This window comes from Euprymna scolopes, chromosome 11 (genome assembly GCF_053919585.1).
Source record: "Euprymna scolopes isolate OS-2025 chromosome 11, ASM5391958v1, whole genome shotgun sequence".
Taxonomy (NCBI): Eukaryota; Metazoa; Mollusca; class Cephalopoda; order Sepiida; family Sepiolidae; genus Euprymna; species Euprymna scolopes.
The window spans coordinates 100,778,085-100,850,173 of record NC_136492.1 but is presented as its reverse complement, the minus strand read 5'-3'; the positions used below and the strand labels follow the sequence as shown (position 1 = coordinate 100,850,173).

At 34.6% G+C, this 72,089-nt stretch overlaps 2 protein-coding genes and 1 long non-coding RNA gene across 3 annotated transcripts; 1 reads left to right on the top strand and 2 right to left on the bottom strand.

Annotated features, from left to right (window-relative positions):
• Positions 1 to 5,270: 5,270 nt before the first annotated feature.
• On the bottom strand, positions 5,271 to 17,171 carry LOC145288000 (uncharacterized). Its single transcript, XR_013869249.1, has 2 exons — positions 16,980 to 17,171; positions 5,271 to 7,454 (listed from the first exon to the last, which is right to left on the bottom strand). It is a non-coding gene; the product is annotated as an uncharacterized LOC145288000 (long non-coding RNA).
• Positions 6,380 to 7,156, bottom strand: LOC145288189 (uncharacterized). The gene has a single exon (XM_080136238.1). It carries the CDS (start codon positions 7,154 to 7,156, stop codon positions 6,380 to 6,382), a length of 777 nt encoding a protein of 258 aa, XP_079992364.1.
• A 4,751-nt stretch (positions 17,172 to 21,922) lies between the features above and the next one.
• On the top strand, positions 21,923 to 70,934 carry LOC145287999 (NFX1-type zinc finger-containing protein 1-like). Its single transcript, XM_080135998.1, is given in 5 exon segments — positions 21,923 to 22,059; positions 44,735 to 44,781; positions 50,064 to 51,422; positions 51,424 to 55,052; positions 67,927 to 70,934. Coding segments are annotated over 4 exon segments (5,103 nt in total). The 5' UTR covers positions 21,923 to 22,059; positions 44,735 to 44,761; the 3' UTR covers positions 68,022 to 70,934.
• The last annotated feature ends 1,155 nt before the right edge of the window (positions 70,935 to 72,089 follow it).

Below are 72,089 nucleotides of genomic sequence, written 5' to 3'. Positions count from 1 at the left end.
TTCCTAAGTCTAAAAATACAAATACAAATACTTTTATTCCTCAATCTCAAAATAAAAATAAAAATACAATAACTGATTTAAGCAAAAACAAATATAAGTACTTTTTTTCAAAGTAATAAAGAAATCTGAAAGTATGCAAAAAAAAAAAAGAAGAAAAAGAAAAGAAATATTTCCTTCCAAATTTGACATCTACATTACATTCTATATCATGTCCTCATTGCATTTTATTATCATTAGAGCTCTGAAAGTTTCCGGGCCAAGTTTGGCTCCGTCTGGGGTATAAAAATTACCAGCCTTGCTGAAAACTCTTTCAGATGGTGCCGATGTTGCACAGCACCCTAGAATATTTCTGGCGAAAGGCTTCAAAATGTTGAAGCCCTTGTTTTCCCGCCAGTACCTCAGTGGGTTGACGTCACAAGCCAGAACAGTAAGTGCTGTCGGCGCGGCGCTAAAGATAAGTATTATTTCCAAATGAACCTAGCCCTAAAAAAAATACTAACTCTGACATTTCTTCTCTTTTAAATTTCTTATTTGTTTTTGTAATTATGTGTATTTTAATTTATATATGCATTTTGTCTTTTCTCTGGTTAGCTTTTTAAATTTTATTTTAATTTATATATGCATTTGTCTTTACTCTGGTTAGCTTTTTAAATCCCCCCCCCCCAAGCAAAACTCAATCACGTTCTCTTCCAGCTAAAATAATTTCCACGCTCTGTACTAAGACTAGAGATAAAATAGCATTAGGCCAAATAAATGTTCCGAAATTAGCACAAACATGGATTTCTTTTCTACCGTAGAAGTGAGAAGAACTTTATTTAAGTAATATACTTAATATCTACAATTACCATATGCTCGCTTGTATTAATAAAGAGGCCTCGTTGATATCTCTACCAAACCACTGGATATGGCCTTTAATTGTTACTATAATTGTAACTGAAATCTACAGTGATATTAGCTGCGGCAGTAGGACTTATTTCTGAATAGATACGTTGTCTTATCCCCAACCCAACCTTAATGACTGCCTAAAAATATGAATTCTGAATCACGATGAAATAATTGTTTCTCTTTACCTCCAAGACGACTGTCTATGTCTAATCTGCATGCAAAATAGGGGAAAGGAAAGGTAGATTTTATTCTTTTCTCCCAAACTAAAACAATACTGTAAACTCTAAATCCAAATGAAACTTTACTGTATTCTGTAAGTAAATAACCCCGACCCTTGAAAGCTAACAATCTGCCCCCCTCTAGCTGCCACTAAAACCCTACATTATGCATACGCCTTAGTAGTGGAATCCTTAACCTCAAGTTCCTAACTCACATACTAACCGCCTAACGGTCTTCACTAAACATCTATACATTTCTACCCCTGACATACATTAGAGTTCATTCCTATCCAGTTAGGTACTTACCAGCCAAAGTATGCACTCGGATGCAAAGTGATCTTCATTACATAGCAATTGCCTCTTCCTAGATGGTTCTGCAACAAACAATACTAAACCAATCCGATACTTCCTGCCATGCAAAACTCTCTATGACTCTTAAATGAAAACTGAAACTATCTCCCCCTGAATAGTGGAAACACTGACAACTCCTATTTGCATCTACTGAAAACTCGCCCAAATATATATTACTTAATTATACATACGAAATACACCATAACCTAAAATGTACCTCCAGTTACACCCTGAGTACTGCACCTACACCCTAACCTCCGTAAACCTAAATATACAGTGACTGGGCAAAATTTCTTAGCTCAATTCCTAATACCTACTCAAACTATAACGTTATCCTGAACCCAAACTAACATAAAGTTATAAAAAAAAAAAAAATGAAAAACCTAAGGTAAAAGTCCTAATCCGCACTAACACTTTTCTAACAAGCTTCCCCTCAAAACTGCTCCCACTGCATGCCCCTAAATCATTTTGAGGAGTGTAATTATTCATTAGATATATAACCTCTACAAACTAACCCTGTAACATTAACTAACAAGCCTCCCCACAAAACCGCTTCCATTGCATACCCCTAAATCACTTTGAGGAGTGTAACTATTCATTAGATATATAACCTTTACAAGCTAACCCTGTAACATTAACTAACCACACGGGGTCGCAGAAATACCTGGAGTAGGACCCAGGCGCGGAGCAAACCCTCTCAGGGCTGATGGACCCAGTAGATCTTCCCAGATCACCCGTCTAGGAGAAGGAAAACTCTGAAACTAAACCAAAGGGGAGGGAGGCCTCTCCAGTTTTGGACGATAACCTTCCTAGAGCTGGTGACTCAAACAAATTACCGGTCTGCAAACCTAAATTGCTTAAGGAGTAGATAGGCTCTGTCTATCGCCGGCTTCCATACTCCTTCTTTGCCTATTAGTCAGGCGCAGAGACACTATCACAGATGAATCGACAAAACACTTAGTGGTAGATCTTGTTTCTTGTCTAGGGCATTGACACATCCCACCCCTCATAACTGGGCACTTGGGAGTGCTTGAGTACCATGCATGCCTGTTAGATTGGGGTGATCTTCTTCTGATGGGCTGAGGGTACCAGATTGACAGTTCCTGGCTGCTGTTTCCGATGGTAGTACAGGCGCCCTAACTCTTTGGTAGCACTTAGAGCGGCTGCTCCATCAACAGTTGTATAATATCGAGTTGTTTGTAGTGCCATGTTGCGCATGGAAAGGGACCCTGTACTCATCCCGATGGGCTTTCCCGAGGCCACAGTCCTAGTTGAAGAAAGGTCAGTCAATGGTCTGATTGTGTTGCATGTCTGATATCCTGCATAACCTCTTGTTCAGCTCCCCCTCACCTAAATGAAACTCTTTAAAAACATGATGACACTACAATCAAAAAATAAGCTCAAACCAGGCCTAGGGACAAACAAATTCAACTTGCCTCCTCCCTTGATGCTTGCATTCACTAACATCCGTGGGCTTAGAACTAATTTAGCTGATGTTGAAGCATTTCTCCTAACAAATACCCCGGATATCTTAGCACTAAGCGAGACTAACCTACACTCCTCCATCCCCTCTAACTACTTTAACATGCCTGGCTATGTTCCACTCTGCCGTAAGGACTCTGACAGACATATGCACGGACTTGGAGTCTACATTCATAACACCCTCCCCCTGACTAGAGAAAGAAACCTAGAAACGGACGATCAAGCCTTTATGTGCTTTACACTAAACATACAACACAATATTAGCTACTTTTATTTTCTCTACTGCTCTCCCTCGACCCAGGATTGCACCATAATAAACAAAGTCTCTGACAGCATAGACACAACACACTCCCTCGACACTAGCGCACAAGTACATGCATTTGGTGACTTTAATGTTCACCACATAAACTGGCTTGGATTCTCTACTCACACAGATGCAGCGGGCAGCACAACACATATCTCACTCCCTATCACAAATGGTTACGTTTCCAACCCGTTTCCCTGACCAGCAAGAACAACAAGCATCACTTCTAGATCTGTTTCTGACTACAATTCCCGAGGATTGTACAACAAATGCTGACAGCCCACTCGGGAACGCTGACCATGCAGTGATAATGGTAGAAATCGCCCTAAATTCTAGACCCAAAACTGAAGAGCCAGTGCTCAAAACAACGAGATATTATAAAAAGGCTGACTGGGAAGCCATCAGAGATTTTATCAGAGATGCCCCATGGGGAAATATTTTTTCTCTTCCTGCTGAACAGTGCGCAAATGAGACCACTGAATGGTTCAAAACAGCAATGGAAGCACATGTTTCCCATGCGGAAATTTTATAGCAAGCCCCACTCTCCCCAATGGTTTACGTCGACTTGCGCAACTGCCATTGCTCAAAGGCATCATGCATACCACAGATTTAACCGACATAAGTCCAGTTCAAACAAACATAGAAGCTAGAAATAACGTTAAGAAAGAAATAGTGACAGCAAAGAGAGAATTTACTGAAACCACTAAAAAACGCATTGAAGCACAAAAATTAGGAAATCGTGACTTCTGGAAAATCTACAACAGTGTAGCAAATAATGGGCAATCAACAATTCCCCCGTTAACCAACAATCACGAGGTTGTTTGCTCAGCAACCAACAAAGCTAATATGCTTGCCAGCCGGTTTGCCTCGAACTCCACACTGGACCCTTCCAACCACCCCCGGTCTGACTTTCCTTTGCAGACAGACGCCACGCTAAACGATCTAAAAATCACCCCTGCTCAGGTACATGCTATCATAAAAAATCTTGACACTTCAAAAGCATGTGGACCTGATCTCATCCCAGCTGTACTATTAAAAAAGTGCTCAGCCAAAGTAGCTCCAGTTCTCTCCAAACTCTACAACAAATGCCTTAAAGAATCATGTTTTCCGGGCTGTTGGAAAACTGCTTCTGTGGTACCAATATTCAAGAACTCTGGCGAAAGAACTGACCCATCAAATTATCGCCCCATTAGCCTCCTCCCACTTTTCGCCAAAATATTTGAGACCATAATTAACCATGCTCTAGTCCGGCACCTTACAGATGCTAAACTTCTGAATGACAAACAATATGGATTTAGACAAGCCCGTTCCACAGCTGACATCCTCACTGTAATCTCTGAACGTGTATACCATTCACTGGACAAAGCGGGGGAGGGCAGAGCGGTAGCTCTAGATATATCTAAGGCTTTTGACAGGGTATGGCACCAGGGTCTCCTCAGGAAAATTAAATCATACGGTATCACTGGTAGAATACTTAACATAATTAAATCCTTCTTAGATAAGAGAAAAATCCAGGTTGTCCTCGACAGTCGTACATCTAAACAGTGTGATATAAATACAGGAGTGCCTCAGAGGTCTATCCTTGGACCTCTATTGTTCTTAATATTTATTAATGACCTCTCCAACAAAACTGCATCTGAGATGGGTATATATGCTGATGACACTACACTCTATAACAGTCATGACAGGAAAACAAATGAACACATATCTAAAGAAATGGCAAAAACACTAGAGGATGACCTCCAATCTGTAGTGGCATGGGGACATAAATGGATGGTCACATTCAATGCTGCCAAGACTAAACTGGTTTCCTTCAATAACTACAAGAAACCTTCTCTGCCACCAATAGCAATGGCCAGTGACTCCCTGTCTGAGAGTACATCTTTCGAACTGTTTGGCCTAACGTTCACAGGAAACATGAGCTGGAACAATTATATTGAAAACATTGCCAGGGCTGCTGCAAAAAAGGTAGGCTCTCTCTACCATACTAGAAAACTACTGACACCTGAAAGTATCCTGTATCTCTATAAGGCCACCATTCACCCATGTATGGAGTATTATTGTCACATCTGGGCTGGTGCATCTACTACTAGTCTCTCGCTCCTAGACAAGGTTAAAAAAAGAGTCGCCAATCTGATAGGCCCTGAACTGGCATCTAAGCTTCAGCCTCTGTCCTATCGACGAAACGTTCCATCCCTCTGCTTGTTCTACAAGTATTTTAATGGTGAATGCTCTGACGAAGACACTTGTGCCCCCACGACGCAGACACCCTCGACAAACCCGACAGGCAGCTAAATCCCACCCCCACACAGTAGAGATCCCTAGATGTAAAAGATCTTTCTACTCCAGTAGTTTCTTCCCCAGAACCGCTACTCTGGAATTCCATTCCAGGATCCTGCTTCCCTAACTGTACTGACATGCAGAAGTTCAAGTGCAATGTGAACCGACATCTTGCTGCCCAAATCCCTACACAGTGTCCCAGTAGTTGCTGACCCTGATAGTAGCCCCCTACACCAAAGTGGCAATGTGCCTTTTTTGGGGTGAAAATATAATTTAAAAAAAAAAAAAAAAAAAAAAGAACACCTTCTTCTAAGTAGGAATCGAGTTCTGCCTTTACCGCTGTAGTGTCGCTTGTTGATGGACTTACATTTAGCTTTCCAGCTGGTGGCATGTAGGCAAAAAGACGAGGGTGTTTTGCACTCATGTCAGCCTTGTCTTGATTTGTGTTCACGGTCATGAAAGACTTCCTCTCTTGAACTGTGTTCTTCAAAGACAACTGAGTTGACTGCGAAATAATTGGGTCTACAATCTTCGAAATATTTTTCATTTTAATTTCCTCACATGACAGCCATGACAGCTTAAACCTGGGGTCCATGACAGCTGCAGCAATGACATCAGTCCTATCAAGAAACGGATGCAATCTCTTTTTGATAGAAGACTGTAGTGCATTAGCCAAGTTTAAGCAGTAGGTTGGTTTACTTTCCATGAATAGTTTGAGGCTGTGTTCAAGGCCAAATACAACTGGTGCAACGCAAGAAAGTGTCACCATGTTTTCTCCTTCCACTTGCGACATCGCCTCTTGGAATGGGTCCAAAATTTGCACCACTTCTTTTAGCATTGCTATTTCCACTACTTTCAATTATTGTACGTTCTTGCACGATCCTAGGAGACAAATAGCTGAGTTGACGCCATTAACATCTTTGAGGACTGACTTAAGCATAGTCAATTGAGAGTTCCATCTAGTAGCATTAGCAGCCTGCAGTGAAACCCCAATATTTTCCAAGAACGGTGCTACCACAGTAGATCGCCGTATTGCAGCTACATTACTACAGCACTTGTGTATCACAGTAGCAATTGCGCTGCTTCTGACATTGGGATCATTGAAAGCATCTTGTATGCAGATTTGTTGTGTGTGTGCAAAGCAACTGGACCGATCCGGTGGAAGGAGGGCAAGGGCTTCATTCAGATCAAGTTCTTCTTCCAAAATATCAACGTTATCTATGTCGCCATTTTCCTTGATACTCTCATTTTTCACAATGACACGCGACTTCAGCTCCCATGATGAGTTGATGAAGTGTACGGTGACACCAAGAAAAGATACCATTTTCCGATTTGTCCAGAGGTCTAGTGTCAGGTAAATAAGACTGAGGTTTTCAAATTCCTTTATCAATTGTGACTTAATGTCATTTGCTCTCTGCAGGAGTAAACTGCTTCTAAGTGTGGTTCTGCTTGGGAACACGAAGCGTAGTTCTGCTTCATGTAGAAGAGCTCTAAAAGTCTTACTTTCCACAATACTCAAAGGCAGTTGATCACATGCAATGGAGTCTAAGAGTTTCTTTACCATAGATCGTTGTGTGATGTGATTAGTGCTAAATTTGTTCTCTTGTAGAGGCTTGGTTTTGAAGAATGAAGTCATTTTGTGCTGCGGTGAATGTGATGCACAGCTCTCACTTATTCTTTTCCTCTGCAGCTTTCATTGTCTCATAATCAACATACTGAACTTTGTGAACTCTTCTGAGGTGGATAACTAGGTTAGATGTTGCCTTAGTTGATGCCGAATACGACTTCTTGCACTGCAAACAGTCAGCTATGAGATTCATGTCAGTAGACTTGCCATTAACAGAATAAAACTTTGCCAGTGTAGCTGATAGTTGAGGTAATTGTGGGTCCCCAAATGAATGGCCATCCGAAGTATCAATGTCTTTGTTATTCATCTGCAAAGAATAAAAATGAGAAGTGAGAATCAATTTAATTTTACTTAGTTATTATTATTATGAGTAGTAGTAGTAGTATTATCTTAGTATTATTATTATCATCAAAGTGTTATACACTAATGAGTTTTAATGTTGATATTTTAGGGTTCAGTCAGCATGGTGCCAAATAGAGACTGATGGCAGTACATAAACATATTGCTTTTCCAAACATGTACAATAGGGACCTCCACTTGTCACCACAGAATTACCCCCCCATGTGTAACACGATGTAACTTTATTATAAATTAATATTATCAATATAACTTTTGTACCATTTAAAAGAGGAAGGGCAAAATAAACTAGTAATAATATTTTAAAAATTCTTTAAGCGTACGAAAATAATTGAAGTGCGAGCCGAAAATCGTGTTTACAAAAATGTGGCGTTAAAAATAATATCGTCATGTAGTAATTATTTCGAAACGACGTCGAACGTGAAAATACACCCGTGTTTAATAAATCTACCAAAAATCAACTAATGGTCAGATTTTCATGAAATTTTCGATACTTATCCATTACTGAATGAAATTATACATAAAAGGAAGTTTTTGTGAAATATATTAAAGGGAAAATTTGTTTAGTGCGTATCCCCCCCATATTTCAAGTTTTGAAATTTTACCCAAATATATTCAAGTGTATAGAAATTTCTATTTGTTATGAAGCTTAAGAGTTCAAATAAGTAAAAAATATTTAATTATTACAGATTTAGGTGAACTATCATTGAACAACGTTACCTTGAAATTGCACTAAAAAAAATTATATAAATGTAATATTATCTTGTTATTGTTTTCAAATAGCGATTTTTCCAATTAATACTTACTATAGTCAGTTGAATTTCCCCCCAAAACAAACTTCCTAAAAATTAATTAATTTTTAAACGATTAAAAATCCATTATTTCAAAATGTTCCGTTACAACATAAATTTTTAATTAACGGCTGTGAATTTTGTTTTGAATATTAAATTATTATATAAACAGGACTCTTACCTGCTATTTTAGCGCAGGATGAAAACTCACTTAAAAATAATAGTATCCGAAAAAGTACATTTAAACCAGGTAACTCGTGTCTGATTCAGCCGTAAGATTATCGCGTAAAATATGGAAGCAGCTAATTACCAAATAAACTGTTTGACCGAAAGATTAGAATGTTCCAGTGTCATATAGCGCCAGGACCCCTAGGTTACGAAACGGTCATAGTTAGTAAGTTCCCCGCTGCAACAAAACCAAGTAGCCGTCTCTTATTGATCGTCTATGTTGTTTAGTTTTCTGGTTATGGTAACGGCCAAGACGGTAGTTATTTCCCCCTTGACTGTGCATTTTTCTCTCTCGGGGTTCTTCAGCTGTCATTTGCTTGTCATAATAACGATTCCGACTGAAAGAAAATTAACATGCACACAAAGATCAGACGTAACTCAGCATACCAAATCAAGACGTAAGACACGCTGGCTTTTTATATAAAAATATATTTTGTTTTGAAATTATTTTTTCTCGTTCTTGTACATCGAGATTTTTAATAGTTCAAAACTTAACAGTGGGACTTACTGTCGTTTCAGTGATGGAGAGGGGGGTGAAATGTTATGCTCGCGACAACACACGTCTTCTATTGGCGTCTCTCTCTCCTCTACCTCCCTCCTTCTCTACCTCGTCTTCTTCTGTTTCTCCTCTCTTCTGCTTCTACTCTCCTGGACTCCAAAAATCACCTCTTATATTAGCACATGTTTTTTTTTGCTTGGTTTTTTTCCACGCCATGCTACCTGTTGATCACTCTGCTCGATAATAGAGCACGCGTCTCCTGGTCACGTTTTGACAATCTTTCGCCGCATCTTGACCTAGAGACATCGCGACCCATTTCTCTTCAGCTGACCGATTATTGACTTTATTTATACACGTGAATCCATTTCTCATGCTAACTTAATATACATTCCAAACTTACAAGGTATGTCACGTTTCCTTGTTTCGTAAACAAAAAAAAAATCGTCGTCCGATTTCTCCGTTTACGACGTAATTATTTTTTTGTTTCAACTGGTGGACAATCGATTATTCGATGCCCACCTTTCCAATCTTTTATTATCTTTTTTTTTTTAAAGAAGTTTTTATTTTCAGTTATGTATCGGATGGTTCCAGTCATCCATTACATAGCACCCCTCCATTAACCATTTTTTTTTTTTTGTTTCGTCTGTCGATATTTCCAATACAATGTTCTAAATGTCACAATTTTTTCGATGGATTCCATACAAACACAAAAAAATTATAAAAAAATAATAACCAAAAAATAATAATAAAAAAAATAAAATAGCAACACAAGAAAGCACAAGGTCTCCCTTCGGTATAAGTGCATCCTCCGCACTTAACAGCGAAATATACGCTGCAACTTTACTCGTTTTACCGAATTGGTCGATGTGTCCAATATTTTCCACTACCTCGGCCTTTTAATTAATTGACTAATTAATTAAATGTGAGACTAACATTTTAATTACTTTTTTTAAAATGTGGGCAGCATATCGTACAAAATTTCGACCAGAACGCCAGGATCCTAAATGTTGGTGGCAACTCCAAACTCCCTTAATAAGGATTTTGCCTAAAATCGACAAAGTAACTTTCTTACCCAGTCCAAACATCCTGTTCCGCACTCCCGACCCGCAGCTTGATTATAATTTGAGTTTCCAACCCTCGTGCTAGCCCTAGCTACGGTTGGCTGGTCCCTATTATCATAATCAACACCACACGACCTGGGCACTAAGTTTAGTATATCATCCTCCGATATCTCATTAATTTCCTTAGCCCTTTCAGCCGTCATGCTGCGTGTTATTATTTTCCGTTCAATCAACGAGACCCTGTTTTCCTGACTTGGGGATTTTCGTTGATGGCGGTAGCTCTGTTGGGGATAATTTTCTTCCTCCCCACTAGAGGATTCCCTATCGGTACTACTATCCTCTACCGGTGCTGACAGGGTAGTTTTTCTACAGCCCTCTTGCTCGTTGGGGATATCCCATCCCTCCAGTTCAGCTTTTCGGAGGTGTTCCCCATGGGCTTTCATTACTGCCCCTGTCAGTTGACTCCTAATCCTATACGAGACTGGCCCCGTCTTTTCTATGACTACATAATATGGAGACCATCTTACGTCTAGCTTTCCCTTTTTCCTATTATTTTTATAATAAACTAAATCGCCAACTTGAAAATCGACTGCTTTCGTTTTCTCCTTGGCCCTATCTATCATTTTCTTCCTAGCTCTCTTTACATTGTTTCTGACTAATGTAAAGGTCCGATACATGTCCTGCAGAGTGATGTCATGATCCTCTTCCCCGTAGTAAATTCTACGCGGCCTCAGTTCTAACGGCAAGACAACGTCTCTGTTATAGAGCAAGTAATAGGGGGAGTACTTCGTTGTTTCGCTGACATGAAACCTTACAGCAGCCAGCATCTGGTTCAAGTACATGTCCCATGAACAGTCATTGTCCCCTATTTTCTTTGCTAGTACGTCATGCATCGTCCTATGGAATCTTTCTATTTTCCCGTTACTTTGCGGGTGGTAAAATGAGGTGGTCACGTGATCAACATTAAGCTATTCTAACGCCCTTTTCATGATCCCATTGACGTTCTCCGGTCCGTTATCCGTAAGTAACTGCAATGGTGCACCAAATCTGGGAAATATTTCCTCAATTAAGAGATGCACCACTGTCTCTGCCTTTTTATTAGGTACAGCGAAAGCCTCAGGCCAACCAATATACATGTCGATGAACGTGACTATGTATTGTTGCCTGACAAAGTCCTCGGATAGGGTCCGGAAATATCCAATGCAATCTTAGCAAAAGGAAAAGAAGGCATGTCGGTCTCTTGCATTTGAGGTTGTTGCTTCCTCAAATTTCTGGTCTGGCATGGGACGCATTTCCCTATGTGTTCGCTCACCTTCTTGAACAAACCCGGCTAGAAATACTTCTGTTTAATGGCGTGGAACGTTTTCTCCACACCCATATGACCATTCTCATCATGGTATTGAATCAATACCTTCATCATCAAATATGACGGGATATATAATCTAACTACTGGATCATCATCGGGTTGCGATAAATAATATATGATATCGTCCAGTATGATGTACTTTTTTTCTTCCATCTTGAACGTTTTACCGCTCCTCATCCGTTTCTTTAATTCGACGATCTGACTATCAGCGTCTTGTTCTTTACACATATCCAAACCTGATAGTGTAGGACGCTCGCTTTCTACTGGTGAGTTTTCGTCATCCTTATGCGATACAAACTCTCTTGGTTCAAAACGATTCAAGTTTATCGCACTCACCGTATAATTCCTTTCATCTATTTCTACTAGAGGATCGTCTTCATCCCGACTCGCATTTACCGCACGGGATAAGAGATCCGCACAGACGTTATCCTTTCCTTTCAGGTACTGTATGGTGTAATCATAGCCAGCCATACTCAAAGCCCACGTCTGTATATTTTTATTCTGTATCGGAGATTTCAGCAAGTACTCCAATAGTCTGTGATCCGTGTAGATGGTGAACGTAGCACTGTGCAAGTAGTGATGCAGCTTATTTAAGGCATAGTGAATCGCATATGCTTCCTTCTCTATCGTTGACCATCTAGTCTGGGTATCTGACAACTTATGAGATAGAAAATAAATGGGTTTCTCTAACTCCCGACCCTCCTCTGGATTGTAGACCATTTGAGACAAGGATGCTACGATCGCATAATCGGAGGCATCTGTGTATAGTCTGTATCCTTTGTTAGTGTCCAGGTATGCCAACGTCACCATCTCTGCAAACTTCAATTTCAATCGATTAAAAGCAGATTGACATGCATCGTCCCAACAGAAACGTGCATGCTTCCTAGTTAACCAAATTAACGGTTCGGCGATTACGGAAAAATCCTTGATAAACCGCCTGTAATAGGATGTCATGCCTATAAAGGATCGAACCTGCTTCACAGTAGTCGGGGTCGAAATTGCTTGAATCGCTTTAACTTTGTCCCCATCCGGCTGGATACCTTTCTCACTCACTCGGAATCCCAAATATTGCACTTCCTTGCCGAAAAACTCACACTTCGCCGCCTTTAACCTTAAGTTATGCCTACGTAAGCTACCTAGCACCTTTTCTATATGCCTAACATGTTCCTTCTTTGTTTTGGAGAATATTAAAATATCATTCAAATAAGGCACGGCGAATTCTTCCTGTCCCTGTAATACTACGGACATTAGCTCCTGGAACACTCCTGGAGTGTTAGCAAGTCCGAATGGTATTACATTAAATTGGAACAGTCCTCTATGACAGGTGAATGCGGTTTTCTCTTTATCCTTTTCGTTCAACTTTACCTGCCAATACCCTGATTTCAAATCCAACTTTGAGAAGTATTTTGCTGACCCAAGCGAAGCTAGTATATCATCAATTACTGGTAACGCTCGGGCATACTTCTTTGTTATCTTGTTCAGGGCCCTAAAATCTACACAGAACCTCTTTTTTACTAGTACTATCGGGAAACTCCATGGACTGTTTGACCTCTCTATAACCCCTGCCTGTAGCATTTCCTCTAGCGCTATATTAACTTCCTCCCGTTGCTTGAAAGGTGTTCTATAAGGGGTTTTCTTTATGGGATCGTTTTTTCCTGTATCGATCCTCATCTCTACTGTGTCAGTCCAGCCTAAGTATTTATCCTCTGTGACGAATAAATCCGTGTTTCGTCGCAGGACTATCTACATCTTTCCTAAATTCCTCCGGCACCTTTATGCCGTCAAGGTTACTCTTGTTTCCCGACTTCCTTTGTTTATTTGGCTTTGATATCGCCATTACTACTTCTGTTCTACTACATGTACCTATCTTGTAATCTTTCCTTAATTTTATTGTCTGATTTGTACTATTCATGATTAGTAAGGGAAAGCTTTTCCTACCTTTTATTGTGACTACTGTGTTCGCTACCGATATACCACTTAAATCACTTAGGAAGCCCTTATCTATCTGTACCACTTCGTAGTCTAAACCCTGACCGTTTTTCATTCCGGCACAAGCTGTGCACGCATGTAAATGCTGCGGTTTTAGGATGACATCATGTCTTAATCTAACTATACTAGAAATATGAGCCTCTTCTTGCAGCACTATGTACTCGCCGCCTAATCGAATTGCTCCTAAATCAAAGTACATTCTAACACCATTTTGCTTGAGCCAGTCTCGGCCCAATATGATGTTCCTATTTAGGTTTTCTGTCACTACGAAATCATGTGGAATGTACTGGCTTCCTACTTTAATCTGCAAACGCACCACTCCTTGCATTAAGAGAGGTGACTCGTTTGCAGTCCTTAAATTCATCTCTATTTTCTTTATCTCAGGCTTCTGTCTGAGCCCTTCTTACACTGTACTTTTATTACCGAAATTTCTGAGCCAGTGTCTACTAATGCTCTAAACTTATTTTTCTCTATTTTAATAGGGATGCAATTAGCGGCGCCCATATGTCCTACTATCTTCATCTGTTCACCCCCCTTCCTCTCGCTGGGCATCTTGCGAGTGGGGGTGGCTCATTTTCCGACTTAGGGAAAGTGCAGTTCCTGGCTATATGGCCTTTTCTGCCGCAATTGAAACACTTAATCCCCGGCCAAGGGCTCTCCGTTTCTCTTGCCTTGAAGCCGGGTCCCCTATTAAATCCTCTATAATTCCCATGCCCCCTATCTGGTTCTGGGAATCTCTTTTTCCCTATCGCTTCTACGTTCTTCTGGCGTCTACTATAGTTAATTTCCATAGGTTCTTCTTCTCAGACATTGCCTCTTATACGGGTTTGCCACCGTTCCTTGATTAGGGCCTTTTCATAGGCTACTTTGAGGTCCGATGCTTCCTCCCTCATGACAGCGATTTTGACTTCTCTGTCATATAGCCCCTCGATGAAGAAACCTATCACTTGGCTTTTTACTACTACATTGTTCGTATCTAGGCTACCATACGAACCTTCAGCCAAGCGCACTAACCTCTGCATGTAGTCCTGCAGAGTTTCGCTCCTACCCTGTCTAATATTTGCCAACTCCCTCATAAATTTGGTAGGATTTTCCTGGACTCCAAAATAATTATCTAAAGCTCATTTCAAGTCTACCCATGCCAAACTCGCATTGTTGGTTAGCAGACTTGAAACAAACTGTCCCACTGGGCCAGCCGTAGTTAATAATGCTAACTGACATTTCTCTTCCTCCGTTTGTCTAATTATTCTACTATACTTCTCTATATCACTAAGCCACCTACTGTATTTGTGCGATTGTCGAGAGTCTAAAGTTTTTATTTTCGCTAATAACGCCTCCCCCCTCAGAGAGTTCGAAATGGCCTTCCCTACGTTGTGTAGTTCAGCCCCTAGGATCTGCGCGAAATCCATAAAAATATGCTGTTCCATTTTCGAAAATTATTTACTCAATACTCTAATTATTATGAGAAAGAATTAAAGAAAAACCAAAAAAAATTTTTTTTTTTTCAACACAACTTTTAGAGACGAGGTTACGAAAAATATTGAAAAAAAAATCACTGACCTTGCCTTTTCCTTGCGTGCGTTTTTCTCTTCGTTTTGGTCAGATTAGTCTTTTGTTGTTTGTGTGGTAACCGTTGTTTTTGTGTAAGAGTTCTTTCGTGTAATAGTTTTTCGTGTAAGAGTTCTTTCATATAATAGTTTTTTCGTGTAAGAGTCTTTTCTTCATGTAAGAGTTTTTTTCGTGTAAGAGTTTTTTTTCGTGTAAGAGTTTTTTTGTGTAAGAGTTTTTTCGTGTAAGAGTTTTTTTTTTTTTTGTTTTTTTTTTAAAGGTATGAGTGAACCGGTCGTAGGGCACCAATTAGTTTTTATTATATATACCCCAGGTTCGGTTTTTGCATCGCTGATGCAAAACTGGCTCACGGCACCAGATAGGTTTTGTTATATAGCGCCAGGACCCCTAGGTTGGGAACGGTCGTAATTAGTAAGTTCCTCGCTGCAACAAAATCAAGTAGCCGTCTCTTATTGATCGTCTATGTTGTTTAGTTTTCTGGTTATGGTAACGGCCAAGACGGTAGAGTTATTTCCCCCTTGACTGTGCATTTTTCTCTCTCGGGGTTCTTCAGCTGTCATTCGCTTGTCATAATAACGATTCCGACTGAAAGAAAATTAACATGCACACAAAGATCAGACGTAACTCAGCATACCAAATCAAGACGTAAGACACGCTGGCTTTTTATATAAAAATATATTTTGTTTTGAAATTATTTTTTCTCATTCTTGTACATCGAGATTTTTAATAGTTCAAAATTTAACAGTGGGGCTTACTGTCGTTTCAGTGATGGAGAGGGGGGTGAAACGTTATGCTCTCGACAACGCACGTCTTCTATTGGCGTCTCTCTTCTCTACCTCCCTCCTTCTCTACCTCGTCTTCTCCTGTTTCTCCTCTCTTCTGCTTCTACTCTCCTGGACTCTAAAAATCACCTCTTATATTAGCACATGTTTTTTTTGCTTAGTTTTTTCCACGCCACGCTACCTGCCGATCACTCTGCTCGATAATAGAGCACGCGTCTCCTGGTCACGTTTTGACAATCTTTCGCCGCATCTTGACCTAGAGACATCGCGACCCATTTCTCTTCAACTGACCGATTATTGACTTTATTTATACACGTGAATCCATTTCTCATGCTAACTTAATATACATTCCAAACTTACAAGGTATGTCACGTTTCCTTGTTTCGTAAACAAAAAAAAAAATTGTCGTCCAATTTCTCTGTTTACGACGTAATTATTTTTTCGTTTCGACTGGTGGACAATCGATAATTCGATGCCCATCTTTCCAATCTTTTATTATCTTTTTTTTTTAAAGAAGTTTTTCTTTTCAGTTATGTATCAGATGGTTCCCGCCATCCATTACATAACACCGGTCAATTAACTTCCGTCGAGAATTCTGTTAACTACGAATTATTCTCAAGTAGCATTCAAGTAAAAGAAATGCACTTTCATAGAAATAATGTAAACTGTTCCAAAGTACTAAAAAATAAACAAGTAACAGTAATATGTCTACTGAACTAGAAATATACATTACTGTACCTTCTGGTCTTCCGTAGATGCTAAAAAACAGACGTAATATTTTATTTATATGTAACATTTTCAACCCCCACTAAATAAAAACAGATTTTTCAAAATTATTTCTCATAATAATGATCAATATTTTTTTATATTCCGATAATTTAATCTTTACGTAAACTATCTGAATGAAAAATAAATTCTTATTAATAAAATTACAGTATTAAATAGTATTTCAAAGTAAACACAGTTTGTTATTGTTCGGCGAGGAACGCATATATTTAGCGAAAGTTCACAAAGAAATGGAGGTCCCTAATGTACAATAAGTATGAATAAATCTGATCAAAATTCATTCAGAAAATACTTTATGGTAAAAAAATGATAAATGATACATAAAATTTGGGTGTACGGGAGTAATTGAAAATTAAAATTTGGAAGAGAATGAACACACACACACAAACAAATAAACAACTTACCTCCATAATGGCAAAATTGAGGTATTACAATGTGTCGTCGCTCTTCAATATCTTCAGCTGGGCAATGCTGTCAGTAAATGAATAAATTGAAACTACTTGACTCAGTCAGACTTACCGTCACGCAACTAGTAGCAACGTGTGTGACTGGAAGTGGACAGGGCTGGTAGCCTGGTACACGTACGCAACATGTATGTGAACTGTCATAGTTCGTCTGTGTGACGTACATCCTTCTCTCTCTCTCTCTCTCTCTCTCTCTCTCTCTCTCTCTCTCTCTCTCTCTCTCTCTCAAATATAAATACAAATGCAAAATACTATTTTCCTGGATGCCATAATACAAATACAAATGACTTTTTCTTGTGATGTTAAAATACAAATACAAATACAATTACATTAAAATACAATTGAAATACAAATACAATTGTATTTGATCCAACCCTAGTAGGAAGTCAGGCTCAAACCCGTACTGCAAAGAAGGAAAAGAATGGGGAAAAAACCCTGACGTTTATGCTGTTACGATCACCGCCAAACCGGAAGTGACATTTTTTAAAAATTTAGGCTAGACAATCGAAAGGAGAGGATGACTTTAAAAAATATTGGTGAAAAAAGCGACCTCCCCCTGTAGAAATGTGCCCAGTTTAAATAAAGATATTAATGTTTTTAGCCAATTTTTCAATATTTGTTGTCTGAAAGGTTGAACTTAAAAACGATACTGATCTTGAGAAAATCCGTCGCCTCTGTCGAAAGTGTTGGGCAGACATGCAAACATACATACATACATACATACATACATACATACATACATTTATATATTGGTAACTAAATATTTTCGACACAAACCGATGAAAAAGCTTGCCCTATCCAGAATTTGTCTTAGTAATTTGGTTGAGACCACAGAGGTCAAATATATTAAAACTTTGACCCCTACTATGACCCCTTAACATTTATTGTTTTGGGCTCAAATCAAGTTATTAAGTTGGATCCATGTCCAAGGAACCTATATCTAAAATTTTAAGTGTTTATACCCAAAATTGGCGGAGGAGTTTGGTAGAGTTCTCAAAGGTCAAATCGTTGAACTTTGACCCCTTAACAGCCAAATTTCTGGCCTAAAACCGATCACAAAGATTTTCCCAAATCTCAGTACCCTGTATATCAAATTTCGAGTCTGTAGTAATTGACAGAGTTATTGCGTAGGGAAATGTACACATACAGACACACAGACACTTTCACTTTTATATATATATATATATATATATATGCGACGTTCTTTGTGTAAACAAATCGAGCGGAGCTATTTGTACAATGTCAAAACATCATTAACTCATTATCCACACAGCATCATTAACTCATTATCCACACAGCATCATTAACTCGTTATCCACACAGCAACAGCCGTATAGCGCAATGGTGAGAAGCCTTAGCTGTCATTTGGGCGGTCAGGTATGGATCCTGGCTTGAGGCAGTTGCCTGTCCAGCCGCACTGATGAGCTGTGAAACAGCGAAACACTACTGTATGTTGATAAATATATATATATATATATATATATATATATATATATATATATATATATAGTAAGTTATAAAATATATATGGCGATTAAGCTACACAGAATATTCCGGGTTTCATCCACGCTAGGATTCATCAAGCTTACATATATAAATATATATATATATATATATATATATATATATATATATATATATATATATATATATATACGGCTGCTGCTGTGTGGGTAATGAATTAACGATTTTTTTACATCATCCAAATGCCTGTGTTCAATTTGTTTACACAAAGGGCGTTGCATATATATAAAAGTGAACGTGTCTGTGTGTCTGTGTACATTTTCCTTCTCAATAACTCTGTCAATTTTCAGTCTACAGACGCGAAATTTGATATACAGGGTACTGAGGTTTGGTAAAATCGATGTGATCGGTTTTCGGCCAGAAATTTCGCTGTTAAGGGGTCAAAGTTCCACGATTTGACCTTTGAGAACTCTACAAAACTCCTTCGACAATTTTCGGTCTAAACACTTGAAATTTTAGATATAGGTTCCTTGGACATGGATCTAACTTAATAACTTGATTTTAACCCAAAACAATAAATTTTAAGGGGTCATAATAGGGGTCAAACTTAAAAAAATTGACGTTTTTTTTTTTTTGCTCAGCATACACCTCCAAACACCCGGACACTCATGCTAGTCCATCTATATATCTTTAAAAGTAAAAGTGTCTGTCTGTTTGTGTGTGTGTGTGTGTGTGTGTGTGTGTGTGTGTGTGTGTGTGTGTGTGTGTGTGTGTGTGTGTGTGTGTGTGTGCGTGTGTGTACATTTCCCTACGCAATAACTCTGTCAATTTTAAGTCTACATACTCGAAATTTAATATATACGGTATTGAGATTTGGGAAAATCGATGTGTTCAGTTTTCGGCCAGAAATTTGGCGATTAATAGGTCAAAGTTCAATGATTTGACCTTTGAGAACTCTACCAAACTTCTCCGACGATTTTCGGTCTAAACACTTGAAATTTTTAGATATAGATTCCTTGGACATGGATCTAACTTAATAACTTGATTTGAGCTCAAAACAATAAATTTTAAGGGTCATAATAGGGGTCAAAGTTAAAAAAAATTGACCACTTTTTTTTTTTTGCTCAACATACATCTCCAAATACCCGGGCAACGCCGGGCACCGATGCTAGTATATCTATAAAAGTGAACGAGTCTGTGTGTCTGTCCATGTACATTTCCCTACGCAATAACTCTGTCAATTTTCAGTCTACAGACGCGAAATTTTATATACAGATACTGAGGTTTGGGAAAATCTATGTGATCGGTTTTAGGCCAGAAATTTGGCTGTTAAGGGCAAGGGGTCAAAATTCAACGATTTTACCTTTAAGAACTCTACAAAACTCCTTCGACAATTTTCGGTCTAAACACTTGAAATTTTAGATATAGGTTCCTTGGACATGGATCTAACTTAATAACTTGATTTGAGCCCAAAACAATAAATGTTAAGGGATCATAATAGGGGTCAAAGTTAAAAAAAAAAAAAATGAACTTTTTTTTTTTTTTTTTTGCTCAGCATACGCCTCCAAACACCCGGGCGCCCATGCTAGTATATATATATATATACTTGTTTATTGTTATATAAACATGCTCACATCCCGTTGCTAGCAGCGGGATGTGAGCATGTTTATATAACAATAAACAAGTATTTTTAGCTCTTTTTATTGAGCACTATCTAACAACCTCGTTGAATTCATTAGTCCATTACTTTTGAATATAAAAAAAACCCGAGTATGTATATATATATATATATATATATATATATATATATATATATATATATATATATATATATATATATATATATATATGAGAGAGAGAGAGATAGAGAGCAAAGATATTTTTTGTTTAAACAAAATAATACATTTTCACTAGATTTAAATAAAAATAATAGGCTCATTATATTCCATGATCATTATTTGATAAGTACTGAAAATTTTTGGTGAATTTTTAAGTAAAGGGAGGGGTCAAAATGTTTATACATTTTGAACATCGCCATACATTTTGAGCATCGGCATTCAATTTGCACGTACCTAACGTTTTAGTAGATCATTTCCCCATAATGAAACTAGTCGACGTTTGAAGGGCAAACTGCTTTTTAAAAAGGCCAAATTCAATAAATTTCGCTTTAAAAAGGCCAATCTGGCAATACTGAGAAGGCCAAATTTTGCGTAAGATATATTACTCTTCTATGTACCTGAATAGGCTTGGTGTTTTAACATATTTTAAAGCATTTATTTCATTTGAAACGCAAGTAGTGCCGAGCGCTAAAGTTAAAACGACAACAAAGATGGCCGACGTGAGGTTGCGACATTTGGAGCTGCGAGAATCACTCAAAACGCTAAACTTGGATTCAACCAAATACTGATAGAAATCCAGATCCACCCACTAAATGTCACAGTGGTATCTATTATATTTTATTCACTTTCGAGTTTTGAGTGATTCTCGAGACTCCAAAGGTGACAGCGTCATATACGCCATATTATTCGTTTCTTTCTTTTTTTTTCTTTTCTTTTTTTTTTTTAATGTAAGCTGTCGGCACTATTTGCGTTTCAAACTTAATAAACGCTTTAAATTAAGTTAACACACCAAAAATTTGGGTACTTACACTTTATCGCCGAAACTAGACACGTCATTTTATTTCGCGCATTTGCTGTTAAAATCCAAGGGAGAAACCAGTATTTTAAAACTATGACCGGAGCATGAAATAAATAACAAAAAATTAAACTGGAAAACGAATAAATTAACCTAAAATTAAATGAAAAACTTTCCCGTTTTCATTAATTAAATCGAAACATTTCCAATTAAACAATTATGGATATATGTTGTCTTTCACTTTTTTTATTTACTTTTTTTCACATTTCTTTCCGGAAGTTTATTTAGCTTATTTTTTTTTGTTTGTTATTTATTTCTAACTTCGGCCATAGTTTAAAATGCTGATTCCCTCTGATTCTAATCGACAGTTGCTCAAAATAAAACGGCGTCTCCAGTTTCGCCGCCAAAGTGTAGAAGCACCAAAAGTTGTCTAGGTAGGTAGAAGAGTAACTTACCTTCGTAACATTTATTTATTTCTTGTTACCTTTTCACGTGTTTGTCTATAATAAAATAAAATTGCAATATTTAATATATACGATAAAACAAGTACTTTCTGGATGTTCTTTGGAGTTTGTGCGTTATTCCTTTGGAGTTATAAAAGAAAATAAGTTTTGTAATTTTTACAAACACACACAAACATTAAAACAAGGTTTACATTGTTCGTAATTTAGTTTTCCGTTTTTACTAAATTTGTTTTAATTCCAGGAAAAAAATATCGCTTTTTCGCATGAAAGTGAAAATTCCAGGAAAAATGACGCAACTGCGCATGAATACAATTCGCAGAATTTTCGCGTTTAATATAAAAGTGCGCCACTTGCAGCATGCCACATCTCCCTTATTCTTTTCAAATAAAACTTCTAGTGTCTATACCTAAAGTGAAAACCCGCCTGAACAAACAACAAATGAAAGCCGAATTTTAAAGGTAAAAACTATTTATTTTCATTTATCTGTCATTTTCAGAAACAAAACATTTTATTCGTTACAAAGAACAATTTAATCAGGAGAAAAAAGCCGGTATTATTTTAGAAAAAGTGTGAACTCCAAATATATTTTTCTTGTAGATTTCGGTGTGCTTAAAAAAATATAACCGTTTTCGTCACAAATTTACTGTTTGCGTAGTATATTAACCATTGAAGTCTGGAACTATATTCCGCCATTTCACTGCCTTCGTTTACGCTACGCGCGAATGCGCAGTAACGTTTTTTAAATGAAACGTTGCCATTAAAAACCGAACACTCCTTTCAAATGTCTAAATACTGTTTTTTTTTTTTTTTTTTTTATTAATCTGGTAGTGTCAAATTGATAATAATCCGCTGAAAAATCCGCCATAAGTGCCAATTTGAATAAGCACCCAGAATTTTTATATTTCAGGCGACGTAGTAGATTTTTTAATTTTTTTTTATTATATTTTTTTTTTTACACAATAAGTACTCGTTGGCTTTTCCTATGATAATGAAAAACCGACGACATTTCCGTTCTGTTTTTTTTTTTTTTTTCTTGTTTTTTTTTTTTTTTTGTATATTTTTTGTCTTTCGCGTCTCTTTGGAGGTGGGGTGTAACTTAATCGACATTTTAGGTCTAGTTCGCCAAAAATCTGTTTGGTTTAAATTCTGTATAAGCACCTTCGGTCCAGAGGTGGCAACAAGATATTTGTTCACATTTTAATTTTTTTATTATTATTAAGTTTTTTACGATCAAGGATGTAGGAATGGGAATTGGCGCTTTTGCAATCTCTAGCAGATAGATATTGAAAAGGCGTCGGGGAATTCCCATTTGCTCTTAAGTCGATGTTTTCGATTGTAAAACAAAACTAATTTTTTTGGATTAATCTCTGTGTAGCGAGCGTGCTGCTGAATTATTTTTTCTAAAGAATAAATTTGAATAAAGTTTATTTTTACAAAAATGCTTATACATTTATCTAGCGAATATACATAAAAATATATGAAAAAACATGTTTAATATTTTTTTAAAAATCAAGATTATGCAACAGGGATGAAGTTAGCTTTTTTTCTTTTTTAAACGAAACTGACTTGTTTTGATAAAATTGTGTTTGGCATACCGCTAAATTATTTTTTCTAGAGAACAAAAAAGAATAAAATTTATTTTTACAATGGTTTTTATACATTTATCCAGCGAATAAACATAATAAAAATATATATGAAAGAAAAAAAAAACGTTTATTATTTAAAAATATCCAAATTATGCAATGAGTAATAAGTTGGCTTTTTTTCTTAAACGTTTAATTCTTTTAAAAAATAATAAACGTGTTTTTTCATATATTTTTTTTTTATGTTTATTCACTTGATAAATGTATAAACATTCTTGTAAAAATACAGCGATACAACACCACATAGAGATTTATCAAAAAAAGTTAGTTTTGTTTTACAATCGAAAACTATCGACTTCAGCTCCATTATTGGATTTAAAAATAATAAAGTGGTTTTTCATATATAATTTAATATTTATTCGACAGAAAAAATGTAAAAATAAGTTGTTGTTTTTTTTCTGTAGAAAGTTGTTTTTATGACGGAATGAAATTTGCCGCACTGGCATACTTTTTTGTGTCCCGGCGTGCTGACTTTCCAAAAAAGAATTACCTTACCTCAGTATTTTCTTTAATTTTTTATTTTTGAGTAATATTCGAGACTCCCAAGAGTTGATTCTCTCGTGTCGACATTTTTTTGTTCTACAGTAACACTCGGCACTACTTGTTTTGTTTTTTTAACTAAATAAACGCTTTAAAATAAATTGAATCACTAAAAACTTACAAAGATAAGTAGAAAACGATCACTTAGAAAAATCAATTTTAATTTATTTTTAGAACAACACTAAATAAGTAAAATATTTTAAAATATATTATGAGGTGTGTATTCTTTTTTGAAAATAATATCTCCTTCAAGAACAAATAAAGTCTTTTCAATCGATATTTATTCAATAATGAACGAGTTTTCCATGGACGAGTCTTCCTAAATTCGTCCGCGAAACTGGTGACCGAGCGTACAGCAAAGTCCCATGCAAAGGTCGGGTATCTTTGCTAGTGTATCATAAAACAAAGTAGCTATCTTCAATTGAATTAAAAAACCGAAACTTTTTATTTCATAACAAAAGAAGTCTTAATAAAAACTTTTATACATTATTTATGATTCTGCGATAAAACTTGTGAAAGGCATAAATATATTATTTCAAAAAGACACCATTTATAGAAATGTAAATAATAAAAGTGTTAAAACAACAAAAAATTATAGAAATGTAAAAACTGAAAGTTTATTATTTTTTTTATTGCTTCATGATTGCACAAGAATTGTCAAAAATGAAATAATTTTTGGATTTCGTTTAATGCTGAGTGACTTCCATCCCATATTTAGGTAAAATGAGTCCACTTCCAGCGTCTTAACTTTGCGTAGTGAATTTTTGGACGAATTTAGGAAAACTCGTCCCGGGAAAACTCGTCTCGGGAAAACTCGTCTCGGGAAAACTCGTCTCCGGAAAACTCGTCTCGGGAAAACTCGTCCCCTTTCGCTAGGTAGGAAAACTGGTCCCTTATTGAATAAATATCGATTTTATGATCGTTCTTGAAGGAGATATTGCTTTTTAAAATAGACTATAGCCCCCCAGCTAATATTTTTTTAAAAATATTTTTATTTGTTTAATGTTTTTTTTTTTTTTAAATAAAATCGATTGCCCGTTTTCTACCTAACTGGCTAAGTTCTTAGTGGTTTCACTTATTTTAAAGCGTTTATTATGTTCATACAAAGTTAATTACAATTTTTTTGTTTCTTATTTTAACGATGTTTTTTGGAGTCATAAAAACAATAATAAAAAACAAAACAAAAAAATTAAAAACTGGGAGGGTTACTTTTTTGTTTTGGTTTTTTAATTATGATAGTTTTTTTGTTATGTTTTTGTTTTCTCTCATACCAAATGCACTCATGCGTTATTTAAAATTATAATTTTATCAATTATCAACATTTATTGTCGTCCTGTCAAATTTTGTAAAAATTAACTAATAAATTAAAAGCGAAATATTTTTTTGGCGCGAGAGATGCCATGTGCTCGTTAATTAATTTTTAATTTTTTAAATTTTTACTTCAAAATTCTAAAATCAATCATTCAGAGAAAAAGTAATCACTAAATAAATTTATTAATCAATTTTATTGAAAACTCCGCTATCGTTTATGAAGAATCTTTTTAATTTCATTTTTTGTTGGTTGTTTTTCGGAGGGAGATATAGTTTTACCCCCCCCCTCTCTAAATTATATTTTAAAAAATATTAAAATTTGGGTTTGTATTACTGTACACATAGATTCGAAAAAGTAGTTAAAAAAACAAATATATAACAAATAAATGTTATCAAAGGCAAGATAAGTTGGGTTACCCGATAAGTTACTTTTCTACCAAACTGGATATAATTCTCGTGTTTTTATTCAATTTAACATGTTTATTCAGCTCGAAAAACATGCAGTGTTTACCGATGTATTGGAAAATTCAAAATGGCGGCCGACTCTCTCTTAAACACGGTAAGTTCGGGAAAAGGTGTTATAAATAATAAACTAGACAAAATACTGTTAAAAAACAACCGAATATATGTCAACTTATGTCACAGTAACATATATTGAGCGAGTTTCTAACAGTATTTTGTCTAATTTATTATTTATAATACCTTTTCAATATATGTTACCGTGACATAACTTGACATATATTCGGTGGTTTTTTAATAGTATTTTGTCTAGTTTATTATTTATAACACCTTTTCCCCGAACTTACCATGTTAAAGAGAGAGTCGGCCGCAATTTTGAATTTTCCAATACATCGGTAAACACTGTATGCTTTTCGAGCTGAATAAACATGTTAAATTAAATAAAAACACGAAAATTATATCCAGTTTGGTAGAAAAGTAATTTATCTTGCCTTTGATAACATTTATTTGTTATATATTTGTTTTTTGACAACTTTTTCGAATCTATGTGTATAGTAATACAAACCCGAACGAGAAATAATGTCCGGTATCACATCTTAGGGGGCTTGATAATCGCTAAAAAATAGAAAATTAAAGAAATTACTGAGGGAGATTGGGTTTTAAAAAGAAAATAATAAATTTTAATATTTTTAAAAATATAATTTAGAGAGAGGGAGAGAGAGGGGGGGTTAAAACTATATCTCCCTCCGAAAAACAACCAACAAAAAATGAAATTAAAAAGATTCTTGATAAACGATAGCGGGATTTTCAATAAAATTGATTAAGAAATTTATTTAATGATTACTTTTTCTCTTAATGATTGATTTTAGAATTTCGAAGTAAAAGTTTAAAAAAATTACTAATTAGTTAACGAGAGATTGTTAGCACATGGAATCTCTCGCGCCAAAAAAATATTTCGTTTTTAATTTATTAGTTAATTTTTGCAAAATTTGACAGGACGACAATAAATGTTGATAATTGATAAAATTATAATTTTAAATAACGCATGAGTGCATTTGGCATGAGAGAAAACAAAAACATAACAACAAAAAAACTATCATAATTAAAAAACAAAACAAAAAAAGTAACGAAAAATCGAATCGCTCCCTGTTTTTTTTAATTTTTTGGTTTTGTTTTTTATTATTGTTTTTATGACTCCAAAAAATATCGTTAAAATAAGAAACAAAAAAATTGTAATTAACTTTGTATGAACATAATAAACGCTTTAAAAGAAGTGAAACCACTAAGAACTTAGCCAGTTAGGTAGAAAACGGACACTTAGAAAATTGATTTTATTTAAAAAAAAAAAAAAAAAAAAAACATTAAACAAGTAAAAATATTTTTAAAAAATATTAGGGGGGGGGCTATAGTCTATTTTAAAAAGCAATATCTCCTTCAAGAATGATCATAAAATGTGTTTTCAATCGATATTTATTCAATAAGGGACCAGTTTTCCTATCTAGCGAAAGGGGACGAGTTTTCCCGAGACGAGTTTTCCGGAGACGAGTTTTCCCGAGACGAGTTTTCCGGAGACGAGTTTTCCCGAGACGAGTTTTCCGGGCACCTTTTTGGACATAGCCATACACACTATAAACTTAAAGCGCGTTGCTCACTAAAAATGTATTTTTACTCGAAAAGATAACTCATGTAAAAAAAATTTTTTTTTAAAAATGGTTACACAGCATTTTGTTTTCTCACAATAAAGTCACGCCGATTTAGTGACTTTGTTGTCGTTTTTTCTTCTTCGTATTTACTAGCCTCCCCACGAGGGTAGAGTTAGACACAAGGTCGGTTTTTAATGTGGGGAAAATCCAGCTCCCATAAAAAGGAGCACTCTGGATAGCAACATAAATAAAAATTGTCCCAGTTCTCGGTAAGTGGAGGAGAAATCCTTCATGACTGAGAAATTTTTGTGAAGTGTAACAATAACATCAGAACAGATACTACACTGTGATCTTGTATATTTAGTTTATTGTTCTAGATTCTCGTATGAAAAAAAAATGAACGGAGCTCTTAAGTAAAGTAGAATTACTTCCCTCAACAATGAGTTAAACTTCATAGTTGCCCGAAAATCTTTAAAGTATCTATCTATCTATATATATATATATATATATATATATATATATATATATATATATATATATATATATATATTAATTGTACGTTCCCCCCCCTTTTTTTCTTTTTAAAAACAAATCTTTCCTTTAAATTTTGGCATTTTAAAATATTCTAATTGATTCTGGCTTAAAATAGACATTCGAAATATAATTTAGAAAGTATGAGGTAGATTTAATAAAGAACCAATAAAATTATGCATTTCTAATAATTCATGTGAATCTGCTTCGCTTTCCTGGAATTTTCACTTTTAATAATGAAAGTGGAGCATTTAAAAAAAAAACAACTTTTTATGAATATATTTCCAAGGGAGAGAACTCTTTATTAGAAGCTTTTGAAAAGACAAAGGCAATAATGTAAATTTCAAATATGGAGATGTTTTTACAAGTATGGATAAAATGCCCGGAAAAAAAAACAAAAAAAAAACACAAACAAAACACAAACAAAACAATCCTATGCTTCTTAAAAGAGGCTTATCATATATTTTTTTTTAGTAGACATCTAAATGTGCATCGTGTTTGACCAAGATTAATATCTAAAAGAATTTTAAAAAATTGTAAAAAGCGAAAAAAAAAAAAAAAAAGAAAAAAGAAAGCGAAAAAATGTTGAACTCCTCCTCCTCCTCACCAAATATTTGTTTGAGTATCAAGTCCGAATAAATCAAATTTGAAAATCTCTGAAAAAATATTTATCAGTTTTTTTTTAAAATTTATTAATTAAATTAAATTTTAACATACCGAAATATTTATATATATATATATATATATATATATATATATATATATATATATATATATATATATGTGTATATATATATATATATAATGAAAATTACAATTCAATTTACCAAAATGTTCCAAAATGGTAAAATTAAAGTAAATTATAAATATTAAAGAATTAATATTTATAAAATTATCTCTGAAAAAATATTTATCAGTTTTTTTTTTAAATTTATTAATTAAATTAAATTTTAACATACCGAAATATATATATATATATATATATATATATATATATATATATATAATGAAAATTACAATTCAATTTACCAAAATGTTCCAAAATGGTAAAATTAAAGTAAATTATAAATATTAAAGAATTAATATTCATAAAATTATCTCAGCCAGATATAAAAGCTCGATAAAACCAAATAGGAGAGCTTATAATATGAGCAAACAATTAATAAAATATGTTAAAAAACACTTTGAAATGAGTTAATAACATATTTAATCTGAAAAGGAAACACTAGATAAATGGATAGTCCTTAATCCACGGAGTTTCAAAGAAATGCTTTCCTTCTCATCAGAGGGTAGGAATTAGCAAAATGAGGATCGGATTTTGCATGCAGAAGTATTTGATGAAACAACAAGTAAGTCAAAGATCTTACTTGAAAACAAAATAAGTTAAGCAGAGGGAATATGGTAAAGAAAAAGGTGATTACACATTAATGGATAGTCTGGTGGAAGATAACAAATCCAGTGACGGTAAAATCCAAATGTAAAACTTCAAGAAAGTTAAAAGAATTTCCATTTGTACAAGTAAAATCCAAGGAAATCCCGTAATTGGAAGAAGATGGTCCATAATAATCCAAAGGCAGAAATCCATGGAATAATTCACAAACATGTGTACAAGGAAAAAAATAATATTAATAAAAGAAAAATAAGATGTGCTTTTCACTCTACTTCCGAGACATAACTATATATACATATATATATATACATATATATATATATATATATACATATATATATATATATAATAAATTCCACAGCCAAACAACGTCGCAGCCCATAAGAGCCATGACAGTCAAAGAACCGAAATCCCAAGACTCGAGTTTCACCCTCATTTGGGCTCATCAGTTAGACACCCCGAACTCAGGATTCGAAACCCGAGCCTCTTGCATGCAAGGCAAGCACTCTACCAACTGAGAATTTCAATTAACCAACACAGATCAAGCAAACCGCGCCGAAATCCGACTGTGAAATGAACCTACTTCGTCTCAACAAGGGACGCGGTCATCCAACCAGCTAATAACCCCAAGCTGATGTCTCACAAGTAGAATTTTTAACTCGAAAGGACGATGCCATCCAGCAATACTAACCAAGCGAGCAACTTATGATGGGATTTTCAGATGTGAGAGATTGTATATAATAAATTCCACAGCCAAACAACGTATATACATATATATATATACATATATATATATATACATATATATATATATATATATATATATATATATATATACATATATACTTTCAAGGAAATCCTAGCTAAAAAGGAAAAGCTCAATATTTAAGAATAGAGCAATATATAAGTTTTGTGGTTAAATTTTAAATTCTAAAAAAAAAACATATAGAGACATATATTCGATTTAAGAATTTATTGTTTGACAAAAGGAATATATAGAAGGGGTTATTTAAAATTTAACCACGAAACATATATATATATATATATATATATATATATATATATATATATATATATATATATATATATATTGGGCACTTGTACAGTTTAATCAAGACATTAAAAAATGAAAATATCCAAAAAAGGTTATAGTGTACGTATCTGAACTGAAGATCTAAAAATCGAACCTTTTGCTCAGTATCATAAATTATTTTTTCGCTGTAAAACAAAAACTACTTGATGAAATTAAGTGAAATTTTTTTTCGGAGAACATAACGGATACGTACAATTTAAACTTTTTTTTATATTTTCATTTTTTAATGTCTTGATTAAGCTGTGAAAGTACCTCTTTTTTTTAAAACTAAAATCGGATAATAAAACAAAAAAAATCGATTTACGTTATACGTTATAAAAAGCGGATTATTCGGAATTTTAATTTCGAGGTAACCCTACTACTAAGGTAGTTAAAAAAAAAAATCATTTTTTCTTATACTTACTCGAATTTTTTTTTTTTAAGAAAAATGATAATATTTTACTTTAAAACTTTGTTACATTAAAAAAATTTTTTCAACTACTTCATTTAATGATTAAATGAAGTAGTTGAAAAAAAATAATTTTTTCTTAAAATTATAAGTAAAATAGAGTTACCTCGCTTAGAACAGTGAGTGGCCACCCCCCTAAAATCACGGCTTACTCTCGGTGGCCGTGCTAAAATGCGTGTTTTACACTTTTTTTTTTTTTTTTCGATGAAAATTAATGACTTTTAAGAAGAGGGTTCACTTTTTGGTTATAACGTTTTATTTCATTGCTACTCGACTTACTATTCATTTCTTTATCGATGTGTCACGTGTTTAGAACTTTATAAGTAGAAGGTGAATCCCCTTAAAAGTCATTAAATTTATTTATTCATTTTTCATTTTTTTTTTTTTTTTTTTTTCGGCTAATATAATACTTTTGTAATCTATGATAATCTTCGGAAAACAAATTTAAAAAAAAAAAAAAAAAAAAAAAAGGTGAAAAACAAGCAATTCTTAGGAGCTAGGCAAAGCAAAAGCACTCTTGTACAGGCCCGTCGTCCAGTAGGTTGACATTCCAAATAACCAAAAAAAGCAAAAAAAAAAAAAAAAAAAAAAAACATCTCACTGAAAATATGTTCAGGCGTAATCATCTAAAAAGGTATGTTTTACAATCCACAGAGATTCGAATAAGTTATCAAAAATTCAAATATAAAAGAAATAAATGTTAGCAGAAATGCAGTTGCAGTGGTACTCAGGTCTCATAAGATCCCTTTTTTCACCACAAATAAAATAAAATAAAATAAAAGTCAAACATGGGAAATAAACGCTGTTTATTTACACAAAAATAACAAGTAACAAACGAATCATTTTTTAGTGTCCAAAAGGTGTGTCTGGATAGACAGTTCTTGCAAATGTGAAAGTTAGTGGACTGTTCGTTGTTTTGACAAAAAAAAAAAAGCGAAAATTTTTTATGTGTACTAGGAGAAATAAAGAAGGTAAATGTCCCTGCGTGCGGCTGAATATCTGCATTATTCACCGTGCATCGTGCGTTTGGATAAGCGCTTCTGCGTGTGTGTGTGTGTGTGTGCGTGTGTGCGTGCATATGGATAGCAGAAAATACATATCAACGGAGTTGTTGACGTGAACAGAGAAGTGAGCGAAGAGTGAAGAATGCAGAGTATGGAGTGCTAAGTGTGAATGAGTGAGTGAGTGAATTCGTTAAGTATTTGTCGATCGGCTCCCAGGCGATGTGAGAAAAAAGGTTTTGAAAATTAAGTCTTTCTCTGAGCGGTGATTGGCCAAGAAGTGCACTCTTTTGTCATGTGGTATGCTTTCTACTATGTCCACCGAACAAAACGCATTTTAAGTTTTGTTCCCCCACAGAATTTGTGTGGGCATATTTCTTTTTAAAGTCTTTGTGCCTCTGAAATTTATCTTTTTTGTTTGCATGCATAATTGGGTTTTTATTTATTTGTTATTTTTAGAACAAGAAGTGAATGCATTTTTTTAGGTGTATTTAACTGCACAAAAGTAGAGTAATTACTCTTCTACTTATCTGGAAATGTTTATAGTGGTTTTACTCACTTTAAATTCAGTTTGAAAAAAACATATGGTGTCGAACGTTAGGTGAGAACAAGAAAAATAGCTGTGAATTGACACTTTAATAGTTAAAGCTTTGATAATGACTGAAAAATTTAAAAAATTATGCAAAATACTGTTAGAAAGCACCCAGTATATGTTACCGTGGCGTATGTTAAGTGGGATTGTAAGATATTCATCTATATATTTGATATATCATGCGGTGGGTGGCCGTAATAAAAGGATATTCAAGAAAAGGTATTAAGGTATTCCACAAGTAAAATAAATGGATAAAGAGGTTCTGAATTTAATAAAGAAATAGAGAAGTTTATTGAGAATATTTACAGAGACAGCATGTTACGTTTTTAAGTGTTCCCGCCCAGGGAAGGCTCTCACCACCGATGACTGGTGATAATGTTCTTTCGATAAAAAGTTCCGGCGGTGAATTGAATTGCTCATCTCGCCATAACAATATTATTTCCTATTTATTTACTTTTAGTATTTTTATCTTAATTCAGTACTTTATTGCTATGTGGATGTAAATATATTGGTGCTTCTTCGTTGTTAGAGCAAAATTCGAAAATCGAAATATTGAATATAGTATATAGCTTTTTAGGAAAATCAACGAAAATTGAATTTTGATAAAAAAAAAAAATAAATAAATAGGAGAGCTCGAATCGTAACAGGGTTGGGGTAATTATTTTATAAGGCCAATTTAGTAAAACTCAGTTCTCGCTAATTATCTTCGAAAACTGTTTTGATTTTCTACATTATTGTTTTTCGTAATTTTTGGATATGTTCGTTACGGCGACATGACAATTAACTAGATACCATTGATTTGATTTAAAATGCAATATTTCGAATTTAGCTCTAATAACGGAGGAGGAGCACCAATATATTTTGTCATTCTTCTTTATTAATGGGTCTTATTTAGAGTTCTCTCCCTTGGAAATATGTTTTTATAAGTTCAGAAAAATTCCCCACTTTCATTAATGAAAGTGAAAATTCTAGGAAAGCAAAGTAGTTTCGCATAGATTTTATATTAAAAAAATCCAGTCGGACCTGAAGAAGCTTTTCCCCTCTCCCACTACTACTACTACTATTATTATTATTGCCTGTTGTTGTTGTTGTTGTTGTTGTTGTTGTTGTTGTTGTTGTAGTAATAGTAGTAGTTATAATAATAATTTTTTTTTTTTTTCAGCAGATTATTATCTGATGGAAACTAGTCTACCAGATTATAAAAAATAAATAAATGATAAATAAAAGAGATTAAAAAAAAGTCAATATTTAAATAGAGGGTGCTCAATTTCTAATTCAACTTTCTAGTAAACAGATCACCTTTTTTAGAACCACTTGACGTTTTTAGGCCAAATTTCGCAAAATTAGCCTTTTTAAAACAGTGTAATCACTTTTGAATTTCGCTTTTTAAATAATCTTTTTTAAAATAAAAAAAAGGCTAAACTACTTTTAAAAAAAGCTAAATTCGCAAAATGTGTCCTAAAAAAAGTTTGTTCTAAAATAGCTGATCGATTTACGTTGCATTAGAATTGAACACAATATTTAAATATTGACCTTTCTTTTAATTTTTCCTTTTTTTTTTTTTTTTTTCTTTAATCTGGTAGACTAGCGTCCATTCTATAATAATTTACTGAAAAAAATTAAATAAAAGACGAAAATAAAAAAAAATAGAGAGGTGGGGACAAGCTTTTTCGGGTTCGCCAAAATGCATAATTTTGTTAGTTTATTTCTAAAAGAAAATAAAAAAGATTTTGCACAATAAAAATAGACATCCTTTAAAGAGTTTCATCTCAAATGGAAAAAATATAGTTGTATGTATGTTCTCCTGTAGCAGATACATCCCTTATTCTACTTTTGCTTTTTCTCGCTCACATGCCGGGCATGCCCCTATTCTGAATAAATTTGTAGCAGCGGGCCGGGCCGTCGGCTGACATCAGTGGACTTTTTTTTTCTACGAAAACGGTCATTAACAATTTTTTAAAAAAATATTTAATGTTTAACATATTTCAAACTGATAGAAATTATTGCACAGCAAAAATAATTAAATTAAAACAAAAATCATTTTTCTTATTTCGAATAATTTAATCAAGTAAAAATTCCATTCTTTACTTGATTAGTAAATTTTAAAAGTTATTCTAGCAAATTAGTTCACTATTTAATAAGCAAAAATATCGTAAAAACTGAATTTAACTTGAAAATACTATTAAAAAAAAAGGAGCTTTTTAAATTTAGAAATCAAGTAAAAAAAAAATGTCATTTTACTTGATTAAATAATTCGAAATAAAAAAATGATTTTTGTTTTAATGTAATAATTTTTACTGTGCAATAATTTATATCAGTTGATTGCCACATATATTTCCACAACTTACTACGTAGTTATACCCATGTATTGAGCACTGTCGAAATAAATACTGAAAAGATACATAAAATATATCTAATAAAATTTTATGTGAGTACATGGAATAAATATATATAATCTGCACGACCCTTTTCTAGTCTCACACAAAAACATGCATTCACATCTCAAGCTATATTACTTGTCATATACATACGCGCACGCAAACATACGCGCGCACGTCCACACATGCACATATATTCCCGTTCGCGTACCTACACTCACATTCACGTGTATACACACACACGCTAACGTACGCACACATGGACAACATCACTTCCCTTTCAAAGGAAATCCACACATGCGCAAAAGACCACCGGAAACAACTATAAAAGCAAGAGACAAGCTGTTTCCTGCTCTTTTCAGACCAGCTTCCGAGCTGGGCGGTCTACGGACCGACAGCGTGCCTTTTCAGTAGGTGCGTCATGCGCGTGCCTCACTTGCTACTATGTGGGACAAAAAGCTAACAGATCGTACATAGACTTTATACGCTTTCTTTCTCCATGAACTGGATTGACATTCTCACTCTTTCTCTCTATATATATACAACTTGTCCCTGAGAATACCTTTGCGTAGCTGACTGCTAACATGGCACACAATTTTACTGATGTCAACCCTCAATCTTTTTCTTTGTCTTTGTCTACACGCTGGACTATCATTCCCTTTTCCACTACATTACTCACTTCTCTTCCCACACGCAAACAAACGATAGTGACCCGAACGTGAGATGTACACACTTTTTCCTTTGTCCTTTTATACTACCAGTCCCGCAACAAATGATGGTTACACCTGCGTTGACATGAACATGTGTTATATCTAAAACATGTATTCTTTCAACAGTAAATAAACGGCACGTTTATCTGATCCAGCAGTTGCGTTTGTGTTTCCTTCATTCCATTCGTTTCATTATTTTCTTTTGTAACCGGATTAGGATTTATATATCCTAGTCCTCAACAAATCTTAGTTTTCAACATATTGAGGATATTTTAGATACAATGAACCCTAGAGTAAATGTAGTATTGTGGTAACTGCAATGATTGTAACTAAGAGTGAGATATCTAAAATAGGATAGACAAGAATGACCATTAACGCACCTACTCCCCACAATTTTGATGGCCTTGTGCTTAGTTTGTTTAATAGATTGATAATGCAATATTATATAATTGTCATTGATTGACCTTTGTATGTTTTTATTTGAATGAACCTGTAAATAAAATTGCTTTTACATTGTTCACAATCAAAATAAACAAATTTTAGTCTTTAAAATTTATGTAAAAACAACAAACTTTTATTTTTTAATTAATTTTTGATCTTTTTTTTTTAAATAATAAATATATAAAAATATTTTCAATAAAGTTAAATTTCAGTACAAAACGTGTTTCTTGTTTTTCTCTTGTTTTATGCATTTTTAAAATATTCTCATTCATTATCGAATGTCTGGCTGTTTGGCAGATCTTACTTGTACCACATACATGACGTCACTTTTCAGTAAACAGGCCTTCTTAAAGAAGGTCGTGACTCTCCATTTAATCTAAAAGAAAAATGAGATTCTGTCTTAGTCAATTATATAAAAAAAAGTCTGAAAAACCTGTCTAAAAACAAATTGAAATTCCACTTAAAATTTATCTCTCAAAACAGAAAAACTTGGTTAATTGTTCTAAAATGCTGCAATTGTCCGAAAGGAATAATTTTACGTTAATCTTGTATGCAAAACTGATTCCCCATTGAATTTGTTTTGCCTTTTTTTTTGTTTTTTAACCTAATTTCTTTTTACTAAGGTTTTAGGCTGTAATCATCTAAAAAAATAAAATAAAGAATCTCATGAAAGAGAGGGTGAAAATATACAAATATATCTAAACTTTATTCCAGACAAAAATTATTTTCAAATTGACTTTACTTTTGGCTGTAGTTCCTTTTTATGAAAATTGACCCAGACAAGGCATGAAGCTACTTAATATAAAAAAATAACAAGAACGAAAAATGATTATCACAAAGACAGAAAACACCTATCGACATTAGTTTTGAAAAGTCCAAGGCTTTAGGTAAAGAGAAACAGTTACAGGAGGAGTTCCACAAGTCTGCAGTTCTTGGAAAGTAGATTCTGGAATAGGTAGCTTTATTATAATGAGAAATCAAAACAGTGAATTGATGGAGAGCACTATATCAACGAGTCAAACTAGCTGGAATAAAAGAAGCAGAAAATAGATCAGATAATTCTGAAAAATACATGCCATAATAATCTATGATATAAATCTCACCTGTCTGTTTAAATGTATGTATGTATGTATGTATGTATGTATGTATGTCTCACAAAAACTTTCGTCAGAGGCGACAGATCTTGACCAGATGAGTATCATTTTGGAGCTCGATTTCTCAGACGACAAATATAAAAAATTGGGCAAAAACATTAACTCCTATGGTAGATGTGAGTGTTTAGAGTGATAGAGAGAACCTAATTACGAGAAGTAGAAAGAGCAATAGATCTAATGTATGAACCCCCAAAAAGATTTGATGAGAAAGAAAGACGAAGAAATCTCGGAGTTGATTTCTCCTCAAGAACAGAGCCATCCATGAGAATCTCATGAAAAGAGACACATCCCGATTGAAAAATATAAGCTAACTCTTAACGGGATTAAACAAAAGAAGTCATTATCTAACTCAATTTTCAACTGAATCCGAGTCAACTTCATGGTTAGCTACATCTTTCAACTGATCTGGGAAACAACATCAGAATGGAGAGTAGTATCATCAGTGTAGATGTTAATTTTCTGAATAATATTCTCTGGAAGATCATCTTTTATTATACTGCCCGGGTGTTTGTAGGTGTGTGTTGATCAAAAAGAAGAAAAAAAAAAGTGGTAGTATGGAGGCAGGCTCAAACTCACGATGCGAGGGCGGAAAAGAAAGTGAAAGAAAACCTGACATCTTACCACTACGCCATGACGCGACCAGAAGTGTAAAGCATTCAAATTAAACATAGTCAATCAAAAAGATGACTTGCAGAAGTGGCGTTGCTTTTAAACCTCCCACAAAGGTCGTTTTAAATGTAGAAGGGAAAAGCCGCTCCCCCAAAAAGGTGCACTCTGGTAGTATCCAAATAAATAGTAATTGTCCCAGTATAAAGGGTTTCCTCTACATTAATGAAGGACCAATTGCAGAAGAAGTACTATCTGGGCAAAAGCCAGGAGTTGGCGCCAACGTTTGATTAGTTTCGCTTTATTAATACGAAAAAGACAAACAAACAGCAGAGACGACAGCATGGTGGGAATTTTTTTAAACTCGATCAAAAAAAAAGATAGAGACGATGTCTTTTTGCGAATCTGAGATATTATGATTTAGGAAGTATCCAAAAACTTCTCCCGGAATCTAACCGACGTGAGAACCCCCAGCCAAAAAGGCTTTCATGGACACGTTTTTTTTGCCTTTTATATCTATAATATAAATCTCACCGGTCTGTTTAAATGTATGTATGTTTGCATAAAACTTTCGACAGAGGCGACAAATTTTCATGAAATTGGTGTACTTTTGAAACTCGACCTTTCGGACGACAAATATCAAAAAGAGCATTTTTTTTTTTCACCTGTTTTTCCTCTGGTGCATAACCGGTTCGAGCCTGCTTACTACTCTTATTTTTTATTTTTATTTTTTTTTGCTAAACCAACACCCCCTTACACACACTTCCACTTTTCCGCCTTTGCGTCATGGGTTCGAGCCTTCCTGCATACTACAACTTTGTTTTTTTTTTGCTCAACAGACACCTCCAAACACCCGGGCAATGCCGAGCACCCAAGCTATAATATAAATCTTACCTGTCTGTTTAAATGTATGTATGTATGTTTGTATATCAGCCTAAAACTTTCGGCAGAGGTGATAAATCTTCATGAGATTGGTATACTTTTCCAGCTTGACCCTTCGGACGACAAATATCGAAAAATTCGCCCAAAACATTAATTTCTTCACCCTCAACTGGGCACTTTTCTACAGGGAGGGTCGGTTTTCCCACTGACATTTTTTGCCAGTCATTCGACGTTGCAAAAAAGAAAACGTAAACGTCACATAAAAGGCGTTATTTTGACTGCCCGTGATGTGACAACCACGGTAGGTTCATCGATAAGAGCATTTGTTTTTTTTTCATCTCTTTTTCCTCTGGCACGTTATGGGTTCGAGCCTGCTTAATTCGAGACTACTATTTTTTTTTTGCGCTTACAATTTTACTTCTTTTTTTTTCCTCAACCAACACCCTTACACACACCGCTACTTTCTTTTCTACCTTTGCATAAGGGTTTAAGCCTGCCTGCCTACAACAACTTTTGTTTTTATTTTTTTTTTTTTTTGCTCAACACACACCTCCAAACACCTGGGCAATGCTGGACACCCTGGCTAGTACATAGATGAATCTCAACTGCCTGTTTGTGTGTGTGCGTATGTCTGCGAAAACATTTCACAGATGCTTCAAACAATGACAAAATTGGTATCGTTAAAAAGATCAGTCTCTCTGCCAACAAATATCCAAAAATTGGCCAATAAACATTCATTCTTTGACTGTTAACTGGCTGTTTTTTACAAGGAAGGGTAACTTTTTCCTTCGACATTTTTGCAAAGTCATCATACACCTTGCAATGACTAACCTTATCTCGAACGGCACTAACATCGTTTGTCATGGTGAGCGCGGGGACTAAATAGGTGGCTTTTTTAACCTTCTTTTCTTCCTTCATGTTTCAAGTTTGAGCCTGGCTACTGTGGCTAAGTTTTTTTTTTTTTTTGAGCTTGCACCGGTACTCGCTGCTGTTTTCATTTTTTTTTAGGGAGTTGGTTAATTTTTTGTTTGTTTGAAACATTTTTTTAGGGCTCCATTGCTCAATGTGTTTACCATAAAACCTCTCTACACCTGGGCAACGTCAGGTGCCCTCACTAGTCTATTATATAAAAGTGTGTGTGCGTTTGTATGTCCGCCAAAAACTTTTGACACACGCAACAAACACTGACAAAGTTGGTATCTTTAGAAAGGTCCATCTCTTGGATGACAAATATCTAAAAATTGGCCAAAAATATTCATTCTTTTCTGATCAACTGGGCCGTTTTTTGCAAGGAGGGGTCACATTTTGTCAACATTTTTGCAAGTTATCATACACCTAGTGATCTCAACATACTTTTGAAACACGTCATTTCGAAGGCCCATAACGTCATAAATCGCCATGGGCGAGACGGCTAGCACGTTTGCTTTTTTCATCTCCTTTTCCTCTTTTGCATTACAGGTTCGAGCCTATTATTATTTTTTTGTTTTTGCGCTTGCATGAATACTTGCTGCTATTTTCATTGAAACAAATCATTTTTTTTTTTTTCTTAGAGGGTTGGTTGCTCCATAGCCCCTCTCTACCCAGGCAACGCCAGGTACCCATGCTAGTTTCATATATATATATATATATATATATATATAAAAGCGAAAATGTGTGTATGTATGTTCGCTTTTTGTGTATATCCAAGAAAGGCTTTTTTTCAGAGAAGCGCTCGGTTGAGTCAAAACTTCTTAAAACTTTTTATATCACATATAAATCATAATATCTCCGAGTTAACAACGGAGCTCGCCTGTCTATTTAATTTGCTCGACTTCGGGAAGATAAATATTCAACAGTTTTTGCTTGTCGCATGTGGATTAGGCTTTTTCCTATAATAAAAGCAACACTAATTCCGGTCGCCATCGGCCGAAATGTCCGAAAACAATCAGCTTTGATCAATGTGGAAATATTTTCCTTATATCAGACAATTGCTATTCAATTTGGGCAAGGGGAGCTTTTCAGCATCTTGGGAATAAAAAAAAAATGCGTTCCACAGTAAATGAAATACCCCGCAGTCAAAGTTGACCTCATTAAGTCATTAAAACGTGCACCTACAAATTCTAAGTAATTAAATAAATTCAAACGTGTTTCCGTTAGTATGTCGTGGTGACCCAATAGTTAATGTCGCACATTTTTTTTTCACACTTTAATTTCCAACTTTGCCTCAAGGGTTTCGGTTCAATCCTCATACTCACCTACCAAAACTTTTTTATTTTATTTTAACCGCTCCCATCCCTCTCCCCTGGAGTTTTGATTTACCTCCAAACACCTGGGCAACACCTGGTACCCTTCGCTAGTATAATATATAAAGGGCAAAATGTGTGTGTGTTTGTATGTCTGCCAAAAACTTCTGACACCCACGGAAGATCCTAACGAAACCAGTATCGTTTGAAACCTCGGTCTTTCAGACGACAAATATCAAAAAATTAATTCGCCCGTTTTTACAAGAAAAGTTTGCTTTTTGCATCAACAGTTTCGCAAGTCCTCATCCCTGTTCGATTGTCTACGCTTAATTTCAATGCTCTCGACTTCCACTTTTGCCATGAACACATCGGCTAAGATGTTACTTTTTTTTTCCTCCTCCGCGTTATGGGTTCAAGCCTGCCTGCCTACTGCCACATTTTTTTAACACCTCTCTCCACCCAAACTGCCTACTGTTGTTTTTATCTCCCCCCCCCTGCTACTACCACTTTTTTTATTTCTTACTACACCACCTACATACACCCGGGCAATGCCAATTGCCCTGCTAGTTTAATATATACAAGGCAAAATGTGTGTTTGCATGTCTGGCAAAAACTTTCAAATCACGCAAAGAACACTGACAAAATTGGTATTTATAGAAAGATCAATCTCTCAGGCGACAAATATCCCAAAAGTCGCCAAAAAAGATTAATTCTTTGACTGTCAACTTGGCTGTTTTTTGCAAGGAAGGGTAAGTTTTTTTGTTGGCATTTTTGCAAAATCATTCACACCAAGTGATCTCAACGTACATTTAAAACACGTTATTTCAAAGGTGTTCCGTAACCGAGTCAGTTAATGCATTTGCTTTTTTTCACCTCCTTTTCCTCTTTCACGTTACAGGCTATTTTTTTTTTTTATTTTTTTTTTTATTTTTGCACTCACATGGACACTCGCTATTATTTTAGTTGGTTTGTTTTTAGAGCTTGGGAGTGGTTACTCAATAGCCTTAATATACCATCTATTCACATCCGCGCAATGCTGAGAACCCATGCTATATACAAAAGAAAGGGTTGAGCCTAGAATTTAACCATGAGCGACACCAGCATTGATAGGAAAAGAGAATGAAGAGACATCATCCAGAGTTACTTGGAATCTTTGATTAGAAAGAAAATACCTAATCATGTCAAAAACCCTGAAGTTTATATATAAGACCAGAATGCCACACTAAAGACTATAACCATGGCCAGAAACTTTGTTTTCATCATCCTGGGCATATCCCTGTTATTCATGGCAATTCAGCGATGCATTTTGAGGGTGCTGGTAATGGTCCTGTTGTCATAACTTAGATCGGTAGAGAGCATCAGTTGTACAGTGGCACATCTCCAGTCTTGCTCATTAAACATTGTGTCACTTTCAGACATGATAGAAGGCTCTTATTGCCCTTGGGATTTGTACACAACTGGCCAACTAGTAGATGGTCTGCAACAAAAAAAAAAGAAAAGCAGTTTTCATGAAACAGAAATGGAATCATCATCTTTTTTATGGCAACAATTTTATCATTCCACTCTGTTTAAGATCAGAATGCAACACTGTTGAATGCCTTCAAAATATCAAGTGCAATCTATTCTGATACAATTTTTCATCATTTTTGCTCGAACTCAGTGGAGAAGGAATATTTTTATTTTGTGTCAATTCAGAGTGCTTTTTTGATGGTTAGAAGGCATGTATGTTTTTCTTCACATTAAAAACCGACCTTGTTTCTAACTGCCCTCATAGGGAGACAAGTAAAGAGGTAAGTTTTAAAAATCTCCAAAATCACATTTAAATTTCCCATTGTGGCTTTCCCAGTACCATGCATCACCAGATCACCTTGCCATCAGACACTTACTTACTTGTACTTGAAACGACATTCACCCTGGAGGAGTTGAGTCGGCTTCATGAAGATGCACATCTCGTACCACTGCGGCCCAAGCCCGGCGATCGGAGGCAAGATCCCAAGTGAGCAATAGCCAGTCACGTCTCCAACGAGACAGACCATAGATGAGCGGGCCCGAAATAAGCTCAGCATCAGCTTTGATAGTCCCGAGCCACGTTCTTAGCTGGCCACCAACACGTTTTTTCCAGCCGGGTAGAGGACGTGGGGAGATAGCCTCGTGGATAAAGACCCCCGCATCACAGCGAGAGGCATGGCCGAACCATCGAAGGCGTCGGGCCCGCAGTAGGTCAGTAATTGCCATTGGCTGAATCCGCTGTGGAGCCATCGGAATGATCAAAATCGGCCAATCAATTTAACCCTTTTTGGGTAAAGTGTCGGCATGCATGTGTGAGAAACTTGCTTGTGAAAAAGAAGAAACAGGAAATTCTCACTTCTTCAAGTGACAGCAAAGATGCATCACCGAGGGAAAGCAAAAAATGCCAAAAAACCAACAATATCTTTCTCTTCAACTCAAATTACTTTTCCCTCAAAGAAACTGTATTATCTTCCAAGGTTCAATTCCTATCATTTACTTGATGGTCTAACACTTAAATATAACAGGTGGACAAAATGAAAATATTTCCTAAATACAAAAACAAACGTTTTGAATCTAAGTTATTGTACTTGTCTGTCCTCATTAGTTATTTAAAATCCATTTTTACGAAGCCCAACTTGAAAAACAATCTCTCTCCCCAGCTCTCTTATTCCAAAGAATCCCATTATCAGATTTATGTTTTCCTTTCATTGAAATAGATATTATTTTTCTGATGGACAGAATTTCATGGACATCTAGGCTTCAGCCTCTGTCCCATCGACGAAATATTGCATCCCCCTGCCTGTTCTACAAATACTTTAATGGTGAATGCTCTGACGAACTGCAAGCATTTGTACCTCATCGATGTGACTACCCCCGACAAACCCGACAAGCAACTAAGTCCTACCCTTTTACAGTACAGATCCCTAGGTGTAAGAAAGCCTTTTACTCCAATAGTTTCTTCCTCAGAACTGCAAGTCTTTGGAACTCCCTTCCAGGATACTGCTTTCCCAACTGTACTGATATGCAGAAGTTCAAGTGTAATGTGAACAAACATCTTTCTATTCATCTTCCTTCATAATGCCCCTGCAAATTATGTCCTCTATAGTAGCCCCCTACTTCAAAGTGACACTTGCCTTGTTTGGAGTGAAGATTGAATTAAAAAAAAAAAAAAACCCATCAGAAACCATGTAAACCACATCCATAGCTATAACTCATTAGTACATATGATTAAATAAGCATCTTTTTTCAATTAACTTACTCTATATTCTTACTGAGAGTTTAATCACACATATTGTCCACATATATTAAACCCACCATGACTGACATGCTATATACTTACCTACATTATATAATAAAAACTATACGCCTCCTATATCGCAGAGATGAATTTACTTCCCCCAAACAACCTCAATATTTTATTTCGTTCCTGATGTAACTATCACTAGGTGTCACATCCCTATTATGTTACCTAGAATCTTCTCTCCTTCTGATGAGAAGCATTAGGCCTCGAAATACCATGGTATAAAGAGTTCTCATTGATGTATACCCTTACTGAATAAATGAATAAATCTATATATATTAATATATAGTTTCATATAGTCATTTTCTTTCTTTATTGATTTCTATATAAGCTTCAAATCAATTTGTTGAGCTTTGCATTATCCTGATGAGTCTCCTCTTAAAGAATTGATCTTATTCTCTTCCTTAAACTTTCCCATATATATGTAGTTTCTTCTATTACAGAAAGCAAATATATCTTTGATCTGATAACTTGTTCTTTTTATTTTTTTTTTTAATTCTTATCATTTTCTACTAGCTGAGGATGGAGCATCCTACTGGATGCCAGACATTCCTGCTATTTTACGCATTCTTTCTCATACATTCCAGACCTGCTAGCTCATACATTTCAACTGAGAGATCGTTTTTAGATTCTAACCGTCCCTCTAAGTTCAATTGTTTCAATCTTTCTTGCACTTGGTTCACTGGGTATATTTGCCAAGTAGTTTTTGAAATTTTTTTTTTTTTTCTCATAATAGAAAATCTTCTCATCAGCAAAATGCTTTATTTTCTATTTTTCAGGTTGAATACTAACGCATCAAAAGCAAAATGTATGGAGCACGACAAAGGTATATTTTACATATTAAGAATATGTTTTTTTCATATCCATGTAAACTCCCATTTTAAAGCATACATGAAAAATCTCTTTTGTGAACTTATACTTTTAAACTTGTTGTTTTGCTTGTGTTTTTTCATATAACATAGATCTCTCTCTCTCTCTCTCTCTCTCTCTCTCTCTCTCTCTCTCTCTCTCTCTCTCTCTCTCCCACACATTTGAATATGACCTAAAAACTGCTTTCATTAAAAAGGTATCTTTAAAACTTTCTCCCCGCAAAAATTTCCCTCCAAACTGGAACCCTAAAAAGATTGCCAAAGTTTCAACTAAGGATGTACCGATGTAATCGGTAATCGGCCTAATTGGTCATTTTGCTGATTAATCGGTAATTGGCCAATCAATCGGCAAATTGGCCAATTAATTACTTTTTTTTTTTTATTCCATTTTCACCCCAAACAAGGCACAGTGCCACTTTGATGTAGGGCTACTATCGGGACCATAAGTTGCAGAGATACTACGTGGGGAGTTAAGCAGCAAGATATCTGTTCACATTACACTTGAACTTCTGCATGTGAGTACAGTTGGGAAAGCAGTATACCGGAAGGGAGTTCCATGTCTAGTAGTTCTTGGGGAGAAACTATTAGAGTAGAAGGCTTTCTTACATCTAGGGATCTGTACTGTGTAGGGGTGGGATTTTGCTGCTTGTCGAGTTTGTCAGGGATATTTACATCAAGGAGGTACAAGGGCTTTTATTTCGTGGAGCATCTACCATTAAAATACTTGTAGAACAGGCAGAGGGATGCAACATTTCATCGATGGGACAGAGGCTGAAGTTTAAATGACAGTTCAGGACCTATCAGGTTAGCGACTCTCTTTTGAACCCTGTCCAGGAGTGAGACTTATAGCAAATGCACCAGCCCAAATGTAACAACAATACTCTATACATGGGGAAATGATGGTCTTGGAGAGGTATAAGTAACTTTCTAGCATGGTAGAGAGAGCCTACCTTCCTCACAGCGGCCCCGGCAATGCTCTCAATGTATCTGTTCCAACTCATGTTCCTTGTGAATGTTAAGCCAAGGAGTTTGAAAGAAGTAGTTTCAGGTAATGTATCTTTAGCCATAGCTATTATTAAGGTTTCTTGTAATTATTGAAGAAAACAAGTTTAGTCTTGGCAGCATTGAATGTGATCATCCATTTTTGTCCCCATTCCACTACAGAGTAGAGGTCTTCCTCTAGTGTTTCTGCCATTTCCTTAGATATGTGTTCATTTGTTTTCCCTTTGTGCCTGTTATAGTGCATGGTGTCATCAGCAAATATACCCATCTCGGAGACAATTTTATCAGAGAGGTCATTTATGAATATTAGGAATAATAGAGGTCCAAGGATAGACCTCTGAGGCACTCCCGCATTTATATCATATTGTTTAGATGTATGACCGTTGAGGATAATCTGGATTCTTCTCTTATTTAAGAAGGATTTAATTATGTTCAGTAGTCTTCCAGTGAATACTTAGTAATGATCTGATTTTTCGGAGAAGACCATCATACCATACCCTGTCAAAAACCTTAGATATGTCTAGGACTACAGCTTTACCCTCCCCTGCTTTGTCCAGTGTATGGTATATACGTTCAGAGATTACAGTTAGGATATCTGTTGTAGAACGGGCTTGCCTAAATCCATATTGTTGGTCGGTCAGAAGTTTAGCAGCTGTACGGTGATGGACTAGAGCTTGATTAATTATGGACTCAAATATTTTGGCGAAAAGTGGGTCAGTAATTTAATGGGTCAGTAATTTAATGGGTCAGTTCTTTCACTAGAATTCTTGTAAACTAGTGCCAGAGAAGAAGTTTTCCAGCAGTCAGGAAAGCATGATTCATTAAGGCATTTGTTGTAAAGCTTGGAGGGGACTGGAGCAACCTCAGTAGAGCATTTTTTGAATAGCACAGCTGAGAGGAGATCAGGTCCACATGCTTTTGAGGTGTGTAGGTTTTTTATGATATCATGCACCTGAAAAGGAGTGATTTTGAGATCATCTAGTGTGGCGTCTGTCTGCAAAGGAAAATCAGGGAGGGAATGGTTTGCTCGGTCTAATGTGGAGTTTGAGGCAAACCGACTTGCAAGCATATTAGCCTTCTCGGTTGCCGTACAAATAACTCCATGATTGTTGGATAGTGGGAGAATTGTTGATTGTCCATTATTTACTACACTGTTGTAGATTTTCCAGAAATCATGGATTCCTAATTTCTGTGCTTCGATGCGTTTTCTGGTGGTTTCAGTATATTATCTCTTAGCTGTCGCTATTTCTTTCTTACAATTACTTCTAGCTTCGTCTTTGTCTATTTATACTGGACATATCTTGGTTAAATCTGTGGATTGCATGCTGCCTTTGAGCAATGGCAGCTGCACATTGGGGAGAGTGGGGTTTTCTATAGAATTTCCGCTTGGGAACATGTACTTCAATTGCCATTTTGAACCATTCAGTGGTTTCATTTTTCTCTTTCCTATTAAATTTAAATCATTTCACCACTGTCAAGTGACTCATCAGATAGCTTTGACACATTAACATAGTAAATGCTAATTTAACATTTTTATAGCCTTTTGCCTTTATTAGCTAAAATTACAAAATATAAAGTACATATTGAATATAATTAAATAATTAGATAAGAAAAAAGAAATTACAAACCAACTACAAAGTACAAATTGTAATTTTTTAAGTGAATAACTATAAGCTAAAGTTCTGCACTTGCTGCTACTCTACTTCCTCTTCTATTCTTGCTGCCTGCCTCCTCTGCTCATAGTCTCCTCAGTATTTAAAGCTGAATACTTTTAAGTTGTAATGTAGAAACATTAGAATTTCTCTATTCTTAGAACACAGCCTGTTCCTCACATTATCACATGCACGAAAGAGCCTCTCACTCTCCACAGATGAAGATGGTGCACTTAAAATTTTGAATCCAATTGAATTAGAAGGTCTCCTGTGTCTTCTTCCACCACTGAAATGGATCATCACCTCTTGCGAGTAGTTGTAAAGCTATGTGATGATCAAGTTCTTTTGTGCACTTAACCATAAGGGATTTACTCCCCTTGAGTTTAGATTGTGTTTCTTGTATTTCTGTTGTAGTTGCAGTCTCCAGGTTTAACTCAGCTTTTACCTGCTCTAGGTTTTCATTTGTTACTGTAGGCTTATTCAAAACTAATTCATCAAACAGGTTTGAAAGAAAAACAGTTTTACTTTTACTTTGATCTTCTTGACCCTCAACAGAGCTTAAAGTGTATCTTGCTGCTTATGCTTCATTATCATCAGTAGAAAGTAGAAGATGTATAATAAAATCTTATTCTTAATAGTGTTTTCCATGTCGTTTTTTTTTAATTTAAATTTGAATCTTAGATCTAGAAAAGTAGACACAAGTTTTTTATCATTTAGATAGGACGAAAATCTTGTTTCCATTGATTCATTGAATTGTTCAACAGTGGTAAGGATTCCACTAAAGTCAGAAACATCATAATTAGATTGGACAGCTTTTGAAAGAAATAACCCCAAAGCTAAAATCATAGGTATTATCATTGCTATGGTTTAAGTTCTGTAACTTGCTTCTTTGGTGATTTCTTCAAATGGACTCAGTAACTGGACAATTTTTTGAACGAGTGGTCAATGGTAAGTTGTTAGGGTAGGAATTTTATAGTGTCACAAATTCTCATATAAAAAAAAGAAGGAGTCTCTTATTAAAAAATTCCAATTTGTGCAAATCATTCTGCTTCACATATATGTCGTGAAAAATCCTTTCTGATTAATGTTCTGTAAATTAGCATGAATAAGAGGGTTGAAAAACATCTTATATTGTAAAAAGCACATATTTTAAGAATGAAATAATGTAAAAATAAGTTTATTACATATTATTTCAAAATTCAATATAAACGATTTTTGAGTTATATCGCTTTCAAATTTTCAATGTTTTATTTGGCTTCAGCTTACAACATTTTCCATAATAAAAACAATGTCTTAGAAAAGGAGCTTCTCATATGTATTAGTAGGCTGGATATAAAAAAAACATGTAGAAAGAATTGGGGAAAGATTAATTTTGGAGTAGGTTAATGATGAACACTTTGCCAAAGAGTGTCTAAGGATTTTTAGTATGATTACCAGGATATATGTATCTGAGATTTCTTTAATATATAACAATTCCAGAAATATTAAAATGATTCCTACAGTTTTAATACTCAAGTTAATATAGAATGGGACTTACTGGTCCATCCTTAGTTTGAAAAATAGTAACTTCAACACAGGGACATAAAGTAGGGGATACAGTGGATAAAACTGATGTTCCAATCAAATGACAGCAAATAACTTTAGACGCTTTACATTCATTTTCCATCAATTTCGTTGACAAATGATACAGAATAGAGATCCATTCATGGAAGTCCAGCTTAAAACAAACAGTCTCTAAAACAGATGACAGGAAGGATTATTGTTAATACAGTCAAAAGTTTAATGGTTAAAACTTTACCAAATGAATTTTAGTATCATGGCCAGAATATATGTATCTGAGATTTCTTGAATGTATGAAAGTTCCAGAAATATTAAAATGGTTCCTACAGATTTAATTGTTCAAGTAATATAGGACAAAACTTACTGCCTCAATCCTTTAGTTTATAAAATGGAATTGAGATCCATTTGTGAAAGTCCGGTTTAAAACCAACAGTCAAAAGTGATCTGTGCTGCTTGTGTATCATCTCTTACCTCTATTATGTTATGGATACGATTCTAATTGTTCTGAATCAAGCTTCCCATCACAGTTTTGGTAAAAACAGATCATCAGCAATTTATTTTTCTGTTATATTATTATTTATTTTATTTATTTATTTATTTTTACATTTTTAAGTACTTACACAAAATACAAATTGCATTATCAGTGACATATTCTAGGCAGGTTACATGAATTTGCATGGACTGTAAACTGCACAAGTACTTTTTTTTTATTCAACTTAACATAGAATGACTATTTCAATTATAATTATGTTTATTTTTTCTTTTTGAACTGTTTGTTAGCATTTTAAACATTGGCTATCATTTTCGGTAAAAAAAAAATCACGATTTTTTTTTTTCATTACATTAAAAGTTGAGCAGTGTCAGAAAAAAAAAAAAGCAGCAACAAAATTTTCATTCAGCATCTTCCGGCAGTTTACATAACCTGCTTGGAATATGTTATGATAACACAGTCAATATTCTGCATAAGTACTCATTTTTGTTTTTACCAAAACTCTTTGATTCTTTTGCTTTCTCTTTTTGTAAAGGATTCCCAGAAACCATAACCAGCGAAGAGAATTCACGGCAGCCAGATTGAATGATTTAATTAGGAAAGACCAAAATGAAGTTACTTTCAGTCTGTCTTCTAACTTGACACCTTTGAAAGAACTTTTTGACCAACCAGTTACCTATGAAGTTGCAGAATTATTTCTCAGAGTTCTCAAAAAAAGTCTGCAAAGTGTTTCCTTAAAGGAACAAAATAACCAAATTCTATCGTCAGTCTTTCATTCAAATTTCCCTTCGAGGATTTCTCAAATTCTCATGAACATTAACAAACTTAATAATGCAAGAAACCTTTTTGATTTTCTCTGTAATCTCATGTTTCTTCTGAAGATAATTATTGTTCGTAATCCAACTGATTATTTGCCAGCCGTTCCAATCGTTGGACTCTTAAGTGCTTTATTAGATGGACATGATGTGAACATGACGCCTGATGAGGCCCAAAAGCTGATAGACAAATATGAGGAACTTCAACGTTTGTTAAAAGTCTTGGTAGAAAAGACTGAAGTCAGAAACAGTGCTTTAGATCTTGAAGACAGTCCACCCGAAGACTTTCGCACTCTTGAAATAGTGCCATCAGCCAAGTCTCTTCATTCCGAAGACAATGTATTTATTCGAAAAAATAAACTGAAAGGCGCTTATGATAATGTAGATCATTATCTAGATGTTCAATTCCGTCTGCTGAGAGAGGATTTCCTTTCCCCTTTACGAAATGGCATCAGGGACTACCTTGCACTAGCTAAAGATCAGAAAACCCACATAAATGACCTACGCATCTACCATAATGTATATGTTTTGTATCCACTATGTACATTAGATGGAATTGCCTATAGAGTATCATTTAATGTGTCTCATAATGTCAATTGGGAACAGAGCAAACGTCTTCTGTATGGTTCTCTTGTCGCTCTGACATCAGACAATTTCCAAACCATTTATTTTGCAACAGTTGCAGCCAGAGAAGTACCACAACTAAAGGAGGGATATATAGATCTTTTATTTATTTCTTCGGAAAATATTCCTAACTTTTCACCAGACACAAGTTTTATTTTGGCTGAGACAACCGCCTACTTTGAAGCTTGTCATCCAATCCTGACAGCGTTGAAAGAAATAAATGAGGAAAACATGCCATTTCAAGACTATATCATTCACGGCAAGTCAGATGTAAAAACACCCAAATATCTTACTCAACAAAACCCTCTTAAAATGGATCTCGCTTGCTTAACGAATGACTGCAAACTTTTTTATCATTCTCGAGAAAGGGTTGTCGAAGTAGATTCAGAAAACTGTCTTTCTCTAGATATTCTTCATGATCCGTGGCCGAAGGCGGATGATTTGAAGCTGAATGACTCAATATCAGGCTCTACAAAACGTGTTAACAAAAGAATTCTCCCTAACACAAGGACCTCCTGGTACGGGAAAGACCTATATTGGACTGAAAATTGTCAAAGCTCTCTGCGCAAACAAGGATCTCTGGTGTTCTGATAGGAAGAGTCCCTTGTTGATTGTGTCTTACACAAACCAAGCCTTGGATAAATTTCTTGAAGAAATAGCTGCATTTCTGGAAGGTGGTATTGTTCGTGTTGGAGGTAGAAGTAAAAGTGAAGTTCTAGAGCAATATCTTTTGAAAAATGTCAGACAAACTTACAAAAATCATCTACGATTCTCTTTTAAACTTATAGAAAATAGGAATAGACTAAATGATAAGCGGGCATCTCTGAAAACTGAAATTGAAAACATTACTTCTAGAATGAACGCGACTACAAAAGGAATTCTTCATGAAGATATTCTGGAGACTCACATGGGTCAATTTTATAATTGGTTGAAAAAAAGTTATCAGGATAATTTTCAACGTAGAATCAAAATGAATGATTCCATTCTGACTCAATGGCTCGGTTATGGAGACATTGAGATTGTTCAAGTGGATGAAAGAGAAGAACAGAATGTAGATGAAGGAGCAGATAATGTCATTGCTGATGCAAAAAATGTGTACACAGAGGTTGATTTCATTAATGATAATCGCATGTTAGATAATGACAATGATATCGAAGAAGACTTTTCCAAGTTGAAAATTATTGATAAAGAATTTATAGCACTGGCTCTTGATGACCTCAAGACTAACAAGTTCACTCCTGATGGTTTTCAGAGAACCAAACAAGATAAGAAAAGAATGAAGAATCGGTTGCAAAAAGATTTAAACTCTAATGCCTCGTTAACCGATAATGAAGTTGATCAAATTCATTATCATGACTTGTGGTTGATGAGTAAAAGCGACCGTTGGAGACTCTATCGGTACTGGGTCAATTTGTATTGCCAACATCTGAAAGATCAAATTGTACAGAAACAACTTGATTATGATCGTGTTTGCAAAGCCAGTAAGGAAATCCGCCATTCTGAAGATGGTGAAATAATGAAGAATTCCCTTATTGTTGGAATGACTACAACAGCTGCTGCCAAGTACCATCTTTTATTGCAAGAAGTCAAACCAAAAATCATCATTGTGGAGGAGGCTGCTGAAATCTTGGAGGCCCATGTGGTGACAGCTTTGAACCCACTTTGTGAACACTTGATCCTGATTGGGGACCACAAACAACTTCGGCCAAATCCAAATGTCTTTGAATTAGCTCGCAACTACAATTTAGAAATCTCTTTGTTTGAGCGAATGGTCCTTAACAAATGCCATGTAAAATGTCTCTCATCTCAGCATCGCATGCGACCAGAAATTTCTCAACTGCTTCATCCAATTTACCCAGACTTGTGTGATGATCAATCTGTGAAAAAATATGAAAATATCCAAGGACTTGCTAGCAACCTATTTTTCATTCAGCATAATGAACTTGAAAAGACAAATCCAGAGGGCACCAGCTACAGTAATCCCTATGAGGCAGATTTCTGCATTGGATTGTGTGAATATCTCCTCAAACAGGGTTACAAACCATCACAAATAACTGTATTAACAATGTACACATCTCAGCTTTTTAATCTCAAAAAGTTGATGCGTGGTGATTTTTATAAAGGTGTACATTTGACTGTGGTTGACAATTACCAAGGAGAAGAGAATGATATAATTTTACTTTCTTTGGTAAGAAATAATGTAGAAAAGAAGGTTGGCTTTCTAAAGATTGATAACAGAGTGTGCGTTGCCCTATCTCGAGCGAAGATGGGCTTTTATGTTATAGGAAATTTTGAAATCCTTGCAGAACAAAGCAAGTTATGGAGGAATATCTTGCAGACATTAAAATCTGTTAACCAGGTTGGTTGTGGACTAACCCTCTGCTGTTTGAATCATCCAGACCATAAAATTGAGGTCAAAAATCCCTCAGACTTTTCTCAAGCACCTGAAGGCGGTTGTTTAATTCCATGTGAAAGTCGTCTTAATTGTGGTCACATGTGTAAACGGTACTGCCATCCAATTGATGACCATGATGAATACAAATGTTTGGAGCAGTGCACCAAATTAGCACCCAACTGCCCAGAAAATCATAGATGCATTGATGTTTGCTCACAGAAATGTTCCCCTTGTAAGAAAATGGTGACTAAAGTTGTACCACAGTGCAAACATCAACAGAAAATGTCCTGTTCGACAAATCCAAACACATTTATATGTCAAGAATCTTGTCAGAAGCTTCTAATTTGTGGCCATCAGTGTATGAAGTGTTGTGGTGAATCCTGTACCAGTAAATGTATGTTTGGTGTTCATAAAACTTATCCATGTGGACATAGTGTGGAATCGCCTTGTTTCCAGCAAGTATCTCTTTGCCCTGAGCCATGTTCAAAACGTTTAGATTGCGGGCATCTATGCAGTGGTAAGTGTGGAGAGTGTTCTGATCGTCGGATCCATTCTCTCTGCTCTCATGGCTGCCAACAAGATTTGATCTGTGGTCATAAATGCCAAAACCGGCAATGTAATGTTTGTTTCCCATGTTTGAGACCTTGTAAGAACAGATGCATTCACAGTAAATGTATGGAGTTATGTGGGGAGTTGTGCATACCTTGCAAACAACCATGCAAATGGTCTTGTAAACATTATAAATGTACCAGATATTGTCATGAACCTTGTGATCGGCCCAAATGTAACGAGCCTTGTTTAAAACTCCTTCGCTGTGGTCACAACTGTGTTGGCTTATGTGGTGAAAAATGCCCACGTTTGTGTCGTGTGTGCAATGAAAATGACCTAACAGAAATATTTTTTGGCACAGAGAACAAGGAAGATGCTCACTTTGTGGAACTGGAAGACTGTAGACATATTTTTGAAAGCTCCGGACTTGATGAATGGATGTCTCGAGACATAGAAGGTGAAATTCAGCTTAAAGTTTGTCCGAAATGCAAAACCCCAATCAGACAAAATTTGCGTTATGGAGAGATTATCAATAAGGTCTTGATGGATATAGATCAAATAAAAAAGAAAATGATTGGAGAGAAACCTGAAATCGATGCATTGAATATTCAGATTGGAGCAGATATTAAAAAACTCAATTTAACTTACCAAATTCAACTTAGAATTCAACTTATGCAATCAAAGAAAAACATCTTAAAAAGAACTTTATTTTATTGCCGTTCATTTCAGCATCGAATTACATTCCTTTCGATCCTTAATGAATTAATGGAAGAACCGGTTTTAAAAGAGGAATCTACTATTTTGCTACAATGTAAGGATTTATGCTACTGGATTGTAAAAAATGTTGAAATTTTCTCTGAAACACAATTCGAAGAAATTAAAATAGAGATAGGACGAATTGAGAATATTCTTCAGATTTTTAATGCCAGAAAAACTGTAGAAAGCATGTCAACTGAATGCAAGCAACTGGTAGATGAAGGTTTGCAAATGTTAATGTCTCCAGATTATACAGTTGTTCGAGATAAAGTGTTCGAAATATTGAAAAGCCTTTCTGAAGTCGTTCCAATTTCAAAAAGAGAAAGAAAAGAAATTGTGCAAGCAATGAGTTTTCGACGTGGTCATTGGTTTAAATGTCCAAAAGGTAAGTTCTTTATTAAAAGTACTTTTCTTCCAAACACTTTACATATGTCCTAAAATCTATATTCTTTCTTTTGCAAAGTATATATTTTATATGAGAGGCTGTGTTGATGAATCTCATTTGAGTTTGAAAAAATCATTTGCATAAGAGCCAAATCCTCCTAAGATGGTACTGCTATCACATTCTGGCAGGGTACAAAGTTGACTTCACAGTCTAATGAAGGATGTTCTCTAGTTCCTACAACCTCTTTCACATCAAAAAGATGTATCTAGCCTCTCTTTACTGTATGTTAGGTGGTTGACTGATATCTGATATTCCTTCTCCTGTAAAACATCCACAGCAAGAACTCATCTAGCTACAACCATAACAAAGAACTTTGTTTTCTCTCTCTCCTTTCCCAGAAACCAAACGAAACTTTCATTCTATTTTCCACCTGATCAATTGTTTCCAGTCGTCTTGTAGAGATGATAATCACCCAACTGATAATCTTTGTAACACTTATTCTCAACTGACCCTCGGACCTTGCTAAGTGGTGATGTATTAGTAAAAAATTGTTTTTTTAATTATTAAACATATACAGATTAAATGGATGCATCTTATTTTGATGATAAATATGGGTTTTAATAATTATGTAAGATGAATAAAGACACGATAAAAGTACAGCAAAGCACAGCAAATGCTTCTGCTTATACTCTATTCATGTGATATTTAGGCACTTAATTTGAGCAACCTGAGATTCTGTTGCCAAAACAACAAAAAGCAACCAATCAGGGTTGTGATTTCTGTGATAGAAGTGTTGATTAAATTTTAAAATAAAATGCATATGAAATATGTTTAAAAGCCAAATTACAACGCAATATTATGAAAAATAACAAACATTTTGTTTATAATTAATATTTCAGAGCTATACTTCATCCTCAAAATTTTATACATTTTTTCTTTTCTTATTTTTCTTGCCATGATGTTAAATTGAAGAAAAAAAACTTAGTAATTATTTTTCTTCAAAATAGGAAAAAAAAAAAAAAAAATGTATAAAATTGTGAGGATCGAGTATAGCTCTGAAATATTAATTTTAAACAAATAAATATTTGTTTATTTTTCATAATATTACTGTTAGGACGATACAAAATTCAAGGGGAGTAATTCTTTATTGCTTTGGGCAAAGTTGCCTCCCCTTGTCTGAGTCTTCGACTTTAAATTTTCACGACTGCTCGCAAGATCAACGACCGGAAGTACAGAGTGGAGGGAAAACAGAGCGACTTTCAAAATGGAGAAATTGCATCATTCCCAGTCGTTCCAGTTATCATACTTGGACTTCTAACCTTTTATGTATTATGTTTGAATTGTTGTTATGTGTGTATGTGTCTCCATAATAAACATATATCGTTATGTAACAGCGAGTGATTTTCTTATTTGTTCATAATTATTCCATTCTTTCATCATGTGCTGCAAACATACTCACGAGAAGGCTGGACACCCTGCGATAAGATATTTTATGTTATATTAGTCCTAAGGCATCCCACGAAATTGCATTGTAATTTAGCTTTCAAACGTATGTCAGACATTTTACAGACAGTTTTAATTTAGACAGACTGGCATGCAGTATATTCTTTGCAAAAAATCTGTGTAAAAAAAAAAAGAAATTTTTTTCAATCTGATTGGCTGAGATTTGGGGGAATTAAGTAATTTGTTGATATATTTACTTTTCATTTTTTTTTTTGTAAACATTTACTATTTAAAAACAAAAAAAAACTATGAAGAAAACAAAAACATTTACGATTTTAAAAAATAAACAAATATTTTTTTTGTATTAATTTAATGGAACATTTTTCTTTTTATGTTTCACTCATAATTTTTTTTACATAAATATTTTCCATAAGTTTGAAGAAGAAAATGCCTCCAATCTCTGTCCAAGCAGACACATCGTATCTATGTTCCACAGGTAGGATATTCTAAGAAATAAACTTTGTTTCGTTTGGTTTTTGGTAAGGAGAGAGAGAGAAAGCAAAGTTGTTATGGTTGTAGTTAGATGAGTTCTTGCTGTGAATATTTTACAGTGGAGGGATACTGGCAACTCTTCTTTTCCAAAACTTAAATTTAACTTAACTGTAAATTTATCATTGCGTGGACATCATTTCAACAGAGAGTTTCCATTGTCTTCCAAAATAAAGGAGTACTATTAAAAATCTGTTATAAGACTTTGATAATCCTATCTTTTACTTAAAACTCATTTATCTAATGAAAATAAACACAAAGTGTATTTTATATAATTAAATTATTCAGCTAAGCAGATAACATGGCAGGGATGAATATAAAGTAACTGTAGAATGAAGAAATTTATCTTAATGTGAATCCTAGGTACGGGCAAAATGAATACTGATGCTCAAAATGTATAAACATTTTTGTTAATGTAGACATTGGTTACCTCCCTTGCTTCAGTTACATGGTTACCTCCCTTGCTTGTGGTGATATAAATAGGAGTCGGCCATCTTGGTTTAGTCAGTTCGTTCGTACAGTTTAGACAGACTACAAGTGTCTCAACAAATGGTAGCAGAGATATCCCTCTGTGTGCGACAACGAAAAAAAAAAAAATTTTTTTTTGTACAGCTTGTCTGTAGCACTAGACAGATCGGATATCGGATATGGCAACTTCGAACAAACAACCTCCATTGTTGGAGGGGGAGGATGTTTACGAGAACTGGAAACAAGACGTTGAAATGTGGTCGTTGTTCACGGATCTTTCTGAGGAAAAAAAAGGGCCAGCAGTGTTTTTGACGCTACCACCGAATATTAGAGAATGTGTCCGTGAATTGCCAACAAGTGACATCGGCGGACGAGATGGCTTGAAGATCTTAATAAAGAAACTGGATGACATATATTTAAAGGATGAACACACGCGCGCTTACATGACTTTTAAGGAATTTTACACTTATAAAAGGTCGTCAGGTACCAGTATAAATGACTTTCTTGTGCGTTATGAGTTTTTGTACCAAAGATTAAAAAAATTCTACATTATTCTACCGGAAGGAGTGCAAGCTTTTCTTGTTTTGAACGCGGTTAACATATCGGAAGAGAACGAAAAATTAGCGCGGACAACGTGTTCTGTTTTGACGTATCAAAACATGAAGGAATCGATAAAGAAAGTATTTGGTGACATTTATCGTGATGAAAATGTACCGGCAGTGAAATCAGAGCCCGAAATCGTCAACTATAATTATTCTAAACCGGGTAACAACAAAAGGCGTTTTCGTCGAGGACAATCTAATCCATGTGACCGAAGTGGAAACGTGTTGTTGTGTTACAAATGTCAGTCTTCGAACCATCTAATTAGAGAGTGTCCTAGAAATACGCCCAGGTTTACGGAAGCGACAGAACAAATACACATTACGTTGTTCATTCAAGAAAATATTTATTTGAACAGTACAAATGAAAAAATCTCAAATCTTGTAAAGGAAACATTTGGAATGGCAGTCTTGGATTCTGCTTGTACTCGCACACTGGCTGGCGAAGTGTGGCTTGATGTTTATTTAGATACTTTAAATGAAAGTGATCTGCAACTAGTGAAGTATACGAACTCAGACCGGAGTTTTTGTTTTGGTGATGGAGTGGCTGTCACAGCAATTAAAGTTGCTAAATTTCCGGTTACACTCGGAGGTATAAGAGTTTATATCGAAGCAGATATTGTGAAAAACGACTTGCCTCTTCTATTAAGTCACAAATCAATGAAGACAGCAGGAATAGTGCTAGATTTCCGGAAAGATATGTGCTGGATTTTTGATAAATGTATTGAACTAAAGACCACAACTTCAGGGCACTATTGTCTCCCCTTAACAAATAAGTTGTTGGATCATAGTGATACTAAGAACATTGTATTACATGTTCAGAATTTTGGTCAGTGTTCTTTCACAGAAAAAAAAAAAAAAGCAGAAAAACTTCATCGACAGTTTGCTCATGCCTCGAAGGAAAAACTTGTTTCCTTGGTTAAAAAAAGTGGCAAATTCAATGACAAGGAATTTATAAAGGCGATTGAGGAGGTTTGTGAAAACTGTCAAATTTGCCTTAGATTTAAAAAAGCTCCACTGCGACCGGTTGTGGGATTGCCTCTTGGCAATAGATTTAATCACACAGTTTGCATGGATTTGAAAGAGTTCATCCACAATGAGGTGTGGATACTACATCTCATTGATGCCGCTACCAGGTATTCAGTGGCAACATTGATCAAAACAAAGAAGAAGGAGGAGATCATCAAAAACATCTTTATGATGTGGATTACCTATTTCGGATCTCCTGTTCGTTTTCTGAGTGATAATGGGGGTGAATTCAACAATGAACACTATAGACAGATGAATGAAAAACTCAACATAGAGACCTGTACTACTGCCGCAGAAAGTCCATTCAGCAACGGTACTGTAGAACGTCATAATTTGATAGTTGCTGAGGCAATGAAAAAAACAATTGACGATGAGAAGTGTGAACCTGAAATTGCCTTGGCATGGGCTATTTGTGCAAAAAATGCCCTCCTCAATTACTCTGGACACAGTCCAAATGAACTTGTATTCGGTTTCAATGTAAATACCCCTCAATTCTGACAGACCAGTTACCTGCTATGGAGTCCTCTACTACAAGTGACATGGTGAGAAAAAATTTAAATGCTCTCCATAGTGCAAGGAGAAACTTTTTGGAAGCTGAGTCCAGTGAGAGAATTAGGAGAGCTCTCAGGTCTAATGTCAGAACTTATGCTGATGAAGATTATGCTACCGGAGACCAAATCTATTATCGGAGGCAGGGTTTTAAAGGATGGCGTGGTCCAGCAAAAGTGTTAGGCAGAGAAGGCCAGTTTGTCTTAATCAGACATGGCGGAGCATTTTATAGGATGCATCCGTGCCAATTGATGAAAGTGAATAAAAACAACGAAAAAAGAACAAAAAAAGCTGAAATGCTGGGAAACACTACAGAAGGGAAGAATGAATACCTTTCAGTTGAGGAGGAGGAGTTGCAGAATCAAGTGGTAGAAAGTGAAGATATAGACAGAGAAGAAGTTGTTGATAGTTCTACCAGTTTAAGAGATAAGACTGAAAAACCTGGCCGAAATAAGACCATAACTTATAAAATAAATGGAAGTGGGGAGTGGAAGAAAGGAAAGGTTATGTCAGTACAGCCTAAATCAACTGGCAAATATAGTCATTGGATCAATATAGAACCTGAGGATGAAAACAAGGATCAAGTTTGTATCAACTGGAATCATATTGATCATTGGAGAGAAGTGCCCCAATATACTGAACAGGAAAATGTAGTCCTGCTCACCGCTGAACAAGAGCAGTCGAAAGCTGTAATGGATGCCAAGCATAAAGAAATAAAAAACATGAACACCTATGAAGTATTTGAATGTGTGCCATACACAGGTCAAAAAACAATATCCACAAGATGGGTGATTACTGAAAAATTCAAGGATAATCAGAAAACAATGAAAGCTCGCCTTGTAGCACGAGGCTATGAAGAAAATAGTAATCTGAAAACGGACTCCCCAACATGTAGCCGTGAAGCTATGCGAATGGTCATGCTAACCGCATCAATAAAGAATTGGATGCTGCAGACCATAGATTTTACCTCAGCCTTTTTGCAAGGTGGTATTTTAGAGAGAGATGTGTACCTGAGGCCACCATCTGATGTTTGTCCTAAATCTCAAGTGTGGAAATTAAAAAGATGCATCTATGGATTGAATGATGCTCCACGGGCATGGTACAAGAGAGTTACTCAGGCTTTGATTGAATTAAAAGGAGTAGCAAGTGCTTATGATAATGCATTGTTTTTGTGGCATAATATTAAAGGAAATTTGACTGGAATTCTTGCTATGCACGTGGATGATTTTGTTTTCTGTGGAAACACAGAGTTTGAAAGGGATGTGATTGCAACATTGAAAGAAAAATTTAAGGTGGGATCTCATGAAAGTGGAACATTCAAATATGTTGGACTGAATGTTAATCAACAGGAAAATGGGATCACTGTAGAACAAGATCTATATGTATCTTCCATATCTCCAATAGAAATAAGCAAAGGGAGGATACTGAGGAAAAATTATGAACTGAATGAAGAAGAAAAGCATGAGTTGAAGAGACTTGCAGGTCAGATGATGTGGGTTTCAACTCAAACACGCCCTGATATAGCTTTTGATGTGTGTAAAATGAGCAACACTGGAAAGCATCCCAAAGTAAAAGCCTTATTTGAGGCGAATAAAGCCTTATCAAAATTGAAATCCAAGAAGGGTTCTATAACATTTCCAAAATTGGGAAAGCCCTCAGATTTACACATTTTGTGTTATACTGATGCTTCTTATGCCAGTCTGGAAGATGGATCTTCACAGGGTGGTTTTGTTGTCTTTATTGGAGGAAGTACTGACAAAATGGCCCCCATGTGTTGGGCGTCAAAGAAATTGGACAGAGTGACAAAAAGCCCATTGGCCTCAGAGACTCTTGCTCTGAATGAGGGAGCTGATGCTGGTGTTTTGACTGCGGTTATGATACAAGAGGTATTTCAGTTATCTAAATTGCCAGACGTTCTCTGCAAGACAGATAATACATCACTTGTGGAGACATTGAATTCCAACAATCTGGTAAGCGATCGACGATTGAGAATAGATGTAGCAAGGCTGAAGGAAATGAAGAGTAGAGGAGAGATACAGATAGAATGGATCAAGGGTTGTGATCAGGTCTCTGATTGTTTGACCAAGGCAGGAGCTTCGTCTGAGCTTCTAAGGGACTTGTTAAATCAGAAATAAATTATTCACTTGAGGACAGCAGCAATGTTAATGTAGACATTGGTTACCTCCCTTGCTTCAGTTACATGGTTACCTCCCTTGCTTGTGGTGATATAAATAGGAGTCGGCCATCTTGGTTTAGTCAGTTCGTTCGTACAGTTTAGACAGACTACAAGTGCCTCCCTTTACTTAAAGATTCACTAAAAATCAAGAAATTAACCAATTTTAATGAAATTTTCAGTATTTATCAAATAATGATTGCGGAATATAATGAACTAATTATTTTTATTTAAATCTGAGTGGAAATGTATTATTTTCTTTAAACAAAAAATACCTTTACTAAAGTTATGGTTTTCAGTAGTAAATAAAAAACGCAAGAATTTATTTTTGCTTTTTTTATGTAAATAAAGCATCGTAATTTGTAACAATGAAAAAAAAGAAGATTTTTACAGGAACATTACAAAAAAGAGCCCCTAAAGTCCATATTAATGAATTCGATATAACCAGAAGAAAAATGAATTTCTCGAACTACTACTATTACCATTGAATTAAGCATTATTTATTTAATATTTTAACACAAAAGAAATTATAATAGCAAAAATATTTCTATTTTTTTTTTTTTTAATTACAGATTACGCATAATTTTTATATGCAAGATTTTAATAATTTCCTTGCTGGCAAGAATGTAAAACTTTCGCCGTAACATAATTTTTATATAATCTCGAACAATAATTTAAAAAATATTAATTTAAAAACAGAAATATAAAAAATAATTAAATTAAAAAATGATAAAAATTGATACAAACGTTCAGAATAAGAATGTATGGATGCACGTCTGGAAAAAAAAATCTGACACCCCTACCTCTTTTTACTATCATGACTTCATTTCAAAACAGCGTTTTGATTGGCTGAAATTTTGGGCCGCCTTATAATCGTATTTACATTTTTTTAGTTTGTTGCGTTTTTGTCGAACGGTAAATTACTTGCTTTTTGAGGCCTCATTAAGATTCTTTTTGCACAAACAAGGTGGTTTTTTTTTTTGGTTTTTTTTATTTAATTCAATATCTTAGGACATTACTTTACTAATTATCTTTGAAATAGACCCAGAAAACTAATATTTATCTTAAAGGATTTTTACAATGAATTTAATTAACTTCAAAATTTAGCTGAATTGGTTAGCTTGCCGTGAAAACATTTTTCATAACTTTTTTTTCACGTATACAAATTTTTTTTTTTTCTTTTAGGAAATGAACTTTAGTCTCTAATCTTTCAAATACAATCAAAAAGTAGTCAGAAACCTACAAAAAATTATGATAAATCGGCTTTCAAAACTAGGTCCCCCTATCTTTGCCCGCCCATTTTTGCTCGTACCTGGTGAATCCTTTATATCAATTAAGTTTCGTGTTTTGTATGTATATCTGTATGCTTCTTGCCTCTATGTGATTAGACATTATTTTTTGTTTTTATTATGAATTGAGTATTTAGTGAAATAAAAAATGCAATGGTGTAAAGTATATAAATGATAACCTATACTCCTATAAATCTGTTTTTTTTTTTTTTTTTTTTTTTTTTTATTGGTAGTGATATTCATATTAAAAAACCCTTTTTTCTATTGGTATTTTTTTGCTTCCCCATGAAAACAAAATGTGACACAAGGTTGTTTTTAATGTGGGTGAAAACCAGCTCCCTGAAAGAAGGGCAAAAGGGACACTCTGGTAGGGACCAAAAATAATAATCGCCTAAGTATAGCGGGTTTCCCCTCCATTGACCAAGGGCGAATTAACTTAAGTATAGCATCAGAACAGATACTACACTTTGAGTTATATATTTTTTATTTACTCTGAAAAGTAAAATAAACAGTAATAAACAAAAATTAGGCACAAGGCCATTTAAAAATTGGGGAGGGGATATCTATGGTCATCCTCGTGACTGTACCATTGCTAGTCTATGCTTGATCCTAGCTAAAGTTCTCATTCACCAAAATACCTCCAGTGTACCGGGATTCATCGTACCTAAAATTCTCAAATCATATCATGTGTGCATGTGTGTTTTATTTTTAATATTTTTTTTTTATTTGTTATAAACAATAAAATGGTAAAAATAAGATTTTATAAAAAGTCGTTTGCTTAATTTAAAAAAAAAATTTTTTATTCAATTTTCACCCCAAACAAGGCACAGTGCCACTTTGAAGCAGGAGGCTACTATCAGAGACTTAATTAGCGGGGTCATTATGAAGGGAGATGAGTAGAAAGATGTTTGTTCACATTACACTTGAACTTCTGCATATCAGTGCAGTTGGGAAAGCAGAATCCCGGAAGGGATTTCCAAAGACCCGCAGTTCTGGGGAAGAAACTATTGGAGTAAAAGGCTTTCTTACACCTAGGTATCTCTACTATAAAGGGATATGTCATTGGCTTTGGATAGAGGAAAAAAATGCAAAAAATATAAAAATGTTAGTAAAACCCTTCCAACCCTCTCTAGATAGTAGAATGCCCACTGTTTTCTGGCTTGCTGTTGGCCAAAAACAAGCAAGTTGTTCTCTATATGAGGCTGAAATTCTAGGCAGGATCAAAGAAACTGGGGTTGGGTGGGGGATATGTGAATTTCTCCAAGATTGCTTATTAGGGTAGTTGGGACCAAAAAAAAAAGGATTGGGGTGTGGACATCTTGGAGGTTTCTTATTGGGGATGGAGGAGGCCATTCACTCGGCTAGCTAAGAACCTAGTCTAAACATTTGTTCTAGGGGTCTGAAGTCTTGCAAAGTCTGGAATTGTGTCCGCCATTCTTAGGCGGGGAACACAAACTCCAACTTTGCACCTCTATACATGCACAGACATACTATCTTTCTCCATATTCAGAGTATAATTTTTTCCTATCACATCTGATCTTTATCTTCAGCTGATGCTTGAAGAAGGGAACCAGATCCTGATCAGCAAAAGATACAACCTCGCACTTCTCTTGCACTCTTGAACTCCATATCACCATTCTGGCCACAGCCAGGATCGCAAGAAACACCATTCGTCTCTCCCTGTCCCACAGTGGCTCTGCACTGTGGATGATGTAGGACACATCCAGTGAGTGAAGCTGCTCGAGATCAATGCGAGCTGTCACCTCATTGACATACGCTCAGTACCATCTGAGTCCACTGCAATCGAAGAACCTGGGTTCCGGCATTTCCTCAGCTGGGATACTGCAACGAGGACACCCTGATGACCTACACTTTGATCTTGGCCCAAAGGCCAAGAAAGAAAAAAGGCAAGCCTTTTTTCTATTTACTTAAAAAGAAAATACAACTTTCTCATATATGGGCCGTGAAATTGCATTTACTAGCAAAAGATCTAGCTTATTCTTATATTCTTTTAAACATTCATTTTAATTAATTCCCTATTAGTTTTTTCGGTTTTCTTGTGGAATGATCATCTTTAGTTAACTATTACGTGTAATTATATTCATGCAGATATTCTACATGATTATTACTTGCATAAAAAGTTTATAGTAAACACAAGTTTATAGTAAACACAAAACTCTTTCCATATATATTTATATATGTGCATATATTTTTGTTTTAAAAATTTTGCCTACCAAACTTCTAAAATTTTTGGTCTACAGACATGAAGCATTATATATAAGGTATTTGAAACCATGCGAAACTTTATAAAAAAAATTGGTATAAAGTGTGAAAATTAAAAAAAATAAAATTTACCAGGTAAAGGTCTAACGATGACATTACAAATATGCATGTGTAACATAACAGCTATTTGTTCATGTTTCAGTTTTTAGCCTTGCAGCAAACATGTCTTCATGCTTCTTCTTTCCTTAGTTAGTCTGTAATGTTATGCTCTGAAAAAGGCCAGATTTGTTAAATTTGGCTTTAAAAAGGCTAATTTGGCAACCATGGAAAAGAATAGTCTCATTGTGGAATACCATAATATAATGATAATAATATAATAAACACATTTATAATTTCAATAAATAAATAATTAATAGCAGGATCTGTGGTAATTCCACTGCAGACTCTTTCACATGTAATATATTGATGCTGGTATTCTGTGGATGTTTAGCATAAATGGAGACGCCCTGATATTATTGTAGCTCTTTTGTTAAAACTGCCAAAGTATTTATCTAAGCTAATAGAGACGCTCGATGTAACCCGGTCGTAAAATAAGCTTAAATATGATATTTTAATGTATGCAGATTTTGTATATATACTCTATATGTAGAATCAATTGTCTATCGATTCTTATATATTATAAAGATATCCATATTATTTGGGTGCATCACCTTAAATCAAAACCAAATCTTATGAAGAATATATATATATATATATATATATATTTATATATTTATATATATATTTATATATATATATATAACTTGAGCTCTTTTGGCTATTATCAAAACCTAAATTAAAACTTATGAAGAATTCTTAATAAAATTATTTATAAAAAAATAGATGACTTAAGTGCCATCAGTTATAATCAAAACCGAAACCAAAACTTATGAAGAATCTTTGATAAAATCATTTATTACAAGAAATGGATGTACATAACAATTAAACGACCCGGATGTAAGCATGACACAGAAAATAACACACGCTATCGTATTAATATATAGATAATAAAAATGTGTAATTTGCATGGAGGTAAGAGACCCACCTTTTCAGAAACAAAAAGTAGTCACACAATTTTATTAATATTTTATTTTATTTTTTATTCTTATTTATTCTAAACTAGCGAGGGGTACCCAGCATTGCCCAGGTGTGTGTGGTTTTGGGTAAATCAAAATCCGGGGGGGGGGGGGGTAAAATAAAAAAACATGTTTTGGTAGGTAAGTATGAGGATCGAACCGGAACCCTTGAGGCAAAATTGTAAATTAAAGTGTGAAAAAAAAACATGCGATGTTAACCATTGCACCACCGCAACATACCAACGGAAACGCATTTGAATTTATTTAATTACTTAGATTTGGAAGGTGCACGTTTTAATGACTTAATGCGGAGTAGCATTTCATTTACTGCGGAATGCGGGGGGTAAGGGGAAACCGGAAAAATGCCGCCAGAATTAATTATAGGAAAAGGCTTAATCCACATGCGGTGAGCGAAAACTTTTGAATATTTATCTTCCCGAAGTTAAACAAATTAAATAGACAGGCGAGCTCCATTGACAACTCTGAGATATTACGATTTACATGTGATATAAAAAGTTTTAAAAAGTTGTTAGGCGAGCGACCGCTTCTCTGAAAAAAGCCTTTTGTAGACATACAGAAAAAGCGAACACACACGCATACATACATACATACATTTTCACTTTTATATTTATTGATAAAACATATTGCCACTTGGACGCAAGAGTTATAATTTGGGGTCAGGTTTACAGGAGATTATCTAAAGATATGAGCATTTAAACTTCTGCACGTCAGTACGGTCAGGGAAGCAGAGAAAGAATTCCAAAGTCAAGCAATCCAAGTAAAGAAATTATCAGAATAGAAGGCTTTCCAACATCTACAATGAAGAGGTGAAGTTTTGTTGCTAAACAAGTTTGTTGAGGATATGTAGACGGAGGTGGTATAAGTGCAATGAGTTCATTAAAGCATATTCCATTAAAATACTTGTAAAACAGGCATAGAATGCAATATTGGGGCGATGGGGCAGGAGTTATAGCTTGATTGATGGTCGATGACCTATTAGATTAGAGACTTTTTTGGACCCTGTCTAAAAAACAGATTAGTAGTGGATGCACATACCCAGACGTTGAAACAATACACAATTTTCTATGCATGTGTGAATAGTGGCTGTGTAAATATACAGGATGCTCTCAGGTGTGAGTAATTTTCTAGTTCAGTAGAGGGAGCCCACCTTCTTTGCAATGTCCTCAATGTATTTTTTCCAGTTTATGTTGTTAAGCCAAAGAGTTTGAAGGATGAGCTCAAAATGTTATTAGTCATGGCTATCGGCTATCTTAAGAGAGCTTCTTGCAATTGTTAAAGAAAAGAAGTTTAGTTTTAGTAGCATTAAATGTTACTATTCATTTAGAACCCCATTCCACTACAGACAAGCGGTCGTTTTCTATTGAAAATATTGAGATTTCGATTAAGATATAACAATATCTTTCCTTGTGTTTTCAGGCCATATCTATGCAATTGGTGAATATGGAGGAGCAACAGAACGTTCTAAATGTCTGAAATGTGATTCGATCATTGAAGGAGAAAACCATGCATAGCTGAAGGTAATTCTCATACTGGATGGATGCTGTCTACTCAGAGGGGGCCAAAGATTGTTAACTAATCTTTTCAACTTAATAGAATGAAATAATTCAAGATCAAATTATTTCATTTTTAAGAGAAAAATAAGCAAACATTGGAAAATATTACATGAATGTTAAATTACACTGTCTAACTGTTTTTATATAAAAGAAAAAAATATTTTCAAAAGTAATTGGACATTTGGAGATATAAAAAATTTCCAGCATTATATTGGCATCCGGAAATAAATACTTATAAATTGATCAAGTAGCTTTATTTTTATAAAGAAAATCAAAATTTAGGATTTTTAGTGATTAATAATTTTGTTAATTCTTTAAAACACAAAATTGCAGTAGTCAAATTGAGTTGTTGCCCTTGAAATTCTAAAGCAACATGGCAGTTCCTGACTCCAGTCTCACTTCCTCATAAAATTTGATTTTCTTGATTAAAATTGAAACTACTTGATCAATTTACATAATTTTGGAAATATGACATTTTTGTTCTGTGATGAGTACATACCTCATAAAGATTTTTCTGTATTTTTGTTTTTTAATTAAATCAAATTCTAAATGAGAATCTAAAATCTTGATCTATTACTAAAATATTCATATAAAAATCATAGTATCGCCTAATTAATTTAATTTCATATATAAATTATCATTTCTGATGATCTTAAAAAATAAAGTCCACCGCTGACTTTTTTTTATAGAGAAAAAGATTGCTTTCTGAATTGATTGCCAATGACAGAGTAAGTCTAACATGCTATCTGCCTCACTTCGACTCACTTGAAATGGTTTTTCTGAGTCACTAGAAAAAGACGTATTTTATTTGTTAACTTTTGCATGACTAAATGGGAGTATATATATGTTTATACAAGAGTGGAGAATAAAAACTATAGTATAGAGGTTGATCAAAGTATTGGTCCCATATTTTATACTGTCCAACTGTTATTTGTTTGGGAACATGTTGCAAGGCTGTGAGTATCAATGTTAGCCCCGCAAACTAAAAAAAAAAATTTTTTTTTATGTAAAATGGAGTTGAACAACTACAACAAAAATGCCTGAGGCGAAGGACAAATTTTATACAAAATTTATTTCCTCATAATTGAAAAATAAAAAGAAAAAGAAAAACTGGAAAGTTTCCCCTTCTGTCTCTTCCTGTGATTGAGGTAATAAATGTCCTTTCGGAACTTAAGTAGAAAAGGTTAAAATTCTAGGTTGAAAATAACTAAAACATAAAATTCAGTTGCTCACTTCAGCAAAAAATAAGAATAGGGTAAAAAGTCAATTTTCAACGTGGAGAATTAAACAACTGGTGCGCACGAGTTTAACGTCCCATGGACAGAACCGATATGTTGTTTACACTATGCTGGGCTTGACTCGACTGACTCTTTTTTGGTGCATGATGGTTTTTTAAGGACCTCAACCGGCTCCTGGAGACAGTCAAAAATATACTTACAAAAATGCGTTTATTTTTGAACACTGATTAAACAAAAAAATCAAGGTCTGTGTCACGTGAGGTGCTTACAAATACGTCAGTACAAAAAGACAGAATCTTAGTTTTTAAGCCCACAGAGTTTGCGTAGGTGTAGAAAAGAAATGTGTGTGCAGCTGAAACATTCTTTACACAGCTGCATGCGCAACTGGGTTGAGTCGAAGCGTCCACAATCAATTGTATGTTGCCATTATTTCAGTTGAGTAGACCTCGCCGTTATTCACCAGTGTGACGTCAAGGCTACAATAAACACTATTTGCCCTTCCCCTGCTATAATGCAAATTTTGTGTCTGTCTCTGACTAAAAGCTCTCACTATTCTCCAAGATATTCTGTCATATTTTCACTGTTATTTTTTTTTAAATTTTAAAAGTCAGGAATTTTCTCACAATATTAATATCTTCCAATATCCAAAATTTAAAAGTGTATTTTATACATAGATATTACCTTGTATTGTTTATTATATACTCAAAATAAACACTTTTTAACAGGGTAATTTAGAAATTTACTTTGTATACTAATTTTTAAAAAGCAACTTTCAATCTATGTCATTAAAATCTGGTGTTCATTTATAAGTTTATTTTCTTTTCAATCAATTTTATCAAAATATATTATCTCACTAAAATGATTAAATATGCATGCATAGAGAGTAAATATATTGATTTGCATATATATATATTAAATAGGTCTTGTAATTGTTTTCAATTTTCTTGCATACAACATAATATAAATAATTAAAAAAGCATTTAAAACAGTTGCATCATTCAGATGCCAAATCTGAGAAACAAAAATTTCAATATGTAACTTAGAAGAAAATATTTATCAAAAATATTTTTCGCAACCATTAAAAACAACATGGTAAAAATTATCTAAGGGAGATAATTCACTAAAGATATTTTGGTTCTTCTTTATTCAAAGTTTTCGAAGACAAATTAGCAGAAATTAAGCTTTGCAAAATAAGAAATCGGAGATTTTGAATCATAAGAAAAGGTTTACCTTCTTTTTCCTAAAAACTAAAAATCTTTGACCAATTTAACAAAACTTAATTTTCGCTAATTGTCTTCAAAAATTGTTTTCACTAATAATTAATTTTCTACCTTATCATTTTTGTTAATTTTTGGATATTTTCATTATTGTGACATGGAAATCCAGTAGATACTATTGGTTTTACTTAAAATTCAATATTTTAATTTTTTAATTTTTGCTACAATAACAAAGAAGAACTGATATTTTCCTGATTTCTTTATTAACTTTCTAATTGTGACTTTAAGTGGTTTATTAATTATTTTAAATAGCAACATTTCGTTGTAATTGAAACAAGACTTTTGCACGGTTATAGAAAAAAAATTTTTTTTCAATTTAACATTTTAACAAAAACAATAAAATTTCTAAAATTCAATTTTTGTTTTGTTTTTATTATTATTGAGGTCAAAGATTTTTGAAAGTATAAAATACTTTTACACATTCAAAGAATATAATTTTAGACATTTTCTTTTAAGAAAGTTTGATCAAATCTCAACTTAAAGCATTCATGAGACAGCAAATTTATTGGCTGTGTGTATGTGTATGTGTGTGTGTGTGTGTGTGTTAATTTGGCAACTAAGTTCTTTCTGTTTTTTTAAATCTATAGTTTTTAAAAGTAAAATAAAAACTAACAGTTATTTAATCAATGATGTATTCTCCATTCATGTTCACAACTTTTTTCTGGCATTCAACAAGATTCTCAAAATGGTAGAAATCATTTGATTTTGACTCGAAAAATTCATCCAACCAAATTGAAATAACTTGAACCAAAACTAAAATAAACGGCAAGAACTTAGTTGCCAACCCAATATATATATATATTGAGTTGGCAACTAAATAAATATATATATATATATATATATATATATATATATATATATATATATATATATATATATTATATTTAGTTGCCAACTCAATATATATATATATTGGGTTGGCAACTAAGTTCTTGCCGTTTATTTTGGTTTTGGTTCAAGTTATTTCAATTTGGTTGGATGAATTTTTCGAGTCAAAATCAAATATATATATATATATATATATACACATGTGTGTGTGTATGTCTCTTTATATGCGTATGTATGCACACACACACGTGCATGCATACATATATATATTCAGAACATGTGTCATTAGTCACTGGGATTAGCCATCAACTACTGACAATAGGGAACCAGAAAAAAAAGTCTAATTCACTGAGGAAAAAGTTGGATTACGACTACAATACTTGGATATATAAGGTGCATTTTAAAAGTAATGCCTCCTATTTTTTATTCAGCCCGAATGGCTCTGAGGGAATTGCAAATTTCATTGTTATAATTAATGAACTTATGCATTCATGAGCTGAATGTTACAACTCTCTGTTGCAGATATTGACAGTATGAGACTTTAAAAAAAGCAACCTGTCATGAACGTGTGTCAGAATCAGAGATGAGTCATTGAATTCTTCCATGCAGAAAAAAATTGAACCAATCAACATTCACCGGCGCCTGTTGAATATTTATGAAATTAATGCAGTTGATGTCAGCAT

Excerpts from the sequence above, each read along its gene's own strand:
- LOC145288189 (XM_080136238.1), bottom strand. The coding sequence starts at position 7,156 with ATGACTTCATTCTTCAAAACCAAGCCTCTACAAGAGAACAAATTTAGC.